Raw genomic sequence first — 72,089 nt, 5'->3', positions numbered from 1 at the left:
CCAGGAGGCCATGCTGACCACTGTTTCAAGAGGTTGTCACTCTTTGAAGAGGGACCTTTGGAGAATCTCCTCCCTTCCCCACACCACTAATTCCTTACCTATGAAATAGAGGCCCTGTATCAAGAGATCTCTAATGTCCCTTGCACTGCAGAAACTGTGCGATTCCTATTAACAAGTGGCCTGGAGGAACATTCTCCCAAAAGCGCACACCTTGTCCTGAAGCTGGAGTAAGACGTTGTGTACTGAGTGCCTAACATCACAACTGACACGCCGAACAGGGTGCTCAGTAACTGTCATGCCCCATAAGAGTGAAATATATGTGAATATACTTTTTCTTTTTCTTTTGGCATCTACCCTGTGGTGAGGGCTTTGCTTCTAGCACGTGGCACAAATTCCACCCTGCTTTAGTGTGCACATTTCTCAAAGCAGATTCTGAGAGGGGAATTAGGGTGCAGGTAGTTTATTTGGGGAAGTGGGAGGCACAGCAAGGAAGTGGGGGAGTGAGATAGACGAGGGAGGAAAACTGATAAAGGTACCTTAATGGGTAGGTTGCTGCCATGGACAAGGGGAACGTAACAACTGGAACGTAATCCCCACGTGGTCCCCTGAGAAATGGAGGAACACATCTCAGAGTTGAAGTGTTGTGTGTGTGTTTGGGGGTGCTGTACACTGACCTCCCACCTCCCATCCTTGGACCGGGGGACAGTCCCTTCAGAGATTAGCACCGTAGCCCTCTGGTGCACTCCCGGCGTGCTGCCATCCATCACGCTGCCGCAGCCCAAGAACATCCTTGTTCAGAGAGACACAGAAGGCGGCTGAGAACATGAGGAGTGACCCCTTCCCACCTCTGGGGTGTGTCTGGTCAAATTGCAGGGCTCCTTGGAGCTGGTCAACTTCTCGAAAGTTTTTGCTAGCTGGTTTTTACATGTAGTCATTATTGAAAATTGCATATGACAAACTTAGAATTAAACGAATTATATGAAGGGCAAAGTTAAAAAATACTCAGATCTCACTAATTATTTTACTTATCATTTTATCATTTTCTTCTGCTATATTTATACAGTGAAAATGCACCGAAATAATGCAGGTGTACCTCAGCCACTTGGGGACTATTTACACCATGGAAATGGGCAAATGCGATCAGGGCTTTTTTTTTTTGTTTGTTTGTTTTCTTCTGAAGAACAGGTGATTGAGTGTTTTCCAGCATCCCTGGTTGAGTTACTACGGATAGGACATTGACAGTGTCTGTACCTACAGTAGGTAACAGCTATAGACTTGGGAAGCTGCCCAAGGAATCGGGAAGACATCCCCACTGCTGGCGCCTTCATAGCCGCCTGTGTCCCAATCCACATTAGCAAAATGGACACTTCCAGCAACTTGCCTTTCCCCTGGCTCGTCTTAATTCCAATTCTATGTATGTGATGAGGAAGAAAAAAATGTCACATCTGTACCTCCAGCAGCAAAGAAGTTTAAGAAAGTCTTAGGGTTTTGGCTTCTGCATGACAGTAAACCCCCCTAGTGTATCTGCCATCTTTCCAGGCTCCTGGGAGCGGCGGCTGTGTAGTATCCCGGACGCCCAGCACGAGGCCAGGTGTGGAGTGGGAGCTCAGCAGGTGCACGTTAAATGAATCGATGATTCCAAAAAAGGATGTTTCATCTGCTTTGGTTGTTACTTACCTTTGGAAGGAAGTAACTTCTCAAGGGGGATCTGGGTTCTGAAAGATACATGCCTGGATGCTTTTCTTCCCCCCTCTCTCTTCTCCCCTCCCCTTCCTTCCTCTCCCCTCCTTCCTTCTTCATCCCTTTCTCTCTCTCTCCCTCCTCCCCCTACATTCTATCTCAGCTTTCATCACAAGGAAATCCGCTTCTCCTGAGGACACACAGCCCCTTCGAACTCAGTCCAGGACACAGCTTCTAGCATCCCCCACATTGCCTCTTTTAATTAAACCCCTCCTTTCAGGCAGCCTCCTGAGGCTGTAAGATTATCAGGTCCTGATGAGCGCATCATCAAAACTCCAATCTGGTCTTAATGGGAAACATGCTCCAGGAAATGGCCTTTCCTTTAGGGAGGACCAGGCTTCTGTCCTTGGGAGCCACAGCACATTCTCCTTGCTGGGAGGATGGGTGTACTTTCCATTCAGTGCTCTCCAGGGCACTGCAGGCTGGAAAAGTTCACCTGCCCTTTTCAAAATATGAAATACACACCTAATTTGCAGCATCGTCGTGTTCCATTTTCCCTGATAACACCTTAATAGCGGCTTTTAATAGCAGCGTTCTGCGGCAAGAGACATTGGCAGGATGCTGCTGGCTCACGTTGCTGTGCTGGGAGCCTGGCGTGAGCTCTTGGAGAAATTTCCTTACCTCTCAATCCCAGGTTACTCATGTTGAAAATGAAGTTCCTCAAGTGCTTTCAGTTCTTTCTAGAAATCCTTTGGTGGGTGGTCAGTGCCAGCCCTGCTAGATCTGGGGAGAAGGATGTGGCCTGTCCAGGAGCATGGAGTGTCCAGCTCAGCGAGGCTCCTGTGTTGGGTAAAGTTCCCATGAGACCCCTTCTCAGCCTGTTCTACGCACCCCGCAGGATCTGACTCGCACAGGGATGTCTAGAACATTCTTCCTCCCCCCCCCAAGCTGAGGACAGGCAGCAATCCTCTATAGAGAGCTGCAGATATTACTGCGTTCTTCCACTGGGATTAGGTTCAGTGTCAAATCCAAACTCATTTGTTTGTTTGGGTTTAGAGAAATGCAAATCAAAATCACCCTGAGATATCATCTAACCCCAGTGAGAATGGCCCACATCACAAAATCTCAAAACTGCAGATGCTGGCACGGATGTGGAGAGAAGGGAACACTTTTACACTGCTGGTGGGACTGCAAACTAGTACAACCTTTCTGGAAGGAAGTATGGAGAAACCTCAAAGCACTCAAGCTAGACCTCCCATTTGATCCTGCAATCCCATTACTGGGCATCTACCCAGAAGGAAAAAAATCCTTTTATCATAAGGACACTTGTACTAGACTGTTTACTGCAGCTCAATTTACAATCGCCAAAATGTGGAAACAGCCTAAATGCCCACCAACCCAGGAATGGATTAACAAGCTGTGGTATATGTATACCATGGAATACTATTCAGCCATTAAAAAAAATGGAGACTTTACATCCTTCGTATTAACCTGGATGGACGTGGAAGACATTATTCTTAGTAAAGCATCACAAGAATGGAGAAGCATGAATCCTATGTACTCAATTTTGATATGAGGACAATTAATGACAATTAAGGTTATGGGGGGGAAGCAGAAAGAGAGATGGAGGGAGGGGGGTGGGGCCTTGGTGTGTGTCACACTTTATGGGGGCAAGACATGATTGCAAGAGGGACTTCACCTAACAATTGCAATCAGTGTAACGTGGCTTATTGTACCCTCAATGAATCCCCAACAATAAAAAATAAAAAAAAAAATAAATAAATAAAAATAGTTGTACAGGCTCAGTGCCTGTAGCTCAGAGGCTAGGGTGCTGGCCACATATACTGGGGCTGGCGGGTTCAAACCCAGCCCAGGCCTGCCAAACAACAATGACAACTACAACCAAAAAACAGCCGGGTGTTGTGGCAGGTGCCTGTAGTCACAACTACTTGGGAGGCTGAGGCAAGAGAATGGCTTAAGTCTAAGAGTTTGAGGTTGCTGTTAGCTATGACACCAGGGCACTCTACCAAGGGCAACATAGTGAGACTCTGTCTCAAAAAAACAAACAAAAAAACAGTTATACAAAAATCCATTAAAAAACAACAACAACAAAAAAAACAGACCGTGAACTAGAAGCCAGGCTAGGGGTTATTGAGCAGTAGCTTAGATATTGATAATGTGAAAAAGGACCCCAGGTCTACCAATTTCCCATCTGTACAGAGCTCTTTCAACACCCAGGAATGCAGGAGGGATGTGCAGGGCAGGCCCCTCCAGGAGCTCTGAGTCTAATGTCATCACAGACAGAACCAAAGTTTGTTCCAGGGTCTCCGAGTCTAATGCCATCACAGACAGAACCAAAGTTTGTTCCAGGGTCTCTGAGTCTAATGCCATCACAGACAGAACCAAAGTTTGATCCAGGGTCTCTGAGTCTAATGCCATCACAGAGAGACCCAAAGTTTGATCCAGGGTCTCTGAGTCTAATGCCATCACAGACAGAACCAAAGTTTGTTCCAGGGTCTCTGAGCCTAATGCCATCACAGAGAGACCCAAAGTTTGTTCCAGGGTCTCTGAGTCTAATGTCATCACAGACAGAACCAAAGTCTGTTTCCGGCAGTGTAAACTGGCTTCATGAGGAGGCCAGGCGGAGGGAAGTGGGGCCTTCCTGGCCATATTAGTGTACGGAATGCCCCCAGACCACACCAGCTACAGGATTAGGATAGAAACACTAATTCTAGTCCCTGGAACTGATAGAAAAATGCTCTTGACAAAGAATTTTGGGGATACTGTTGGCGGGACTAGGTCACTGATCGACAGTCGTGAGACTAAATCAGATTTATTGAGTGCCTACTATGTATCCAAGGTCGTTAGTGGGCCCCAGTAATTGTCAAAACTGATGGAATTCCCTGCTGCCATGGAGCTCAGAGTGCAGGACCTTAAATAACCAAATCACGGGCAGGGCAGGTGTTGAAGCTGGCTCTGGGACCATTCAGAACCACAGATGTGAATTCCAGCAAAATTCCGTGATTCAGCTTCTCAGTGTCTTGAAGTAATTTTCTCCAAGGGTGGGAGACAAGATAGCCACCATCCACCTTCTTGTCTCTCTCGGAGGGTCCCAGACTGGTGAAAAAGATGCTAAAAGGGAAAATTTATTCGGTCAGCAGAACAGCACCAAGTAAGTGACAGGCTCACATCTTATTTGATACCACCTGGGCAAGAAAACTTCTCAAGAGCATAGAGACCCTAGGAGGCTGAAAGGTGACCAGCTCTTAGGGACACGGGCTGGCAGACGTTACAGTGGAATGCCTCGAGCCTGAAGAATAGAGCACAACTTAGGATGGTGGACAAAGAGGACCAAGCACAACTGAAACCAGGAGGGGAAGGGTGCCTTGGGTTCCATCAGGCAGAGCTCTTCCTTCTGTGCTTCCCACACGTGGGGAGAATTTGTACCAGCAGCATCCACGCCATGTCCCTGGGTTTGCTGATGAGATGCAGGGCAACATGGCTTTTCCCTGGTCTCCTTAGGCTCTCTTCGTGCTGTGTTGAGTCCCTGGGAACTTCCACTATCACCACCAATGTCATCTTCATGACCCTGTTTCATTTCTTCCTACTTCAAACGTCCTTCTTCCCTTCCTTGTGCCTGGAACATTCTCTGCTCATTTCTGATCCTGGATCTTTGCTTCAGCTCTGGCTCCCAGCTCTCTCTGCTCCAAGAATGCTCGTAAAATCCCTTTTCTCTTACTAAAATATTATACAGCTTCAAGGCCATCTCAATCCCCCTCTTCCGGGAAGCCCTTCCCTTATCCGCTCCTGCCCCCACGACCTGAGTACCTGGCACAGGACTAGAACTTACACACTGAACGTTTTATTCTACATTCTGCAAACTCTGTGAGATTGTAATTATTTCCTGAATTTCACAGATGAGGCTGAGAAAGGCCAGACAAAGCCTCAGGAGCCTCACAGCTGCGTCTCCTGCACGCTGCCTTGGCCTCCTCACAGCCCCAGGAGATCACGAGATGTTCAGATCAAGTGGTTCTCAAACATCAGGCTGAGTGAGCATCAGTACCAGGGCAGAGGCACAGAAGCAGATACTCTGGGTGGGGACCACACATTTGTGTGTGGTTTGCCAAGGGTCCCTGGTGGTTGTGGATATTTTGGTCACAGTTTGAGGACCACTGATGTGAGCGCTGCACAGAGTGGCATAATTGAAGATGTGGTCACTTGAGGCTCCTGGGAGTCCAACTCCCTTCCCAGACCTGCTGAAAGGGGAGCTCCAAGGTGAAAGGATCTAGCAATCTCTAGCTAACGTCATGCCTCGGGGGGTTTTCATCTGGCAAGTTTGGAAAAACTGACTAAGAGCCAGGCCCACCCAATTAGCTCTTAATCATACCCTGCTTTATCTTCTCCAATTAGTTCTTTTGCATCAATTAAGCTCCTTGGCGGCCCAGGCAACACCACTTAATTCTAAATTGCCCTGAGAATTGGGTGGTGTTGGGCAGGTGACTGGCATTATGGAGAACTGGCTACATCTGCTTTCGGAGAGGCATTTCAGGAGTGGAAACCTGGAAGCTTCTTGCAGAGTTAATCCCCGGGCTTGTGCACGTTCCAAGCTTGAGGCTGCCCAAGGACCAGATCAAGGCTCTGTCATTCCGTGAGCTGACTTCATTCTCTCCAGTAAGGTAGGAACTCACTGGTTTTTTGATCCTTCTTATGTGAATTTACCTGGGATTCGTGTTGCCCAGGGGGCAAGGGCTTCCCAGAAGTGCCTGGCCTGAGACTGTGTACTGCCCTTTCCTTCCTACATCCTCCTCCAGGGCCGGCATCTTGTTCACCTTGAACACCCCCTACATAGCAAATAGCAGTTTTCACAGGTTCAATTAATATTTTGAATTCCTGCAGGAGCCTCAGAGCTGTTAACAGGAACTGTAGTGTTGTCTGCTGTGCGTGTGTTACCCCACGTGCCCTGCTAAGCACTATCTTACTTTTTTTTCAATTATCCCAGCACCTAGTCCAGTGCCTTATACGTGGTTGACCTCTGTAAGTGATTTTTTTCCTCCGAATGAATAAAATTATTAACTTCTCATGGTGAGGACAATTCGGGGGCAAAACGCATGCTTCTGTGTTTAAAAAAAAAAATCAGTATCTTTATCTTAAATCTAGCCCAGACTTGACTAGACGTCTTCCCTACTCAAAGTCTCTGAGCTCCAGCTTCTTTATCATTGAAAATAGAAATAATAATGACTGCCCAATGCATCTCTAAAAATCTCCGAAAAATATGTGTCACGGAGCACACATACAGTAAGTGCTCAATAAATTGTAGCTGTGTGATACAATACAGTCACCTCGAGAGGCAGACAAAAGACACAGCATATATTTTAGCCTCTCAAACAAAAATCAAAACAAGACAAAGGAAATGGTAAAAATCCAGTGCTGGTGATACTGTGATGAAACAGGCACGCTTTGTTTTGGGAACTAATTTAGGAACACACGCCAAGAGTCATAAATAGCTTCATATACTTTTATCACCAACTATCACTTTTAAGAATGATTACTAAGAATGATTTCCAGAGAGGGATGATTTCAATATAATCATCAGTGTAATTTATCAGAGTAGAAATAGGAAGTCACCTAAATGAACACAAACAGGAGCAGGATTACATAAATTACGGTGCATTCACTTAGAAGAATAGCTTACAGCAATTAAAAAGGATGAGGACAAAGTGGAGGTAGAACTATCCAGCAATTTAGTAAGTATAATGGTCAAACTCAATTTTATGTATACTTTTATTAAAATGATTAAAATTTATATACAGGCGTAACAGGGTGAAAGGACGTGAGCTTGTTTGCTCTGTTATATGGGTGATACTAAATGTATTTTATATACAAACACCTCTATTTTAAATCCTCTTAATGGTTCAGCAAAGCAGCGTTTATTGCTTTAATTTCTCAGGTGAGAAAACAAGGGCAAATATTTTATTAAATCACACATGTAAGAAAAGATGTCAGAAGCCTTGGGAAGAACCTTGCCTCTCTGGCCCCCTGATCTTGGTTGGTTAAAATTATTTGCGAATTATTTTCCTACCTGTGTGCATTTGGTTTTGGTTTCTCTTGAAAACTCATTTCTAATTAGACCCCATTTCATATCACAACAGTAAAGAGAAAAACAGAGATACATCAAAGGGTTTATTTTACATGTACGATATACAGTTTTATAATTAAACTGTGGTAGATTGTTATATAATTGGTTCAAATCAATCATCTCCCGATACACAGAGTTTTGTGTAGTCCCTTCTTACCTGGACACTAGGCCTGGCTATGTGGCCTGTTCTGGCCAGTGGGCAAGCTTGACATGAGAAGTCAAGGTCCTGTTGGAATCTAGCCACCAGAGGGCCCAAGCTAGCCATGTGGAGAGGCCACACAGGAAAGAGCCCAGATGAAGCCCCAGCTCACAGTCAGTACCACTTGGCAGCAAAGTGGAGAAAGCATCCTGGAAGACCCAGCTTCTGTGAAGCCCTCAGAAAACTGAAGCTCTGTTAAGTGACCTCTGTTGACATCAAGCAAAGAACTATTTAGTAAGCCCTGTCAACCCCTAGAATCATGAATGATAAATCTTTGCAGTTTGGGGACACTAAGTTTGGGGATGATTTATTATTTAGCAATAAATGACTGATACAAAAGAAATGAAAACCTTAAATTACCAGGAAACATTTTAAGGACCATCCGAGCACATAGTAGGTGCTTAATTAAAATAGGAAGAAGAAGGGCTAAATTCTGTGGCACAACATTCAATTTCCTTGTGATGGTCCACTGCAGCCTTCCACTCTAACAGGACGATGTCTCTTTTTGGAACTGGATTCGTCTACAAACTAGCCTCCTTAGTGGTGGCTTAAGGAGGCCTTCCCAGAGGGCAGCCCGTACAGTTCCACTGCAAGGGGGCATTGTCCCTTCTGAAATGCCAGATCATTTACAAGCCAGAGCGCTATAGTTGCTGGGTAATTGCCCTTTCCCCTGCTAATGCTTCCATTCTTGGGTCTCACAATAAAATTCAGTCTCATGCTCATTTTTCTTACCTTCCTAAATGGAGCCTGCCATGGAGCTGCCATTTGTATTGGGATCTTAGGCAACCATGACTATTCCCAGCCATGGACTCCTCATGCCAACGGCTTGATTCAGGTGCCTGACATTTCTCTCTTACATAATTACAGCAGCCCCCGAAAGTCTCCTAGCATCTTGGCTTACACCCCTCTGTTCCATTCTCTGCAGCAGGCAGTAGGCCATTTGTAAAGTACAAACTCAATTATTTCACTATACTTCTTAAAAACCTTCCAATAGCCTCCCATTGCCTCAAAGCAGATGTCTCAAACCTGAATAGCGAGTGAATGTTCCATAGGGTGTAGGCTAGGAATGAGAGTCATAGTTTAATAATACATTTGGGACACTCTGGATTATCCAGGTACTTTTGTGTGTTTGTTACAGAACTTCTCAGAGCCTTTAATATGCTGATGTGAACTGTGACTCTGCAAAAGAATGATATAAAATCTACATTTACTAAACTGATTTTCTTGGCAGACCACCTTTGGTTCTAATATGTTAGTGTTTGGAATTGCTAAAGTATTCCCAAATTCTTTTGTTGGCAAACAAGCGTCTGCATGATCTGAGCCTTGCTTAACTCTGCAGTTCAAATCTCTACATTTCTCCCAAGTTCTTGATTCCTGTGAACTTGGTGCCTGAGCATTTACATTCCTTGTGTCCAAAATAACCCATCTGGTTCTTTCATAGCCTAGTAAATTCATAGCAATCTTGCAAATCCCAGGTCAGCCTTTCCTCCTCTGGGAAATCTTTTCCTCTCCCCACACTACATTACCTGCCTCCCAGCCTGCTGTGGATTGAAATAAACTTTACCCTATAATATCCCATGTTCTGGAGAGAGAGAGAGAGAAAAGTGAATGTTATAGATGTTCCTTGATGAGCTGGTAATTCATCGTAAGGTTGAAAATATCCTAAATTGAAATGTATTCATTACACCCAAACTACCCTAGCCTTCCTTAAACATGCTCAGAATACTTACATAAGCCTATAGTTGAAAAAAATTGGGTAGTGCCTGTGGCGCAAAGGAGTAGGGCGCCGGTCCCCATGCCGGAGGTGGCAGGTTCTAAACCCAGCCCCGGCCAAAAACTGCAAAGAAAAAAAAAAAAAAAGAAAAGAAATCATCTAATACAAACCTTATTTTATAATAAAGTGTTGAATATATGAAATTTATTGAATACTGTAAAGAAAGTGAAAAAAATGACTATTATGATAATCAAAGTATAGTTTCTACTGAATGGGTGTGGCTTTCACACAATTGGAAAATCCAACCATCTTAAGTCAAACTACCGTAAGTTGAGGACTGTCTGTGTTCAGAAAGAAGCAAGGCTGGAGAGAGATAGCAGCCTGTGTTTCTAACTTCTCCTTTGTTTCTTGTTTCAGCACAAGCTGGAGCGTGGCTACCTGGCCTGTCTTTGAGTTATGTGTGTTTCATTCCAATGAACTCACTTGTCCCCCCTCAAGCTTATTTGAAGGGGGTTTTGTTATGTGGTACCAATAGGTTCTTTCCTAAGCAACCGCTCATTCTTTTTCCTTGAAAAACTTGAAATGCGGACGGCCCTCTCAACATACTTCTCTTTGTCAAAGCCATATTGTGAATATTAATGGCCATACTCGAGCAGGTCGATTGTGCATTGAGAATATGAAATATGTGTGTCACTTAAAAACAAATGATTGTCTACACAGGGCTTGGGCTGAATTAGTCTCCACCAGGCTGTCACCTCTGCTGGAAAGGGAAGTGAAGGCAATGCATCTGTGCCAGACGTATAGATCCCAAGGTCAGGACCAAAATGTGCAGATTCAGGAAGGTGCTTTCTCACTAATGATTTGTTATCATTAACTTGACACATGGGTGGATTTATAAAGAGAAAAATGTTAATAAAATGTTCTTCGAGCTACATTTCTGCTTTGCTGAGTTGTCATTCCATTAAGCAAATTTGAGGCAATGTAATTACTACAAGATTCTACATATTTGCAAATGAATTTGTGAATTTATTTGGGAAATGAATGGGTTTTAATGTGGCTTGTTGGACTAATTCTATCTTGTGGTTTCCTGGAGCTATTCCGACTGGGTTTCTAAGAGCTAGCAGGCATGACGAAGCAGTTCACCTTAACAAGGTCACAGATGGACCAGGATTTAAATCCTGGCTCTGTCATTCGGTAATGGTGTGACGATGGCACAGTCACTTTTCTGAGTCTAAGTTTTCTTACCTGTCAAGTGGGTATGATGATAATAGGAAGGAATCAAGTCTTTTGGGATGTGTGTGGATTAAGCTGGATAATACATGTTTAGAATGCTGCCACTGAATACTTGGTAGTTATTATTTCATTGTAAGCTGTCTTTTGATTGTTGCTATTAGGAATAAAAATTCATTCATACACATATTTACAAATTTAAATATGTGACTACAAATGTAGAGTCTGGGCTAGGCATGGTTGAGGGGGAGGGTGGAGGGGGCAGCTGCAGCCCCCAACATCTGTCACAGGCAGCAGCCTGGAGGGACAAGAGTGGGGACACACATGGATGCCATTACGAGCAAAGCTGCCCCAGACTTTTATTCATGATAGCAAAGTCTTGGGAATGAACTTGGCCATGCATGTGGGTACCTTATAGTCATTAACTGGCTGCTTGATGTTTGAAGCATTTATATTTTTCCAGTATTCTCTAGGGTTCTAATCTGTACCCTGAAAGCCATTTTTGAAGGCCCTATGCATGACAGAAACAAGGTGGAATTTGGAGTGAAACCTGCTGCCTCCTGGTCATTTTGACTTTTTTCTATTTATTTTCCTTTGGGTTCACCTTTGCACCACCTGGATCCTGTTTCTGTCCCTGTAAGAGGGAGATAATAATATAACTGTGTGACATAAATGCCTGTCCGTTCAACGAGCGAAGTACTGAGGCCCGGGGACCAAGCAGGGAACAAGGACAAATATTTTGCCCTACTAATGTACATTTTATTGGAGGGGACGGAGAGGTGGTAAAATACAGAGGTGGTGAGACAGTGATCACGAACAGAGAAGAAGGATGGTGGAATGTTAGTTCAGGGTCAAGGTGGGGATCAGCGGAGAATTAGGAGCACAGCTTGGTGGGATCAGACTTAGGCTCAACCGTAGTTATCTAAAACAGTGTTTTTTAACCTGTTCCTAAAACATACCTAAGATCCTTTCACGCACACAGGTTGAAAATCACTGGTCTAGCCCTGCCCTGTGCCACACTCAAGCTGAGGATCCCTGGAAAGGCTGAGGGGCTGAGCTTGTCATCTGATTTCATTTCAGTTAACTTAAATTTAAAAATCCTTACTTGATTCAGTTATCAGAAAACTTTTGTGTGTGTTTGGAATGACTCAGCTATGCGAATCTACTTTTTCATCTATAAATGTATGAGATCTAAATAAAGATGAGGTATTCACAATAAAAACTCACCATCCAGAGAAAGATGGCCTGTAATTCTCAAAGGCACTCCAGACTTCAAAAATTTAGGATGAAAAGATTAAAGTTAAAAAGTAGCTCCATTATATTTTTATCTGCATTATCTGCTGAAATAATAATGTTTTGAATATATTGGGTTCAATAAACTATAGTAATGTTAATTGTACCTGGTTCTTTTTATCTTTTTAAAAATGTAACTACTGGGAAATTTAAAATTACTGACATGGTTTGGATTCTATTTCTATTGGACAGTGATGATATAGAAAAAGCCTTGCACCCAGCTTGGTGCATATTAATGAATTAATTCATTCATTCAGCGCAAATGTACTGGGTGCTTTCTGTGGACAGGCCTAGTCCTCATAGAGGGAAATAGATGCATCCACTTGAAATGAGACTTCTATTCTAGTGGGAGAGACAAAATAAAACAAAATAGCACACAAAAAATAAAATTATGCAAGATCATGGTAAGTGCTGTGGGGGAATCAAACAAGGGTTTGAGAAATCACCCAGTGGGGAAGGATGCCAGGGAGGTGGGCTTCCTCAAGGAAGGAGCTCTGAGGAGGTGAGGAGTTACTACCACTGGGAAGACTGTTATCACACCTGACACACCAAAGTGCTTTTTAAATCCTCAAGTGCTATAAGAGTGAGTTATATTAATATCTGTGTTCATAGGGCAGAGCATTTGGCTACAATATGATCCCCTTGAGAACAGAGATTGAGTCACAGTCAAAGATTCATCCCCCCGTGAAGAGGCACATGAAGGGACTTGGTGAGGATTTGAGGTGTCCTAGGAACCCTGGGAAGCACTAAAGAGGTTCCTGGTTTAGCAGGAAGAGAAACATTCAGTGATGTAAACAGGAGATGAGCTGTTTGCAGGGCTGAATAACTGATCCATGTCCTAGGTGGGTGTAGCCCGAGTAAGCGGGGAGATGCCTTGGAGCAGAAAGCTGTATGTAGCTTGTGGATGTGAGGGGCAGGCGAGATTCAGGTTGGTGGGGAGGACTGGAGGGTGCTCCAGGCAGGAGGCATGGAAGCAACAAAGGTTTGGACACGGGGCCTGGTGGCCAAGACTAACAATACTCCTAGGAAGGTGGGGGTGAGGGGTGAATCCACTCCACCCTTTGCGTCCTCATCTGTGGGTTACCTCAGTTATTCTGAGTTGCCACTAAATAAAAGGGCTCAGACAGAAATAAAACCTAAATACAGATCAGGTATGTCTAATAAAAATTTATCAATTAAGGTATCCCGTAATTATAAAAGCACTCCAGATTTTGAAAAATTAGGATTAAAAGAAAGGGGAAAATCTTAATTAGATTTTTAATTCTCATATGTTGAAAAGATAATATTTTTGGATATATTCGGTTCAGTGGAATATAATATTAATTTTACCATCTTTTTAACTTTTTAAAAATGGAATTACTAGAAAATTTAAAATTGCAATGGCTCACATTCTGTTTCTTCTGGAGAGTGTTGCTCACAGCCCTGTGTAGGCAGGACACCAGCAGGGCTAGTCTGGCCAAAGCCCAGCCCTCTTTTCAGATGGACCCAAGGACAGGACTTCCAGACACCCATATCATTTGTTGCAAGTGGTCATAGATGCTGCAGTCACATTGGGTGCACAGCCTCAGAGTGTGACAAGAACAGCTCAAGCCCTCTCTCTGGAAGGGCAAGAAAGGTTCCAAGTTCAGGTGTGCTCATAGTTCTCTGCACATGTTACCTTGATGATGTAGAACCTCTTATGTTAATTTTATAAATTGCATGTGTGAAAAGTGAGATCTTTATGGGTAGTCAGGATTCAAACCCAGATAATGGGCAGATGCTCATCCCTTATGCAATATTGAATCTTCAATAATGATGCTGAAAGAAGCTTGGTTCCGTAGTAGTCCAACCCCCCCTCCTCATTTCTCAGATAGGACCCAGAGAGAGGCTGCAATTAGTTGAGGGTGATGCAGTCAACTGTCTTTATTATCAGCAGTTTCCTTCTAAATGGAATTCCATGGAGAGAAAGTCTAAGGCTTCTGGGCCAGGGGAGAAGGGGCTGCTCTTCTCGTCCACAGGGGAACAATAAAACTGAGATCTATTGAGCACTGATCTTGAGGCAGGAGAAGGCTACAGATGTGATCATGGTCTAGCCAGGAGTGAATTTCTCGTTCCCAAATCAATCACCTGCCTCCATCCCTATCCCAGTGGAGACCAGAGCTGCACATCTGGCTTTCCTCCAGCCAGGAGGTCACAGCTGCACACTTCCCCAGGCAGAGGAGAGCCCAGACTGGGCCAATGCCAGTGCTGCTGACCTTGCCCAGCATGCAATGCTGGGAGCTGGGCGAGGGGAGACGAACCCCCCACCCACCGCCTCCGTGACAGGACACCCTCAGGATGGTTATAAGCACACTTCCCTGCCCTCTGGGACCTGCCCCATGCCTCTGTCCTCTGTCCTCATGCTCAGGAGTAGTGAGCTGTGTTACACACACTCTTCCACTGTGGTGTATTCCAGCCAGGATGTTTAGACAGAAGCATGAGCTGGAGCTGGGGCTCATCCTGTTGTGAGGCCTGGGACCACAGTGAGCCCCATGGAGGGACTTGCCTGAGTTCTGCTGCCTGCAAAGAACGGCTCGGGGCCTAGTCCTGGGGCAGAGGATACGGGCAGCCATTTCCTGGGGCTTGTTAGGAAGTTACCCCGCTCCATGGTCCCACTCTGGGGAACAGCACTTTGGTGTGACAGTAGTTAGGGAGCAGGATGGGCTGCCCTTGCTCTCCTGATGATACTGGGGGTCTCACACTGTATTGACTGAAACATTTCACATCCCTAAAAGTTATCGCTATCTGAACAGTAACACTCTGAAATGTTAGCAGCAGTTCATGTCTTCAGGTGCTGAGTTTATGGGTTATTTTTCTATCTCTAACTTCCTTTTCTTTTCACTGAACACTTTCTTCATGGAGCCTATATTCTTTATACTAATAATATTTGAAAAAAAGAAAACCAAAACTCCCTCTCCCCAGAAGGCAACGTAGAACTCCCCTGGAACAGCTTGTCTGCTGGAGCTCAGAGGGCCGTTTCTGAGTCTGTCTGAGACCCACACCCCAAACACTTCATCCTCCTTTCACTCTAGCCTCATTTCTTCATTAGGAAAAAAAAGTGCTATTTTCTTTGATCCATAGGCTTTACATAATTTATTTCATTCAATCATCAAAAATAAAGCAAAAACTAAGATGGTGATGAAACGAAGGTGGAGAGGCCTTTGATCAGGTCTCTGGCCCCGTGAGCAGTTAGTTTACAGGTCCTTTCCAGCATGTTCCACGGCCCTGTTGCCTTCAGTCTATGCTGCGTCCCATGCCCACTTCTCTTGCATCACAACCCTGGAGTCTCCGCTGGACATTTCCATGACAGCTGTCTGTGCTTTCCTCTCACAGACGCTGTTCTCACATGGTGCTTAGGCTGGTAATTAACATCCCCGAGGTCATCCTGTTCTTCCTCCATTTTGTTCAGTGGCTTTATGAGCAGCCATTCTATCCAGAATATTCATTACTTTTGCCAAAAATGTTCAATACACAGTCACCCCTATTTGTACTTCTTAAAAGTGGTTGACTCAGAGCATGTAATGGTGGTATTTTGTGTATCGCTGTTGCCAGTTCACACCATGGGCTGTTGGTGCTCTCTTTACTACTGAAGATAGAACCATTAGCCTCAATAAATCTAATCTAACCATTAGAGAGCCAATTCCTAAAACCTCAAGAACCAATTCAGAAAACTCATGCTTACAATTCTGTTCCTGTAGAACCACTTGGTACCAAAGTCTTTATTAGTCGGGGTTCTCCATAGAAACAGACTCATAAGACATGGACGGATAGACATGTAGGTAGACAAATAGACTAGAAGAAATTGGCTATTGTGGTTATGGAGGCTGAGAAGCCCCCAGGTTGGAAATAGGTGAGCTGGAGACCAAAGAGAGCTGGTGGGATAGCTCTAGTCTGAGTCTGAAAGCCTGGAAAGCAGAGCTCATGGTGTAAGCTCCAATCTGAGGGCAAGAGAAGCCCAATGTCCAGCTCAACATTGGACAATATAGGCAGGCCAAGTTCCTTCTTAGCCTTTTTGTTCTGTCCATGTCTTCCATGGATGGGATGATGCCCATTGCATTAGGGAGGACAATCTCCTTTATTCTGGAGATCATATGTTAATCTCACTCAGAAATGCCCTCCCAGACACACCCTAAACAATGTTGGGTCAAATTTCTGGTTAACCTCATGGGCCAGATAAGTTATCACATTAAAGTAATCACACATGTCTGATGTAACAGGGACAGGTGCTGAATCCTCCAGGGCTCTTAATTGTAAGCAACAGAGACAAGTCTCTGATGATTCACACAGAAAAGACATTTTTAAAGAAGCTATTAAGCAGGTCAAAGGCTTGCAAGGGTAAACAAAACTTATGTAATCTAAGTTAAAAAGGAATTCTTAAATGCATGTAACCCACAAAGACTCCTATCCAGTATGTATTTGAAATTCCTATCAAAAAGAAAAAGATGAACAATCTAATAATCAGTCTTAGGCTTATTTATGCTGCAGTAACAAAGAGCCCCCCATATGGATGTAGATCATAAACTGTTTTTTTTTTACACCCTATTTTCCCTATTGCCTTCAGGTGTATTAATACTGCTATCTACTACTATTCCTTGACTTCTAAATTTCAGTTATTATAAATTTTATTCCTAGAATTTCTGTTTGCTTAAGTCTACACAAGCTTATTTTCTGTCATGTGAAGTTTACTGTGAAGTTTGCTTCTCAGGGAACTATGTCCTTCTTACAAACTTAGTGGCAACAAAGGAGAGGGAGCTGGAGGGTCTTACATGGGCAGTTAGGTGCTTCTTTTCTGCTTTATTCCCGTTAGCTGAAACAAACCTCTGGCTAACTGGGCAATGGGCTTGGAGTAGTGTGAACTTCACCTGTACCTGGAAGGAGAGGAGAACTGGATACAGGTGCATATAAGTGTCTACCACCATAGACCAAGGACACACTCATGAAAAAGAAATATAGGACAGATAATAAACACATGATAAGATGCCCAGAAGATACCATTTTATACCCATCAGCTTGGCAAAATGAAAACAATTATTGCTGTTAATAGCAAACGTCAGCAAGGATGGGGACTTGCAATGTGTCATCCTTTGTGTTAGAGTATAAATTGGCACAATCACATTTGAGAAAGCAATTTGGCAAAATTTAGAGGCACTTTATTACTTCAGTCTTGAGATTCCACTTCTGGAAATATGCACCACTCAAACAAGGATATATGTATAAGAATAGACATCACAGTATTGTTTATAGTAGCAAGAATTGCTGACTACCTACATGTTCACCAACGGGAAGATAGGTGAGTAAATTATGGTCTGCATACATGGTGGAAGACTAGTATAGATCATTGTGGATACACCATAACAAATATCACTTAACAACAACAAAAAATCAAGTTTCACAGGATACATGTAATAAGATAATTTATATGATAATTAAAATGTGGAAGATAGTGCTATAAATTGTTTTTATGTTTACACCCTATTTTCCCTATTGCCTTCAGGTGTATTAATACTGCTATCTACTACTATTCCTTGACTTCTAAATTTCAGTTATTATAAATTTTATTCCTAGAATTTCTGTTTGCTTAAGTCATCTGGCTGGTGATTTTGAAACTTTTTTTGCTATTTTTGAAGGTGTTTTTGAAACTTTTTTGTTATTTTTGAAGGTGCTTCTGCTAGGTACCCAGATGCCATTTTCTATCCCTTAAATACTATATATAGGGGTGGAGACAAGATGGCTGACTGAAGCCAGCTTTCCACAGAGGCTCCCATCCAGAAGGAGAGTTAAAGGACAGAAATTTAGCAAGTAACCTGGTGGATTAGAGTTGCACCAAGAGAGAAGGTTGAAGAATGCACATCAATCCTGCTGAGGCAAGCTGCGACCCCAAGGATACAAACAAAAGGTACAAAATCCATCACCAAGTGGACGGGAGTCCTCTCCCCCATGAGAACAGCTCAGAGTGCCCCACAAACAAATGAGCAGAGTTCAAAGGTCCTCCCAGTACACTCCATGGAGGAGACCCTCTAAAAACTGGACCTACCTCACCTACTAGGGTGCCACAGTGTTCTCCTGCCAGGCCTAAAACTGTTTAAAACTGTATATATTCTCTACCAGCAACTCTGAGCTCCCAGCACTCCCCTCCACTCTTGCTCAGAAGTCTGGATGCCTGTCCCCCAGGAGTCCAGATTCTTGGGTGATTTCTCAAGGGGTTTGGACAGGGCCTAAACTGCAGCTGGTCAGTGCTGACTCTGGGGCACGGGAGCGAGGAGAGGATGGTTGGCAGAGAGGGAACCACACTGGAGGGGCGGTGCCCTGAGGCGCAGAGCAGCAGCCGTCTTCTGGCAACAATAGGGCTCACTCCTGAATATTCTGAAGCCAAACGCCCTGTCTCCCTGGGCAACCAGAGGGGGCCAGGCATCTACTCAGGTGGCAACCACCACAGAACAGATCTGGGATGGAAAAACAGGCCCCATGAGTAAAGGGTTTACCTGAGGCATTACCGGCCTGGGTGGAGCGTGGGGACAAGAAACGCACATGCAGAGCTGGGAAGTTCCCAGGGTGGGGCTGACCCAGAGGACTGCTTTACTGAGCCTAAGATGCACCCAGCCCTCAGGGGATCATCAGCCTATAGACAAAGGAAGACAGGAGGCTAGAACTGACAGGTAACTGAATACAAACCTGCAGGAGCAAAGACAGGACCTGAGGTGCAGGCTCTGGGAACTCAAAACAACTTCTCTTCTGCAGGGGAATTTAGCAGGGATAGAAACAAATTTCCGCAAAATTGTTCTGTTCTATTCTGTCAGTAACATCAATCAGGGACGGGGCTGGAACTGAGTGAACAGGTCCCAGCCTACATCAAGCGCCTGAGGTTGTCAGGCTTCACCTCCCCCTGCTAGATCGAGGCAGAGCACAGCAGCCTGGCTGAGCAGAAATAGATTTCCTTGTGATTCAGGCAGAACCCCTGGAATATCTGGTCACTATAGGCAACTGGGTCAAAGCCCTGCGAGATTATCAGTGACTGGGTGTGACAGAGGTACAAGGTGGGGAAGGAGGCATCAACCTTCCCAGACTGATCTATTTGCTGGGTGGGTCCTCCTGATTCCATGCAGCACTGGAGCAAGCCATATCTGAGTAGTCACCAGACCCCTGTGATCCAGTTGCCAGAGACCTTTTAAACTCTGAGATAGGTGCTGAGTGAGACAATTGATTTGGACCTTTTGAACTGAGCCAATCACCCGAGGACTATTCAGGTGGTCCCCTGGGTGTGTGGTTATAGGAAGGTTTGATTTTTCCTTTCCCAATTGTTGCCTGTGGGGGGCGGGGTGACTTAATTGCTGGTATTTCTCCACAGCTGAGACTTCAACCCAGAGTAACTGTTTCACTAGGGTCGAACAGAGACCAGCTGAAAACAAGACAGAACCACTTAGCCCCACCACACCAAACAGGTCCCCAGTTTCTCAGGCCATAGCACTGTATGGGTCCACGACAAAGCTCCAGGGGAAAAATCGAATGGCGTAAAATAATCATGGGGCGGAATCAGTGGAAAAACTCTGGTAACATGAATAACCAGAATAGATCAACCCCCCCAAGGAAAGATATGGCAGATGTAACTGAAGATCCCATTCATAAACAGCTGGCTGAGATGTCAGAAATTGAATTGAGAATTTGGATTGAAAACAAAATTAATGAAATGCGGAAAATTTGGAATTAGAAATTCGAGCAGCAATTCAAAAGTCGGGATTAGAAATTCAAGGAGAAATTCAAAAGTTGTCTCAAGAATTTAACGAATTTAAAGACAAAACCACCAAAGATTTTGACACACTGAAGCAAGAATTTGCATCTCTCAAAGATCTGAAAAATATAGTAGAATCCCTCAGTAACAGAGTGGAGCAAGCAGAAGAAAGGATTTCTGACATTGAAGACAAAGCCTTTGAACGCTCCCAAACTCTCAAAGAGGAAGAGAAATGGAGAGTAAAACTGGATCATTCTCTCAGAGAGCTCTGTGATAATTCAAAAAAGGCTAATATCTGCCTCAGTAGAATCCCTGAAAGTGATGAAGTGGCCTTGCAAGGCACAAAGGCCCTTCTTTATGAAATTATGAAAGAGAATTTTTCAGACATGCCAAGAGATTATGAAATTCAGTTAGCAAACAGTTTCAGAACCCCAGCATGACTCAATCCGAATAAGACATCTCTCAGGCATATCATAATTAACTTCACTAAAGTTAATATGAAGGAGAAAATTCTCAAAGCAGCCAGTCGTAAGAAATCCATTACCTACAAAGGAAGAATATTAGAATGACTGCAGATCTCTCTGCTGAAACTTTTCAAGCCAGAAGAGGGTGGTCATCAATTTTTAATCTCCTAAAGCAAAATAACTTTCAACCCCAGATCCTGTATCCAGCTAAACTGAGTTTCATTTATGATGGGGAAATTAAATACTTTAATGACATTCATATGTTGAAGAAATTTTCCATAACCAAACCAGGATATTCTCAGACCTATCCTCCATAATGACCAGCCCAATCCTCTACCACAAAAGTAAACTCACTCAGAAACTTTTGATCCAACTCCAACTTCCAAAGTGGTGAAAGGATTAAAAATGTCCACTGGACTTTTGAAAAACTTGATACCCAAAATTTTACCAGACTTATCAATATTCTCCATTAATGTGAATGGCTTAAACTGTCCTCTAAAGAGGCACAGGTTAGCTGACTTGATACAAAAACTCAGGCCAGATATTTGCTACATACAAGAGTCACATCTTACCATAAAAGACAAATATAGACTCAGGGTGAAAGGATGGTCATCCATATTTCAGGCAAATGGTAATCAGAAAAAACAGGTGTTGCAATTCTATTTGCAGATACAATATGCTTTAAACCAACAAAAGTAAGGAAGGATAAGAATGGTCACTTCATATTTGTTAAGGGTAATACTCAATATGATGAGATTTCAATTATTAATATCTATGCACCCAACCAGAATGCAACTTAATTTATAAGAGAAACTCTAAGAGACATGAGCAACCTGATTTCCTCCAGCTCCATAATAGTTGGAGATTTCAACACTCCTTTGACAGTGTTGGATCGATCCTCCAATAAGAAGCTGAGCAAAGAAATTTTAGATTTAAACCTAACCATCCAACATTTGGATTTAGCAGACATCTACAGAACATTTCATCCCAACAAAATTGAATACACATACTTCTCATCAGCCCACGGAACATACTCCAAAATTGATCACATCTTAGGTCACAAGTCTAACCTTAGTAAATTTAAAGGAATAGAAATTATTCCTTGCATCTTCTCAGACAACCATGGAATAAAAGTTGAGCTGAGTAAAAATAGGAATCTGCATACTCATACAAAAACATGGAAGTTAAATAACCTTATGCTGAATGATAGCTGGGTCAGAGATGAGATTAAGAAGGAAATTGCCAAATTTTTGGAACAAAATGACAATGAAGACACAAATTATCAGAACCTCTGGGATACCGCAAAGGCAGTCCTAAGAGGGAAATTTATAGCACTGCAAGCCTTCCTCAAGAGAACGGAAAGAGAGGAAGTTAATAACTTAATGGGACATCTCAAGCAACTGGAAAAGGAAGAACGTTCCAACCCAAAGCCAGTAGAAGAAAAGAAATAACCAAAATCAGAGCAGAATTAAATGAAATTGAAAACAACAGGATTATACAACAGATCAATAAATCAAAAAGTTGTTTTTTTGAAAAGGTCAATAAAATCGATAAACCTTTGGCAAACCTAACCAGGAAAAAAAGAGTAAAATCTCTAATCTCATCAATCAGAAATGACAAAGATGAAATAACAACAGAATCCTCAGAAATTCAAAAAATCCTTAATGAATATTATAAGAAACTTTATTCTCAGAAAAATGAAAATCTGAAGGAAATTGACCAATACTTGGAAGCACATCACCTTCCAAGACTTAGACAGAATCAAGTGGAAATGTTGAACAGGCCCATATCAAGTTCTGAAATAGCATCAACCATACAAAACCTCCTTAAAAAGAAAAGCCCGGGACCAGATGGTTTTATGTCAGAGTTCTACCAAACCTTTAAAGAGGAATTAGTACCTATATTACTCAACCTGTTCCAAAATGTAGAAAAAGGAGGAAGACAACCCAACACGTTCTATGATGAAAACATCATCCTGATCCCCAAACCAGGAAAAGACCCAACAAGAAAAGAAAATTATAGACTAATATCACTAATGAATATAGATGCAAAAATATTCAACAAGATCCTAACAAACAGAATCCAGCAACACATCAAACAAATTATACATCATGACCAAGTCGGTTTTATCCCAGGTTCTCAAGGCTGGTTCAATATCTGTAAATCTATAAGTATAATTCAGCACACAAACAAATTAAAAAACAAAGACCATATGATTCTCTCAATCAATGCAGAAAAAGCTTTTGATAATATCCAGCATCCCTTCTTGATCAGAACACTTAAGAAAATTGGTATAGAAGGGACATTTCTTAAACTGATAGAGGCCATCTACAGCAAACTCACAGGCAATATCGTATTGAATGGAGTTAAATTGAAATCATTTCCACTCAGATCAGGAACCAGACAAGGCTGCCCATTGTCTCCACTGCTCTTTAACATTGTAATGGAAGTTTTAGCCACTGCAGTTAGGGAAGAAAAGGTGATCAAGGGTATCCATATAGGGTCAGAAGAGATCAAACTTTTTCTCTTCGCAGATGATATGATTGTGTATCTGGAAAACACCAGGGATTCTGCTACGAAACTCTTAGAAGTGATCAAGGAACACAGCAGCATCTCAGGTTACAAAATCAACATTCATAGATCGGTGGCCTTTATATGTACCAACAATAGTCAAGCTGAAAAAACAGTTAAGGATTCTATTCCATTCACAGTAGTGCCAAAGAAGATGAAATATTTGGGAGTTTATCTAACAAAGGATGAGAAAGATATCTATAAAGAGAACTATGAAACTCTAAGAAAAGAAATAGCTGAAAATGTTAACAAATGGAAAAACATACCATGCTCATGGCTGGGAAGAATCAACATTGTTGAAATGTCCATACTACCCAAAGCAATATACAATTTTAATGCAATCCCTATTAAAGATCCACTGTCATACTTTAAAGATCTTGAAAAAATAATACTTTGTTTCATATGGAATGAGAATAAACCTCGAATAGCCAAGACATTACTTAGAAATAAAAACAAAGCAGGAGGAATCATACTACCAGACCTCAGACTATACTATAAATCAATAGTGATCAAAACAGCATGGTACTGGCACAAAAACAGAGAAGTAGATGTCTGGAACAGAATAGAGAACCAAGAGATGAACCCAGATACTTACCATTATTTGATCATTGACAAGCCAATTAAAAACATTCAGTGGGGAAAAGATTCCCTATTTAACAAATGATGCTGGGTGAACTGGCTGGCAACCTGTAGAAGATTGAAACTGGACCCATACCTTTCACCATTAACTAAGATAGACTCTTACTGGATTAAAGATTTAAACTTAAGACATGAAACTATAAAAATACTAGAAGAGAGTGCAGGGAAAACCCTTGAAGAAATCGGTCTGGGCAAGTATTTTATGAGGAGGACCCCCCGGGCAATTGAAGCAGCTTCAAAAATACACTACTGGGACATTATCAAACTAAAAAGCTTCTGCACAGCCAAGAACACAGTAAGTAAAGCAAGCAAACAGCCATCAGAATGGGAGAAGATATTTGCAGGTTATGTCTCCGACAAAGGTTTAATAACCAGAATCCACAGAGAACTGAAAGAAAAGAACAAGTGACCTCATCACAGGCTGGGCAAGGGACTTGAAGAGAAACTTCTCTGAAGAAGACAGGCGCACGACCTACAGACATATGAAAAAATGCTCATCATCTTTAGTCATCAGAGAAATGCAAATCAAAACTACTTTGAGATATCATCTAACTCCAGTAAGATTAGCCCGTATCACAAAATCCCAAGACAGATGTTGGCATGGATGTGGAGAAAAGGGAACACTTATACACTGCTGGTGGGAATGCAAATTAATACATTTCTTTTGGAAAGATGTTTGGAGAACACTTAGAGATCTAAAAATAGATCTGCCATTCAATCCTATAATTCCTCTACTAGGCATATACCCAGAAGACCAAAAATCGCATCATAACAAAGATATTTGTACCAGAATGTTTATTGCAGCCCAATTCATAATTGCTAAGTCATGGAAAAAGCCCAAGTGCCCATCGATCCATGAATGGATTAATAAATTGTGGTATATGTATACCATGGAATATTATGCAGCCTTAAAGAAAGATGGAGACTTTACCTCTTTCATGTATATATGGATGGAGCTGGAACATATTCTTCTTAGTAAAGTATCTCAAGAATGGAAGAAAAAGTACCCAATGTACTCAGCCCTACTATGAAACTAATTTATGGCTTTCACATGAAAGCTATAACCCAGTTAGAACCTAAGAATAGGGGGAAGGGGGAAAGGAAGGGGAGGGAAGGGAGAGGGGGCAAGAGGGAGGGGGATTGTTGGGATTACACCTGCGGTGCATCTTACAAGGGTGTATGTGAAACTTAGTAAATGTAGAATGTAAATGTCTTAACACAATAACTAAGGAAAATGCCAGGAAGGCTATGTTAACCAGTGTGATGAAAATGTGTCAAACGGTGTATAAAACCAGTGTATGGCGCCTCATGAATGCGTTAATGTACACAGCTATGATTTAATAATAAAAAAATTAAAAAATACTATATATATGTCAGTATATGTGTATGCGTATATATAACATATATTCTATTTTTGATCATCTTAATATCTAAGGTGAGAAGGTGTCCATTTCTGCCATTTCTTTCAGTTCCTGCTGACTCTCTTTCTTGGTATCTTATTTCCTCATATTTCTTTTAGTTTTTATTGCTTTCTTCTGTTTGGAAGAATTTTTCTCTTCTTTTCTTTTTTTTTTTTTTTTGAGACAGACTCTCACTTTGTCACCCTTGGTAGAGTGCTGTGGTGTCTTAGCAACCTCAAACACTTGGGCACAAGCGATTCTCTTGCCTTAGCCTCCCTAGTAGCTGGGACTACAGGCGCCTGCCACACCACCTGGATTTTTTTGTTGTTGTTTAGCAGGCCTGAGCCGGGTTCGAACCCACCAGCCCCAGACCATGTTGCCAGCACCCTAACCACTGAGCTACTGGCTTCCAGCTTGGATGATCTTAATTTTAGGATGAAGGATCCTCACTAGAAATACGTTTTTTTCCACAAAGGTTTTTTTTGAGTTTTCTTCTGCTAGGTACCCAGATGCCATGCCAGACTAGGAACGCTAATTTTTCAGCTATGAATTTTATGTACCATGTGGGTAGTGTCTGTTCCAACCCCACCTTTGCATGCGGATAAGGCAGTAGTTACAACTTCTTGGGGGACACATATTTGGGGGAGGGAGGTTGTTTTGTGTGTCCTTAACCCTGGAGACCTAAACCATGACACTTTATCATCTTCCTTTGTCCTTCCCAGCCCAATCTTTCATCCCGGGATTTAACTTAGAGGTCTTATTTTCCCATCTGCTCAAGGCCCCTTTCTTCTATTTTAATCTTTTCCCCTTCTCCCTCTCTTTTATCACTTTTTCCCCTTCTTCTTCTCTTTCCTCTTCCTCCTCCTTTGTGGCAGGTGTCTCAAGGCAGCCCAAATTTTCCTCTCCTTCACCACTTTTGTTTAATGCTTTCATTCTGCTTTTAACCCCTGTGGATTTCACTTCCTTTATTATGAGGTCATCTATTTATTGAATACCTTCTTCTTTCTAAGAGTTTTGTAATGGGTGGGGGTCAGAATATCTATGTTCCAAATTGAAGCAGAAATTACCCATGGAATATGTGTGTGTGTGTGTGTGTGTGCATATGCATATAACTTATTGTACGTACCAATAATGTGTCTATGCATAATAAATGTCATATTCAGGATGGAAGTTACCTATGGAAGGCCAAAAGAAAATGGGAATGGGGAAAGTGCATAGGCCTACACAATTATCTGTAATATTTTATTTCTTACTATAAATCTTAAGCACATACAGAAAAATGCTATGGTTTTTATCATGCTGGGTGGTGGTAAACCAGGTGTATATGATAGCATCTCAGTGCTTTATGGCATGTTGACAGTATTTTATAAGGGTAGAAAGAAGGAAAGAAAGAAGGAAAGATGGGAATAGAAGTAGCTGGGTAATACCCAGAGCGATGGCCAAAATCGGGCCACAGAATTTGGGAGTACCCCCTGCTACCACTAGACCCTGGATCCTAGGTCCTCTCTCTGCCATCACTGTCCCTGAATACTCAGTGTTGCCACCCACCGTCAAATTAGAGTTTTTACAGTCTGAGTCTCTGCCATCACCTCCCCATGTGTCCAGGGCATACCCCCTGGCAGAGCCTGGGTCACACACCTCCCCCGAAGTGCAAGGGAAACTGGGAAGGGAGATTCCTTGCATTTTTTTACCTTCTCTACAAGGCTGACTCTGCCTTATAAAAGTGGAAGATTTCTCAATCACAAGAAGGGACCAGATGTTTAACTAAAAGGCAAAAGTTAAGAGCTGAACGCCAACCATGCCTATGAAGATTGAACACTTTCTACAAGATCTTAACTATTGACCAGATCCTGGACCTGGTCCTTTACATACAGTGGCTCCGGCCTTCTGCCCCCTCCACCTGGGCCACCCCCTCACTCCCAGAAGGGTGAATGTTCTCACTCCAGCTGTACTGATGACAAAGAACTGGACTTACTCCATGCTACGGGGCAAGTCACACGCAGCATGAAGATTGCGATCTGGATCTACTTGACTTCAAATTCTTATTTCTGACATTTCCCCAGACATAAAGGGAGGCACTGGCCATATACATCCACTTCCTCCCCATTATTTCATGGTTATCAGCAGACACATCTCCTCCTAGTGTGCTTCATCTTTGCCATGAGGGCAAGATAAAGAAAAGGTGATTCTTCTTTGTTATAATTCAGCAAATACATTCCATAGAGTATTTGGTTTTAATAAATTCCACATGGTCTTGTGTAGCCCCAAGTACTGTGTTGAGCTGAGGGCTTCAGAGCAGTGGGCACTGAGGCATTTTCCCAAAGCCAGCTCTAACACGGGCAGAGGTTTCAGGCACAGTGACAGGAAGGGAAGTATCTTGTTTGAGATTTGGGGGGCTCTTCAAATCATTCTCCATAAACATCTGTTGCCATAGGCCACATGTGAAACAGGGTAAAGATCTGTGGTTCATGAGGATAAATATGAAAAGAAGGAAGGGCCAGGGTGTGGATGTGCCTAACCGGAGCATGTATTTTGGTGCCATAGACACGGATCGCATGCTAAGCTTCGAGCCTTCCTCAAACCATCTGGCTGACTGTGTCTGTGAGGCCCAGAAATTGGTCCCATTTTCTCAAAATTAAAATTCAATAAGAGGCATCTTTCATTTCAATCTCCTGCCTTTGTGTAGCAGATACAATCCTCCGGTGACAAACGCAGGTGAATTGAATTTTGTTTTTCCCATAATAGTTTGCATCTAGCAGGAAACTAATGTATTAGTTATCGGAGATGAAAATAAGCATAATGCCTGATCCTGAACTTGAAATTGCATAACTGCAACAAAATGCCTTTCGATTGAATCGCACGTTTGTTTTCCTTTTCTTTATTTCCTTCCTTCTTCTTTCTGTTAAATCTCCATTTATCTGTTATGATCACAGCTTATTAGAGGGCTGCTGTGGAGCATGCTAAAAGGAGAGGACTCTCATTTAATGCATCGGGAGTCCTACCCCCAGGCTCTTAAACACTCACCCTGAAGCCTTCAGCATTTTGTCTTCTCCAAACCCAGAATCCAGGACACGTACTTGTCCAATTCATTGTTTAACACATGTATTCAGAGCCTATGTGTCTAATCAGGAGAATGGGGGGCTTTTGTCTAGACACAGTAATGAAAATTGATACCACATGAGCGCTCGCCATGTGCCCGGCCCTGCAGCAACATAATCTCTAACCCCCACATCATCTCAGGAAGGGAGCTATTATCCTAATTTCACTTATTATGAAACAGAGTCTAAGAGAGGATGGTAGAGTGGATGGAGGGGGTGAGGAAAGGAGAAAGAGAAACATTAAACACTGGGATTGGGCTGAAGAATGGGGTGGGTGGATTTGCAGTTTAGAGCCGGGAAGCTGGGAGACAAGTGGGTTTAGGGTAGGGTGAAAAGCCAAGGTTGGTTTAGGAATAACTGGATCCCAGAGGCCTTATGAAAGGCCAGATGGAAAAGTTGTTAGAGTTAGTAAATTTAGGAGTGGCATGGTTCAGAGGGATTTTGGACTAGCCTTGGGGTCCGTGTACTTTAGTAATGTACTTAATCGCAGCCTTCTGGCAAGTACTGACCTGAGAGTCACTGTTCTCTGCATCCCATGCCCCTCGCCTACAGTGACTGCAAAGCCCTCCTCTGTCCCTGATACCCACAGCTGGGCCCAGAGCGGGGCAGTGACATTTCATTACTCATGCTGGGGCCTTGGGCTGGGACTGGATTTTATAATCAGCTTAGAGACTAAATTCACCAAAGCGGCATGCACACTGCTAGGTCACATTTTGTCTCCACCTAAATGTGATAGGTGATTTGAAATGGGCATTTCCACGTGAGAGCAGGTCTCTTTTTCTGGGTTTAAATCAGATTTATCATAAGAATCCCCATCTCATGACACCACTTAGAGCACTGACTCTTCCCAGGGTTCCCACACACATTCGTGCCCTTCTGCCCACAGAATAAAACTCTAAAATTTGGTGATCAGAATCTGGTTTAATCTCTTTTGGTTTCTGTCCAAACCAGTTCAATTCAGAAAATGTTGAAAATGTGTATGTGTCTGGTCTGATGTGGGAGGAAACAGGAGTGTACACATTATTATCTAAAACCAACATCTCCATCTGTTTTAAGGAACCTAATTCTAAGGTGATTTTAGTGACCTGAAAAGTCAAAAGGGGCTACATTAAATCACTTGTAGCTAGATATTGAATATACTTTCCCTCCACCTTGAGTTTCTCTCAGGGAAACTGACTACTGGGGCCTGTAACTGGCAATAAATGTGGATTTTGGACACAGCTGTGGTTTCTGGTTATCACGGGCACATTCTGTAGCCTGTGACAGCCAAGGGGCCTTACGCTCAGGTGAGAAGCAAGATGTTGAACTGGGAGCCATTGTAGGAGAATAGAACCAGGGAGTCAAAGCCTGAGCACACAGCATTCAAAGAAGACCATTTATTAAAAATCTGTTACACAAAAGGCTCTGTTAATGAAGCCGGGATGATAAGTTTGGCTTATTGTCCTCTAGTGATTCACAGACTAATAGTGGACCGATAACCTGTTCACCAGCAATTTTAATAGCATTCAGTTATTTTAATATAGAATGACATGGGGCAAGGACAAGAGGCGGCAGATCCCACCCCCATCTTGGGGAATTAGGATGGACTTCATGTCAGGGGCGTCATTCAAGCTGGCAGAATTTGGATGTGAGAAGGTGGGTTTGGAGAATCTTGCAGGTGGAGGGAACTGCAGTAAAAATGAGAAACCACGGAGCTGGGTCTCAGGAAGAGTGAGGAACACACTTTGACCCTGGAGGAACAGAGTTCGTGATCACTAAGACTGAAAAGGAAATATGGAAAAGACGCCGAGGAGGCTGAGGGATGTGCAGCAGGAGTGGAGCCTGGACTTTGTTCTTCAGGCAAGGGAGAGCAAGAGAGGTTCATTGAGCAGGGAGAAAAATCGTGTAACACTTGTGTAGGTGGTATGGACTGTGGGTGGGACATTGTAGGTCACCATCCAGTCCAGGGGACATTTGTCCTTACAAAGGTACTAAGGCATCGTAACAACCTGGTACATAGAAATATGTGAAAGAACTTAAGGACTTGAACTTAGTAAAAATACTTAACCTTTCAGCACTTTCTCCAGGATTCATCTCCAAACCAAATGACTTCTCAGATCTGCAAAAGAATCCAATCATAGCATCCTTGGGTCTAATATCCCACAGTGGTTGTTATTTGCCTTTAGGATCAGATCCAAGTTTTGTGTTGAATGTGAGGTCCTTATTAGCCTCAGTTCCCTCCCTAACTCATCTCCAGGCCATTCTTGGCTGCACCCCAGTAGTGCATGCCTCTTCTGCTCCCCACTGCTGCTTACTCTCTTGGAAGGATTTTGCTTCCAGTTCTCTGTGTGTCCTGCCCAGATCCCCCTCATCCTTCCAGGCAGCCAGCCCTCTCCAGCCTTTGCTTGTCAGCCCTCTTCCTGGCCCACAACAACTTCCTGAGTCAGGAAGCTCGTGCCTTGTCCTGGACCTGCCAGGGACCAACACAGTTAAGAAACAATGTTCTCACGTCCAGCTCCGGAAGTGCCGGCTTCCCTAGCACCTGTGCACTCAGGAGTCACATCTTCCTCTAGGCCACCACAAGAGGACCCCAGACTTCTGTCTTCCCTTAAGACTCCTACCGAATTGGACAGGAGCTGAATTTCCAGCTGAGTCTGTACAAATTGAACATCTAAAGGAAAATCTACATTCAAGGATTGATACAACAGACCATTCTTGGCCAATTCTAATTGAGAAGGTGAAGTTTGGTCTCTCTTTCCCAGATGTTCTAGTAAAAGAGGTTCAAAAGCTTCCATGATCTGGGCTCTTGGCTCACATGACTGTGTAGACAGAGGAGCCAGCCAAACAACACAGAGTATATTTTATGTACACCGAGTATAGTCAAACTCCAATCTCGGTTCCAGATACTTCACTAAAAAAATTCAGTAAATGAAGACAGAACAGCCCAGCCTATCTCCTTACTCCTATCTCCTTACTCCTTACTCCCCTAAGGTTCATTCTCCCTGCGTTTGTGTCATGCACCTGCTCTGGCCAGATGTTCCCTGGGTGCTGTACCGTTGTTACCTCCCTGAATCCACACAACACGCCAAGGAGTCCTGAATCTACCCTGGATGTAACAATCTGAGAATCCTGTCTCCATCCCTTGGAGAAGAAGGATGAGCACCTACTGGGTGATGCCTAGAGTAGGAGCTGAGTCAAAATGTCAGTCAAAAATTAAGGGTCAAATGCCCACCATGCTTACAAGGCTTGCATTCATAGAAGATCCTAGTTTGGCCAGGCCAGACCTGTTCACCAGCAGTCTGGGTGCTCTACATACAACATCTCCTTATTCTGCCCTTGAACCCCCACCCCGCCCCACAGCCTTGGGCGATACCACCATCCCCATTCACAGAGCTAGAAGGATAGAAAGTTAAAGAAATTTGTCTAAAATCACATGGTTAGGATTTGCCAGAGCTAGCATTCACCCCCCAGATCTCTGTGGTCAGATTCCAAGTCTAGCCATCATAAGCAGGCTTTTGGAGGCTGGGAGACCTGGGTTTCCTTCCTCACTTTGTACCCTGCTAATTATGTGACCTTGTCTGGGCTCCTTTACCCCTCTGAGCCTCAACCTCCAGATTCCAAATTCAGATGGATACCAGTGTTCTGCTCCCGGGTTGGCTGGGAGGCTGAAGGGGCTAATGCTCACCTTGGAGCACCGTGCACAGTAGGACCTCAAGGAGGCCTACCTGCTATTCTTGCTGTTTTCATTTTAACCCCTCCCCTGGGCCTTGCTTTGATTCTGGATCCAGGAGGAGCAGCAGAAGCTTCTTCTCTTGCTGTGAGGGGATGGCTGTGACACAGATTTGCTTTCTCGATTCAGCATGAGTGAGGATGCCAAGACTGGCAACTTGTTTCCTCCCATGCGCTGCTGCACAGCCAGCTGCTGGCGAGTCCCAGGCCTCTCAGCTGGCTTAGAGCAGGCAGGCTGGCAGTCACAGAGGCAGGATCTGTGGAGTCTCCTGGGCTTGTGCTTCCAGAGAGACCCCCGGTCCACAGAGGCCCACTGGGGCCTCTGCTTAACTTCCCATTGGCTGCTGAGTTGGGAGAAAGTTTGCAGCGACTGGAAGGCAGCCTCTAATGTACCTCACTGGGCTCTCTCTCTGGTTGCTGGTGCACACTGTGCTGTGCATGGTGGTCCCACTGCATCAACATTTAATGCTTGGGAAAGCACATGTCTTCCTTCTCTTCCTTCCCTTTCCTTGGTGAACCGAGGAAACCCATAGTGAGTTTTATCCAAAACCACAAGATCCCAACAAGTTTTATCATCACATTCCTTTTCTTTATCACTGGTTAAGTTGACACAGCCCCAGAACCTTCCCAGAGAATGGGACAGGAGGTAACATGTTCCACATGAATGTCAACAACATGGACCTTTGTAAGTTTGCAATCAAATTGCAAATTCAACCCTGCGTTCAATTGATACGTGGCTTTGAAATCACTACGTACCTGTGAGTCTCAGATTCCACATCTGCATGTGGGGCTAATCATGCCTCTGCTATGGGGCATCTTCACCCATGAAGAAGTGTGAGCTATGTGGGGGCTGGGCTGGAATCACCATCCCAGAAAAATTCCTCACTTCGTGTTTTTTTTTTTTTTTTTAATTAAATCATAGCTGTGTACATTAATGCAATCATGGGGTACAACGTGCTGGTTTTATATATAATTTGAAATGTTTTCACCTACCGTGCATCTTACAAGGGTACATGTGAAATTTACTAGGCGTAGACTATAAATGTCTTAACACAATAACTAAGAAAATGCTATGAAGTCTATGTTGACCAGTTGAAAGAGTGTTTTTTTTAATTGTTATAAAATACACATAGATAAAACTTAACATTTTAACCATTTTGAAGTGGTATTTAAAATTCAATGGTAATAAGTACTTTCACAATGTCGTACAACCATCACCAACATCCATTTCTAGGATTTCTTCACCTCTCCAAACTGGAACTCAGCACCCATTAAATATTGAATCCCTATAGTCCTTTGTAACCACTGTTCTATCTCTATGAATTTGACTCTGCCACTCACCTTAAATAAGAAGAATAATACATTTGACCTTTTGTGTCTGGCTCATTTCAGTTGGCATAATGTCTTCAAGGTTCATCCATATTGTACCCCATATGGGAATTTCATTCCTTTTTTAAGGTAGAATAATAATCCATTGTGTGTATACACCACATTTGTTTATCCATTCATTCATCAATGGACATTTGGGTTATTTCTACCTTTTGGTTATCATGAATAATACTGCAACGAATATTGTACAAATATCTGTTTGAGTCCCTGCTCTCATTTTTTCAAAAAAACATATATCCCAACTTTAACAAATGCACTCAGTATAACCTAATTCTTTGTACCCTCAATGAATCCCAAACAATAAAAAAAAGAAATTTGACTACATTAAAAAAAAATATATATATATATATATACCCCCCAAAGTGGAATTGCTAGGTCGTATGGTAATTCTATGTTTAACTTTTTGAGGAATTACCATACAGTGTCCCACACTGGCTGCTTAATTTTACATTCCCACCAGCAGGGCTCAAGTGTTTCAATTTCTCCATGTAATCACAGATATTTATTTTCTGTTTTTGTTTTTAATAACAATCATCCTAATGTGTGTGAAGTGGATCTCACTGTAATTGTAATTTGCATTTCCCTCATGATTGGTGATGTTGGGGGGAGCACATGAACATCTTGTCAGGTGCTCATTGACCACTTGTATACAGTCATGTCTTGCGTAGGACTGGGACACCTTCTAAGAAATGTGATACGGAAGAACTCATCATTGTGTGAACATCATAGATCACATTTGCACAAACATCAATGGCACGGCCTACTGTACCCCAAGGCTGTCTGGGGAGGCCTCTTACTTTGAGGCTACAAACCTGTACAGCATGGTGCCGTACTGAACAGCCTAGGCAATTGTAACACAGCGGTAGGTAATTGTGTCCCTAAACATACATAAACAAAGGTAAAGTAAAAGTATAGTGTAAAACATAAAATATGGCACACCTATACGGGGCAATTACCATGAATAGAGCTTCATAGAACTGGAAGTTGCTTGGGGTGGGTGAGTGAGTAGTGAGTGAATATGAAGGCTTTAGACATTACTGAATACCTCTGTAGACTTTATAAACACCACACACTTAGGCTACACTGAATTATTTAAAAATCAAGGTCATTTTGCTATGACATTATAATGGCTAGGATGGCACAGATGATTGGAACTTTTTAGCTCCATTGTAATCTTATGGGACCACCATGGTGAGTGTGGACAATCATTGACTGAAACATCTTTATTCTGAGTGACCAGTATCTTCTTTGGAGAAATGTCTGTGCCACTTGCCTCATTTAGCTTCCCAAAAGAGAAGGAAGGTGCATACCCCTATAGCCGTCATGGACTGGGAGATATTCCCCAATGTGGCAGTAGGCCTTTGATTTATGAAGCAAATCCTTTGTGAGTTCTTGCTCTTCTGTGGGTCCTGAGTGGGTGCTGGGATGCAGAGGTGAGGAGAACGCAGGGTCTGCCCTCAGGACGGCAGGGGAAGCAAGGAGAGAGAACTTCTAGGAGAAAGATCAACGTGGTCCCAAAGGGACCCGTCTTATCATAGTGAGCATTCTGGGAAATCACCCAGGGAGGAGAAGCTAAGAGTGAGGTGCAGTGAGACAGAAGATGGGGAAGGAACAGGCCCTCCTGGCAGCGGCATTGTGGGCTAAAGTATGGGGGAAGGAAAACACCTTTGCTGTGATGTGCAGCATCTTCTCACATGAGTGAATGGCATTGTTTGGCCTTGAACCCAGGACTCTACTATCCTGGCCCAAAATGGCATTGGATACAGGTAGATTTCCATGCCGGTAAATGCTGCTTCAGAGAGTCAAGCTGTGTGCCAGTGGCCACCTCATTTGGTGAAACAGCTGCTGTCAAGAGGCCCCCCACGTACCAGGCTCTTATCCCCGCTGGGCTGGAGGCTCATCTTGGAGATGCTGGGGAGGAGCTCTGTGCTCAGGTATGCCCTGTTATTAACAGCCATATGATGGGGCCGCAGAGGTGCCTGTGGGTGCCACCCTCATGCACAGCCTTGTCTGCACAGTGGCATCAGACTGAAATGGATTCAGCACAGAGGCATGGCCACCGAAGCCTCTCACTACCCAAACTCCACCCTTGGGGAAGAAATCTCAGAATGTATCCAGAGGACTGTCTGCTTGCCTCCTTCAACTGTGGGGAGTAGAACACCTTGGGGAATTAAACAGATAAATGGAGGTTCTGGGAACACACTTGCATCTGATATGGAATAGGAATTTAAGTAATCAGGCCTCTGCTCTGGGAACAGGGTCAAGAGCAAACAGATGGCGGCACCTTCCAACAAGGGCACCTGCTTGGGCACTGAGGGATCAGGAGGTACGAGCAGCAGATTGGGGTTGCCACAAGACAAGGTACTACTTGACATAATGGGGGGTGAACTCCCAAAGAACCTGCAGCAAACTACATTTTACATCTCTGTGGAGGACTGATGTACCACCCACAGCCCTGCCTCAGAGATTTCTTCAGCTGAAGAGTACACCCTCCCCAAGTCTCGTTCTCTTTCCAGGGCAGCTGCCTCCTGTGGATGATAATCATGGGGTTCTGAAGGCCTGTACCTCTTGCACCAGCCCACATAGCTCCAAAGAGTCATTTTGCCGTCTGAGTTTCCTGTGGGGTTGGCCAAGGCTGCCACTGAGGTGATATGGCACCCACCTCCTCCCTCTGCCCACTGCTGTACCCTTCCTGTCCCTCCTGTGGGTGCTGTTCTAAGGGATGCTTTACCCTGTTAATCTCCGTCTCACATTCTGCTTCCTGGAGATCCCACCAGTGATGATGCCCAAAGCAGTGTTGCCATGAAAATTCATGGTAAGCGAGAGAATGGGGGCTTCAGTCACTCTTAGGTGGTCCATGTCTACCTCTGTACCAGTCACCTTTCAATATGTGGCAGTTGAGAGGAGAGAGGTAGGAGGGACAGAGGAATGAATTTGGGAATGATCACAAGTGAGTATAAGTGAAATGGCCTGGGGGTTCCAGACAGTTTGTTCCTTGGGCTGTTGAGCCCACCACAGTGCATACAGCAGAGCTCTGGTCAGGTCTTCTGGAAACCCCCAGCCATGGCCAGGCGCTCGTTTATTGGCCAAGAGGGGCCTCCCACAATCCATTACATCCATGTATCCTCTGCCTCCATCCAGAAGTTCACAGGTGCAAGGCATGATCACGCCAGGGCAGCTCCTCCTCCTGAAGCCATCCACCTTCTGCCAAATCTATCCATCCTGGCCCTTGCCTCTCTGGCCCTTGTACTAGTCTGTTAGAGCTGCCATAACAAAGCACCATAGACTGGGTGGTTTAAATAACAGAAATTTATTTATCAGGATTCTGGAGTCTGGGAAGTCTAAGATCAAGGCACTGGCAGACACAAGTCTGATGAGATTCATTTCCTGGTTCATGGATGGTGCCTTCTTGGTTTAAATTCAAAGGGAGGGGGGAGGTTTTGGTGGAGGGAGGATAATGGGTGGGGCCACATCTATGGTGCATCTTAGAATGGGTACAGGCGATTGCACTAATGTACACAGCTATGATTTAAAAATAAAAAAATAATAAATAAGTTCAAATTGTGCCATTTGCTAACTGTGTGACTTTGGGCAAGGTGCTTCAACTGTCTTTATTTCATTCTTTGGATGTGACAAGATAATCAAAATCATCAGGTATCTCTTCAGCATATGAACAAGATAATTATATAATGCCCACGAAACAGCCCAACAAAATAGTGGGTGCCAGGCAGGTGCTAATAAATGTTTGCTTAAGAAAAACATTGGTTTTGGTCAATGCTAATCCAGTTTTCTGTGGCCCATATGTGACCCAAGCCAGACCAGCAAAGAGCCATCTACCAGTAACTGTGGACCCTGAGAGACACTTGAGATCCTGGAGGGTCACAGAACTACGTGGAAGAGGCTATGACTGGCAGAGTGTCCTGCAAGCACAGTTACTGTTGGCTCCCCTTGCAGCACAGAGGTCATTCCAATAATTAGAGCAAAATTGTTTGAAGTTTTCTAACTGGAGGGAACCTGAGAGGTGACCAACCCCTTTCTTACTCAGCTGCTTTAGTTTTCTACTGCTACATTAACAAGTTACCAAAAACTCAGTGGCTTAAAACAACACACATTTATTATCATACAGTTGTATAGGCTAGAACTCTGGCATGAGTCTCAATAGGGAAAAAAGGTGTCATCAGGGCTGTCTTCCTTCTGGAGGCTTCATGGGGATTTGTTTCCTTACCTTTTCCAGCTTCCAGAGGCCTCCCACATTCCCTGGCTTGTGGCCCCTTTCTGCATCTTTGAAGTCAGAAACAACTTTGGTCTGAGTCCTCATGCAGCTACCACCTGTCTGGGGCTCTTTTCTGCTCCCTCATGATTATATTGAGCCCATTCAGATGCCCAGGATAATCCCTTGATCTCAAGCTACTTAATCACATCTGCAAAGTCCCTTTTGACATGTAAAGAGACATATTCGCAATCTGGGAGGATTAGGGTCTGGACTCTTTGGGGGACCATTATTCTGCCCATAACAGCAGGTGAGTGTGTGGAGACTCTGCGAGGTCAGGAGCTTGACCATGACCAAGAAGCAGCTGGTGGGGTTTTCAGGACTTGATGCGTGGCTCAGAGGGTGGGGTGCAAGGTGGTGAAGGCAGAAAGAGAAAACTGGAGATGAACACCTCAGCACCTCATCCCTCCCACCTGTGCCTCCTTCATTTTCAGGATAGAAGTTTCCAGAGATTGATCTAGATGTCAGAGCCAAAAAAGAGAACAGGAAAAGATGAAATGACAAAAGTCAAGGGAATATTTCCAGCTGTTCTGTTGATGAGTGGAGACTCAACTTTCCTTGTAAATTTATGGACACAATCAATTATCAGATCCACTGCAGTTAAGCCGCTGAAACCTACTGTAGGTTACTTGCAGGCCTCAGAGCCAGCGTGGAAGTCACATGCACCCAGGATACAATGATGGGATGCAGGACTAATTTTGCAGCCTCTCCCCAACCCCTCCTCCACTTGCATCATGTTAGCTTGTGTTTCTGTAGTTTGAATGATGGCTTTTCTGCTACCTAACTCCCTCCCCCTTCTTTACCCCCTATTTCCCCCCTAGCTGCAGTGAAATCATGGGTATTTATCCCGTGGTTACTCCCTGTCACTGGGCCAAAATGCCAATCCTACAGTGGGAAGACCTGAGGATCTGCAGCCCAGCTCTTCCTTTCACGACCATGGGACCCTTGGCAAGATTCCCAACCTCCCTGCTCTTTACTGGCTTCCTTGTTTATAAAACGGCATTTGTGATAACCATCTCCTGCAGTTAGCATGGGAATGAATACCATGAGGATTAAATTAAAGAAGGAGGCACAGTGCTGTGCACACAGGAGGCTGCGGTGAATATTGACTCTCCAGGAGCATCCAGGCAGCTGAGGATAGATGGTGTGCAGGCCTGCCCAGGGTGGTCTTTGTGCAAAAGGAGGCAATCTTCCTTTATCCACCCAAAACTGCTCTGTGGATCCCTTATGGCAGCCATACAGGGGCCTGCTGGAGAAAAAAATTGTGACTGTGTGTGTGTTGTGGGGTAAGGTATGATGATGCCACTTTGGGTGTCACTTTGTACTCTTCTCTGCAGATTCTGAATGTGTGTCAGCATCTCAACCTCTCTCAAGTCCCACTGCCACAAAGAAAGTTAGGCTCAGCCTTTTTCAGAGAATTTTAACTTCAGAGACTTGTAACTGGAACCATCTGGCAGAACTCTGGAATTGTGAAGATCTACTGGACACAGTTCTGGAATGCTGGGCAAAGGTACCGCTGGACCCAGCCTCCTTGCTGGTAACAGGTGCCATTTCGTGTGGGAAAAAAAAAAGAAAAAGACAGATGGCATTTTCATGCAGAGGCTGAGGCAACTCATCATCTTAGAAAATGGTGAACAACCCCAAACTATATAAAACCCATTCTCCATACCCCTGGAGTTTCCCTTTCCATAAGCAGATGTAAATAGCATATGTTGCATAAAAATAGAATGCCTCATGCATCAGACTCATTGGCTGGCTCTGGGTTTTTCCTTGTTGGGTGTTTTCTAGCCAGGTGTTGGTGAAGTCCATTTGTCTGGGCTGTGGTCATTGCTCCCTGCCTCTCAGAGCTCCCTTGTCCTCACCTTCCTTGTCTTACAGCTACTTTAGACATCAGAGTGCCCCCTGCCCCTGCCTGGTTGCAGAGAAGCCAGGAATTTCTGAGCTTCTCCATTCCTAGCTGACCTTGGACATATAATCTCTTGCAGCCCCTTCTCTCGTCTGCTAGGATGCTGCTGACTATCCCGGGGAAATAAGTGAACCTCGAGTTGCTTTCTCCATCAGCATGGAGTCTCCCATTTATTATTGACACCCTAGGTGTGTCAATTGACTGTGCAATTGACTGATTCGTGCACATTACTAACCCTGGGTGCCTTTGTGTGATCCTTCTACCAGGCTTGCTTTGTCTCTCTAATCCTTTTATTATTTTTTTAAATATTTATTTATTTATTTTATTTCAGGTTAGTATGAGGGTGCATGTGACTGGGTTACATTATTTGCATTTATAAAGTCAAGTAAAAATTCCAGGTTGTAGTTGAGTCCTTCCCCCAAGAAGTGTGTCCTGTCTTCTCCAATATTAAATGTGACAATGCTACTCCAAGATCAAGATCAAATATTTCTTTCTTCCTGAAGGTTTCCCTTCTTGCCTATGTTCTACTGCTGACTTTCCTAGTTACTCTTCCTATTTTACTCCCTCTGGTCATAATTTCTGTCTTTGACTTTTCCCTCTACTACCAGGCTGCAGACTTCTCAACAGAAGATGCAGTCTTATTCTGAGCAAGTGTTTATGGAGGACCAATCATGTCCCAAGCAATTTCCATAACTATTTTGCCTTCCCACCCTTGTGGGGTCAGAAGGAAGGGTTATCATTCTCCTCATTTTATTAAAGAAGACATTAGGATTGGCGATACTAAGGGATTTGCCCAAGATAGTGTGTTTAGCAGATTTTAGAACTTGAATGTTAACCTTGATCTAATAGTAAGTTTTGTATCATCACTTCAAGTTTTGAAGTTCCTCCTTTTTTGAAAAAATAGAAATTTGCTGAAAATTCCATCATGGTTTTCCAAAGACCATTCCTTTGCAACAAGGAAAATCCAACTTCATATCCCATTTAAATATCATTATCTGCTTTATTAACATTATTGTAGATAAAGTTAAATGAGATGAGTTAAATAATGACAATTTGAATGGACTGAGAGAGAGTCTGGCAAACTTCCTAGACTGTGAGGTAATCCTTTTAACATTGGCTTTTGTTATACTAATTAATACCTATGCAACCAACCTACTTAGCTGTGATTTTTGATTGGAAGAAATTTCTAATTGGAATCCTTCTTGGCCCTGGAGATGCAACACAGCCTTTGGCTTTTGTAAGGAGGATACAAACACCACTGAACAGATCCTCCAGGTGAAGTGGGGTTTGCAGAATATACGGAGAACTTAGCTGTGACATAAGGGACCAACAGAGCATCAGTTCTTAGACCCACTGGTCTTTGTGAGACTTTGACCCTGAACTCCATCTCAGCCTTCCTGCATCAGACTCACTGGGGTGTGCTGGGGTCTCTCTGTGTGCAGAAGGCTCTGCAGACTTTGCAGGCTGCAGAAGTTCATAATCACTGGATCAGAATGGAAATGACCCAGGGAGTGGCCACCTCATCCTATGAGATGCCTTGGAGGGTGCTTAGTATGGCATCCAGGCAAGAGAACCAGGCAAACCAAATTTGGGGACGGTCCTGGGAAGACCAGGAGAAAATCAACTTTTCAGCTCTTAATAACTTTGGAAATTCAAAAATTCTAGGCCTGTGACAGCTTTGCCCCATTCACTCTTCATCCAATGTGGAAAAGAGGTTTATAAAGAGTGAAGGTGACCTAATAATTTCAGGTATTTGCTATGCACCAGACCCTCTAGAAGGCCTGAGATGTTTATGATGTCAGGTAACAAATCATTCCGTACAATGCTCAGTCGTATCATCAATCTGGCAGGTGCCAACAACTCAGCACTCATGGAGAGGGGAAAGTAAGGGGTGTGGCTCCTTTTCAGATTCAGAGCGGCACCTGTGAGTCGCTGTCATTCCTGCTGTTCTGGGGCGTTTGGTCAAATTATCTCATTGATCAACCACTCTTCTCTCCTAACCCTCCTGTGGGCCAGGGTCATCCTCCAGTCTTTCAGATTCCCCAGTGCAGGGTAGAGTAAAATGTGGGGCTGACTCTGTCACAGGCCCATGGGTGTAGCTCTCACCCTCTGACTTCCTATTCTCCAAGTTCTAGAACATTCTCTGGAAACTTTTCTCTTTGGCTGTTGGAAGCCTGTCTGCTTATTTTTGCCAGAATGTAGTCTGAGGGCTTCTATTTTCTGGGGCTTAGAAAAATTCCATAAGGTGCCAGCATGATGGTGTCATTGGGGAGAATTAAGATCCTGCTGCCCCAAGTGAGAGTGAGGGTGTCTTCTCTGGGGCTACACTTGGCCTCTAAACAGAAGGTTTTAGAAGAGGAAAAAGAGAGAGCTTTCTAGGGGGTCCCAGAAGCTTGCCTATATGGATAAGGCCTTGAGAAAGAATGTTATTATCCAAAACAATGCTGGAAAACTGCCCAGATATCAATCCTGGAATGTGTAAGCACAGATTCTGAGAGGATGATGGACCTGGTTTCTCAAAGACTCCAGAGCTTACTTTCCACCAGTGCTTTCATCTTCACTTCGCAGCCAAGCAGGCGGAGGGCCCTGCTGAGTGCACCTGGCCATGGACATCTGCACCTAGAACCAGAATCCTCCATCTCGTCCTGCCTCAATGTCACATTCTGGTTGTACCTTTGTGCCTCTCATCAATCCAAGTGATGTCTATCTGTGTTGTCCTTGTCTGGCTCCCCAGCCCTTAGAGCTGGCCTTGGAGGCTCTCGACAGATATTTTCTGAGCAGATGAACAGTGAGAAGGGCAAGTTCTCCCTAACTGTGCTACCAGTGGGATCAATAGTTCATTATCCCTGAAGAAGGTGAAGGCCCTCGTGGTCACTAGGAATTGGGACTAAAGAGTAGCTGAAAAATGAAGGGACAGAACATTTGGATGCAACTCACAGAGACTATTTAAGGATGGTTTCTTAGGCTGGGTTCTCCCAGCAGCAGATTTTGAAGGCAAGTGGTTGATTTGAGAGGTTCATCAGGGAACCACCAGATAGAGATATAAGTAAGACAGGCGAGGGGTGAGGGGACAATACGGCATGTCTGAGAGAGCAGGCACTGAGCATGGGGTTCATCCCAATGGAGCCTCAGAGACCTCAGAGCTGTCCCACTCATGGGTGATGAGCTGGGGTATCATCCATCGACTCCCACTCACCTCTGCCTGAGAGCTAACCCCAGCAGTATGAACCTCTCAGTCCCCTGGCCTGCCCTGAACAGAGCTACCCTCCTGTAACTTGAGAAGGACCCTGGACCAGCCCGAATAGCCTTTACTAGAGTGTCTGAAAAAGTGCCCTTGGGCCCTGGCAAAAAACAAACGAACAAAGGACAAAAATAAAACCAATGAGACAAACAAAAATGGCTGTGAATAATATCTCTTCCTCTTCCTTTCAATAAGTTAGGAAACGAAGGCTCAAAGCAGTTAGCGGACTTACTGATAAGTGGCAAAGCTGGGATGGATTTTTGCTGATAAGCAGCAAAGTGGGGCTGCACGGCCTGATCTAGTCTGACTGCAGAGCTCTGCTCCTTCCGGTGATGTTGGCTCCTCCCTCCCGCTCCGCCTGCACAGAGCGTGGGGCCAGGGGGTCCCAGCTATGGTCTCTGCCTCTGCTGCAATAGTACCCTCTCTGCATTTTTCTAGGCTATTGCTGCCCTGGTACGTTCTCTTATAATATACTTTCTCCTGTTCAGAACAGTTAACTTGGCTTCATTATTATTTCATTGGGCTGAGTTTTAGTGAAACACAGCCTTTAATTTGTTTATTTAACATTCCTGGTCTGCACTTGCTGATAGAGTCTAACTGATTAATTAATTAATTGTAGGCTGTCACAGCTCATGCTGGATCATGACAATATTTCAGACACTAATGGGAGCCCAGGCAGAGATGGGTGGTGATGGGCATATGTCACAAACCCTGGGCCTGAGCTCAAGGTGGGGTAGGGATGAGGCTGGCCTCCTCAGACGGTGTCCAGCTGAGGATCTGAGGCTACTTGGGCCTGGACAGGGCAGGACATAAACCTCTCCAAAGCAGTCTAAGCCTTGGCTGTCCAGGATCCAGAATGAGTGTTAACTGCCTAGTCTAGCACCTGCTGAGCTCAGTGGAAGTTGTCACAGGGGCAGGCAGCTTGTCTTGGCCCCTTCAGTCTCAGCTGCCCCACCTTGTGAATCCTTTTAACCTTGTGATTAAATGATTGGCCATTGGTGATCCACTCCACCTTCAGCTCCTTCTTTCTTTTCCCAGGAGATTGGGGGATAAGGCTGCGGGCTATGGGAGGGCAATAGAGCTGAAAATTTCAACCACTAATGATATGCTTGGTCCCCCTGGCAACCAGCCCTGAAGCTACCAAATGCCCCAAGCCACTAGTCATTTCATTAACATATTTTGAAAAAGACACCTCTGACTTCAGAAATTGCAAGGGCATTAGGAGCACTGTGCCAGGAAACAGGGGCAGAGATGAAATACACATATTTCTTATGTGTTCCCAAGTCATGGGGATGAATCGTAAAAGGATCTGGAGAAACAGGAACCTCATTTTGTTGCCAGGTTATGTCTAAGCAACAGGAGCAGGTAAAACTTTGAACATCTTTCAACATTATTTTCTACGTCTAGAAACGGGGGAACGATCATACCAAACTTCTAAATCTTATTTTGCCAAACAAGACACTGGGGTAGGTATTTGTGTCAGAGATGGGGCATGGCTGAAAACACAGTAGCAGTTTTATTATTATTATTATTATTATTATTGTTATTACCAAAGTGGAGGGATTCTTAGGGAGGCAGGTTATGAGTGTGCTGCCCCCAGAGGAATTTAGCCAAGAGATAAGATGCCTCTCCCTGGTCCTGCTGATGGGAGGTAGGGGAGGTTAGAATCAGTGGAGGAGGAGGATGAGATGAATGGTGAGGTCCCTAATTTTCTAGGGATTTATGGCCCTCTCCAGAATTTGTTGTTCTCTGAAATGGTCATTTTGTTTTGTTTCATTTCATTTAATTATTTATTAATAATTCTGATCTTTAGGACTATATGTGGAATAGAATTGGACTTTTACGGAAAAAAAAAAAAAAAAAAAACAAGAAGAATGAGCACTTATTTTTTAAGTCCATTCTGGACCAAAGTGACCAGTGAAGTTGCTGAACTAGAAGACCAGAGGTCTCAGCTTGGCCCTGGGCTCCCAACAATGCCTACCGTGTTCCATGTACTATGCTGAGCCCCAGCATAGAGCCCCAACAGAACCTACCTTTTGTGGGTGTCCTCTGACCATAAGGGCTGTAGGTGCATAAAGAAGGGCCATATTGACTTTGCCTGGGAGACAGGAGACTCCACTGGGAGGTGGCCCAAAGTAGGCTTAAAGGATGAATGGAAATGTAGAAAACAAAAAAAAAGGAGGAAGGACATTTTTGAATGAGAAAATAGCAAAGGCAAAGACACAAAGTGGTGGGCAGGGAGGATGAGGGGGAAAGGGACATGGTAGAGGATCCTGCTTTCTCCTGGAGCATATGTTCTTTGGGTTATTGTTAGTGCAACAGCGTCTTTAACTGTGAGTCCCAGGCTTGGTTTCTCCCTGGGTCTAGAATTAAGTGTGGGCGGTTCTGATGTCTGCTGCATCCCTTGGGGACAGAACACAGTGTGGAGGGAGGAGGTGATCTTGTTTAGAGTTGGCCGAGCTCACTCCTCACTGGGGATTCCTCTTAGTTTCTCTCCCGAAGGATACTGCCCCTCAAACTCTGGGACATCTCAAAGATGTTTCATGCATCCATGACAATAGTTCCTTCCTGGACTGACCCACACCTTTTCCATTATCTTTTTTTTTGTGCAACACTTTTGCTTGTATTTTGGATCTTTGGATAGCATTTTTTTTTTTCCTGCCAAATTGGTTTAGAAATTCCAAGGAAAGTGTTCTGAACATGGGGCATGTCTGACATGGTCCTGGCCTTGACATTATCCAGGACAGATAGGGGCTTCAAGGAGGCTCATCTACTCATTCGAGCAAATGATATAAGTCAAGTCCAAGCAAATGATATAAATCAAGTGACCCACAGCTAGAAATCAGGCATTTTCCTCCAGCTTAAGATCAAGGCTCTGTTTTCCTCCAGAATTGGGATCTGAAGGGATAATGGCCTTTCTCTCCTTATCTGTCCAAGTGTTGACTAGACTCATGATTCCAGGATTCACGTTGCCCACCACTGATGCTTTCTTGTACTGCCATGGCAGTGACCAATTTTCATTCATTTCTGGGAATTCAACAAATATTTATTAAAATGCTTTGATATGGCAGACTGTCATCTAGGCACTGGGGCACAGCTGCTGTTCCTGCCTTCATGAGGGTGATATAGTCCAGTCTCTCCTGGTTTCTCTTACAACTACACACCCTGCTCTGTTTTGTCCCCCTCTCTGTAGCCTTCCCACTTTGCCTGGCCAGTCCTGAGGAATCTTTCCCTTCTTTAAAAGCACCTACTATATGTCAGAAATGTCATCTTTGGTTTTCACCATTACATCTGCAAGGAATGAATTACTAAATGATATCATGGGACATTATGGAACCTCTGAAAGGTCATATAACTTTTGCAAAGCCAATCAGTGTCAGGGTTAATACTTGAACCCTGGAGTTATACTCTAAGTCTTGGGCCCACTTTGACTAGCTGGCTTCTGGCCATACCCACTCTGCTCTGCCCTGAAGAAATGGCTGTGAGCTAGTGTGTGTGACCTAGTAGTGCATTCCTTCCAGGCTTGGAAGAAATGGAGGGTCTTGTTGCAAAACTGTATTTAGTGATCTTATAATTACCTTCACCCTAGGAAGGAGGATAATGCCAAAATGAGACAGATTTTTCCAGGGCATGGGCTCCTCCTTGGACCTGGCCCCAGCTGCTCAGCATGTCCCGTCTGGTTAGGACCTAGCAGGCTAGTTTCAGATCAAAGCTCAGCCCTGCAGGGACTCTGGCTTCTCCCAATGGCCTGGTTTGTTTATGGGCAAAATGCCTGGTACAAGGTCATTCTATAATAAATATTTGTTGAAGAATGAATCAGGATGAATAAATTACTGTGTTCACGTTTTGGCTTTGTTTCTTTCTGCAAGGAAGGGTGAGTAACTTTACTTCCTCAGGTCTGGTATTTTTCTGCTATAGAATGGAATTTGTAAATACAATGTTGTTGCGAAGATGAAATGAAATCCGGAGGGACTCAGACAGGTATCTAGTATATAGCAGGTGCTAAGTGTACCTTCCAAAAGTCAGGTTCATGTAGGGTGGACAAAGTATTTTAGATTAGTTATGTGCCCACCAGTCCACAGATATCTTATTTTTTTCGGTTTATTTCTACTGGATATGGAATGCAGCTGCAAACAGGTGTTCTTGGCCCCCAGCCACTCTGGAAACAGGTGCCTCATTGGTTCTTAGTCTTCTCATCTTTAGAATGAAGACACAGTTCTTTTATCTAGAGAGTTCCCCAGGTGGCTTAGTAGCCCATTACTCTGTCCCTTCAGGACCCTGGAAAGAATGAGTAAAACTTATTTCCAATGTGCTAGGCCGGGGGAAAGTGGAAGTCAAAGAGATTAATCATAATTATTTGTTTATCTCTGAGACATTTGACCTGTGAGTGTTTCTGTTCAAACAATAGTGTTGAGCAATGCTCAGCTAAGCATAAAACCTCCATCTGCTCCTGAGGTTTTCAGTGGACAGAGCACAGGATGCCAGGGGGTCACCTTTTAGCCTCACAGGTGTGTTGCTACCTTGAGCAGCTCGTCTTGTGGAAACAACAAAAATGGCTCAAGGACCAATTAATTTGTCTTTGACTTTTTTACAACTGAACAGAAATAAGGTAGTTCATCCAAAGCATTCTTAAATAGGAACTTGAGTAGGGACATAATGTGTCCTAAAAAAATTATTTAAAAAAATCATCAATATATTAGAGGAAAAATACTTGATTTGCCCTGGGGCTGCAGGGCTAAGGTAAAATATTAGGAGAAAATTATGCATTGAGTAGGGTCTACTTGAAGCATCCAATTGTCTTTTAAACAGCAGAGATTTAGAGTTGGTTTGTAATGAGGAGATATCCTGTAAGGGGCAGAAGTGGTGGTGGGGAGGTAAAGGATAATTGGAAGCTAATTGTCTTTCAGGAGTCCAAGGTCAAGTGAGAGAGACCCACCATGGATGGATGGAGACACCAGTCATTGAGGAGTGGCTGAGACCCACCTGAACAGTAGGAAAGACAAGATATCAAATGGGTACCCAGGTGGGGTGCAGGGGGAGAGGGGTGAAGTTTGCTTCCTAGAGGCAGAGAGAGAAAGGATTGCTCTTGCCTGAGAGGCATGGGCCCAAAGAGAGGTCCAACCATGAGGACTGGTGACTGAACAAACTTGCCCAAGGCCAGCTCAGTAGAAGCTCCCAGATCCCAGTTTCTGCTTCCTCACTTAGTGGTTGGGTCACCTGAAGCTAGTTGCTCTCCCTCTCAGGACATCAGTATTCTACTTTGAGACTCAAATCTCAAGTCTCAATGGCATGCAATGGGAAAATGAATATGAAGAGATTAACCCTCACTCAACAGATGCTGTCTCTGTTCTCGTTCTTCTCCTGAACTTGCTGAAAACAAATTCCACGTGGCCAAATTGAACTGAGGATGAGATGAGGAAGGCTCCCCAGCCCTCAACCAGTCACTGGGTGTGACGGGCAGTGTTACCCTCTGCCTTCCTCCAAAGACCTGCCTGGGAGTCTGCATCAGGGACGGTAGTCTGGGGTGCTGTGACCATGGCTGTACCCCCAGTGCCACACCAAGGAAAACAGGCTGCTTGGGTCTCATCTTTCTGCAACCTTCGAGCTGAGATCTGACATCTTGCCATGGAGTGAGGGACATGCTGCAGCTGCCTCTATTGCAAAAGTGTTCCCAGAAATGATAAACATTCTCTGCAGAAACAGATCAAGGCAGTATGATGACCCCCAAAGCTGTCCACTTCTCCATTTCTGGAACAGACAGATATGCTACTTCAAAAAGCAAAATTATGGATGGAATTATGGCTGTGAATCAGCTGTGCTTAAGAAAGGAAGGTTATCTTGGATGATCTGTGAGGATCCAAAGTGGTTACAAGGTCCTTAAGAGAGGAAAAGACCACAGAAACTTGGTATTGTAACAGCAAGAGAAAGCCTTGGTCTAATGTTGCTGGTGTTAACGAAAGGAAAGCCAGGCTTTTAATGATTAAAATTGGTTTTATTCAGAAGTTGTACTGAGGAATGCAACCTGTGAGAGTCTTCCTGAGAGTTTCTGTTAGACTGCTCCAAAGCAGTTTTTCAGCCAACAGGGTATATACAGGTGGTGGGAGCTCTGTGTGTGCTCAGAAGTTACAATGAACGTGCTCAGAAGGTATATGCATATTAGAGAAAAATCTCACTAAGGTTTTGGTGCCAGGGTACAACTGGTTATATAATAGATTACAAAGCTAGGATTATTAATCCCGTCTTAAGTTATTTTATATACAGGAAGAGGCAAGGGCTAGGATTTTGGAACTTATCTTTTCTAAAAATTCAGTGACTTGGGCAAGACTCGTGGGAACCTATGCTCTGCCCTGTTCATCCTGCATCTTCTGGGTTTTCTTCAGAAGGGCTGTCCTGGATCACGGTGTCAGGGGCAGTCACAGTGAGCCAACAGGGCAGCCTACATTTGCTACTTCCGTTGCAGACTGGCTTTGAGGATGGAGGATGTTTCCATGAGCCAAGGAATGTGGGCCACCTTCAGAAACTGGAGAAGACAAAGAAACAGATTCTGTGTTAGAGACCCCAGAAAGGAGCACAGTCCTTCTGACACCTTGATTTTATCATTTTATCCCTGTGAGCTCTATATAAAGAACTGTATGTTAACATAAAGAACTGTATGTTAAATTTATGTTGTTTGAAGCTACCAAGTTCATGATGATTTGTTACAGCAGCAGTAGAAAACCAATACACCTGCTCTCCAGCCCTGCTCTTCTGAACTTCTTGTGGGCCCTGCCGTACATGCATTGACTTGTTCACTCATTCACACATTTGGGCTCATGCCTGCCTGTGTTTATTTCACCTATCTTGTACCTTAGGTTCTCAGTGTGTAAACAGAAGTTAATAGAAAATGTTACACAGGGTCCGATTGAAGATTAAACAAATAAGGGCCTTAGCATATTAATAGGCATAGTGCAAACACCTATAAGTGTTAATTATCTCTATTTTTATTTTTCCTGTCTGCTCAGGGCACATCTACCTGCCTCTGAATGGTGCCAGGTCTGCCTGAGCTCAGAAATGGTTTCTGGATAAAAAAGGGGGGACAAGAACTGAAGGATGTGCTCCCCCAAACCCCACCCAAGGGAGTCTGCTTATGTTCCATTGCCGATGCCCTCTGCAAGGCAGGTGAGCAGATAGAATCTTTCAGCAAGGTTTGTGGCAGCCTCTGTGTAAAACCTGTGTTCTGTCTTTAGGGAGAAAGGGAGGTGAGATTTTAGTAGGAAATCTCCCACAGTTCCACAAGGCTTTGGAACCAAAGGAAGGAAGGACATCAGAGAGAAAAGGAAAGAGTAATTTAAGAAGTACCATTATGTACCACATTCTTACTTACGTTGTTTCTTTTAACTTCACAGCCACCATACGAGGTCAGTAGTCTTGCCCCTATTTCAAGTTGATGAAGCAGCGGCCCAAGGTCTCATGCGCCTAGTAGGAGACGGAGGCACAAAGGACACGCTGGATACTGGATTATGAACCCATGCTTGTCTGCTCACTATGGCCTTGTCTTTAATGGGGTGGGGGCTGCAGACAAACCCAGTGACCTGAAAATTCCATTCCTTCTGCTCTTTTGCTCTCTAGCCTGACTGTGAGAAGTTGTGTTTAACTCCTCAGGACATGGGTTGTTTTCCTCTGGCCTTTTCTCCTTGTCCCTTTCAGTGCCTAATGTGGGAATAGTGTTGCCTTCAGCTCCCAAACCATCCTAGTACCTGGTCAAGTGCGTCCCACAGGAAGTGTCTCACGTAGTAAATGCACACACAGCAGCTGCTGTCGGAGCAAGTCTTCCCAAGGAAAATCCTTCTCCACCTTTGGTTCTTGAAACAGAGCATGTCCTGCTAACATTTACTTTGCAGCTTTTGGGGGCTCCAGGAGGCTTCCCCCAGCACCGCCTAGCACAGACCTATTTCCTCTTGTCAGAGTGTTTCCTGCATCACTGATGCCATGAAGCTTTTCTATTCACACTTCAAGGCAACTTTCTGCTTCCTGAATGCTCCCTGGCCAGCTGCCCCAGCTCACACAAGCAAACTGTCCTGGAATAACTCTTCCGAGGCTGAGACAACCTCAAGGGCATCCTCACTGGAGAGTCTACCTGTCTGAGCAAAAATCCGTTACTAGTTGACCTAATTGAAATTGAGACACATTAATAATGAGACAAACAATGGACCACCAAGCAAGGGGGGCCTTTAGCCATCATCTAGAAATGATTCACCAAATAAAAACTGATTCGATGACTAGGCTCGGTGTCTGAGGCAAAATCTCTTAAAAACAATTGTATGTTTACATGCCCAAGTGTAACTCATAACAGAAAAAAGCCGCTATGTCTTGGGGACAAGAGGAGGAGGCACAAGAGATAGCTTTATGTCTGTCCATAACTCACCGTGGGAATGCCCTTTGGGTCTGAACTGCAAGAATCCCAACTAAAGCACTGTTTGCACCTCTGATGTTGCAACTATCAGAAACTCTTGCCCAAACAGCAGTTTTCCTAAGCATGGGCTTGAGAAACTTTACTTGCAAATAAGACTGGTGTCCTGAATTGGTGTCTCTAGTCAGCCTGCATTCACAATGACAGGATGACTAGGATGGTTCTAAGTGACAGTTGCACGCACACCATGTTCACTGCACTGACAGAAAATGCAAATCACCTTCTCATAACCCAACCAAGCAGTTAGATGTTCTGTAGTTTTCCCTGGCTATTTCTCTGCATGTTTATTATTCATATAGTTCAAGTAGAATTCAAAAGAAGAAAATGGGCAAAATAAAGTTGACTTGATTAAATACCTACTATAAGCAGACATTGTGCAAAGGGCTTTATAATCATGGCCTGATTACTTCCTTAAAGCAATGCCATTATTTCAAAGTTGCAGATTAAAAAACTAGGCATGGTGGCTCATACCTGTAGTCCTAGCACTCTGGGAGGATAAGGTCGAAGGATTGCATGCGCTTAGGAGTTCCAGACTAGTCTGAGCAAGAGCAAGACCCCCTGTCTCTACCAAAAAGAGAAAAATCAGCCAGGTGTGGTGGTGGGCACCAATAGTCCCAGCTACTTGGAGGCTGAAGCAGGAGGATCCCTTGAACCGAGGGGTTTGAGGTTGGTGTGAGGTAGGCTGATGCCATGGTACTTTAGCCTGGGCAACAGAGCTAAAACAAAACATAAAACAAACAAAAAATTCCATTAAATCTTATAGAGATGAACTCAGTCGCATACAGCTAGCCAGCTTATAAATCTAGGGCCAGGATTTAACCCAGATCTGTTTAACTGTGAAGGAAATCCATGTCATTTTTACTATATAAATAAGAAACCTCCAATAATCCACATTTTTACCTATGTAAGTCTTATAAAATGGATGTTTTTGTTGTACCCAGGAGGCAATACCAAAACCTACCATGCTTTAAAAATGCTTGGATAAATATTAAATTATATGTGATTAAAATATTATACAAAAACCCCTGTTGCCATGTTCTGACATTGAAAACTAGAAATCCATGCACACAACATTAGATACCTTCTGACTAGAACATGTAGTTAACCGGAACATTCAGTTCCTAAGCATTCCCAATAAAAGAGTCTTTTGTATAAAAAAATGTAATAAATACAATAGGGTAAAGAACTCACAGGCTGTGTTTTGAGAAATACTTTAGAGGTAGTAAGTGGAAGATGGATTGACTTCTGGTCTTCATTCTGTTCTGTTCTCTGCTTTCTTTCTAATGTCCGGTTCTTGTCTAGCAGTGTGGGAGTGGAATGAAGGAGGAACATTATCCCTGCTTCATTTTTGTTCTTTATGTGTTTGATGGGTGGGTGGGGAGGGGACAGAAGATCCAAGAGCCAGGGTACCGATGGAACATGGTTCCATCCTCCAGTAGCTTTCTCTCCTACACTAGACTTCCAGCCTGACGAAGACTTGTGCTCCTCTGCCAGTCACCATCTCTTGGTGGTGTCCACTGAGAGCACTGTGGACACCTCCTTTCTCAGGAAGGGAGAGTGGAGGCACCAAATGCACACTCATTGTTTCATTTCCTCAGCACAAATCAAAGAGGGTAGATGTTATTTTGCCCAATTTATAGATGAAGAAACTGAGGCTCTGGAAATTGAAATGACTCACCAATAGCCATGGAGCCAGAGAGTGGTAGAACCAAACTTTAAATCCAGGCATTTCCTACTGTGCCAAGAGTTGGGGGTCTCATAAGAGGCAACAGTACTCATAGGGGAAACTGGTTTAAGCACCTCTGAAAGAACTCATGACCCATGACCCCTGCATCCCTAATAGAAGGAAGTTGTTACTTGTATTGTTCAGAGTTGCCCTTTTAGAAAAAAATAGCTTTCTTCCCTTCAAACTTTATAAGTAAGGCAAAGAGGATTGAGTGACTAAATGTTAACAAAATAAACCCCATAGAAATAAATGAACATTTCATATTGTGCTTCATGTCAGTTTCATGAGCTCCAAAATTGCACTTGAAGTGATTAATGTTTTCTTTATTAACCATAACTAAGTCTTAGCAAAGCCTTTATCTTTTCTCTAAAATGTTTTTGTAGGCTACTGAGGGTAGTTCATTTCTAAAAGTAACCCTTTGTACCCACCGTATGTAGGCAGGACACAGTATGGGCTTTGCTGTCAGGCAGACTTGAGCTCAAACCTTGATCTTGGAACTTTCTGTGTGGCTTTATGAGAATGAGACTTGGTTCCACATTATGTGTATAGTGATGTGAATCTCATAGAACCTTGGTAACCTGTTACATTGGTGGACCCCAATGAATTTTACCTTGTGTGTGTTTATAGCTTGCTTTAGTTAATAGAAGATGGTGTGACTTCCTAGAGTACTAAAGTGTGAGTCTTTCTAAAGCAGTGATTCTCACAAGGGGCTGATTTTTCACCCTATGAAGACATTTAACAATATTGAAAGACTTTTTTTTTAATTACTTCTACTGCAGAAGTTGAGATACTATCCCAACTGCAGAACTAAGGGCAGCTAGTGAGTGAAGGGCAGGGATGTTGCTGAATATTCTACAATGTACAAGATGGATATCTACAACTCTGTCCCTAACAACAAATAACTATCCAGTTCAAAATGTCAATAATCCTGACATGAGAGACCCTGTTCTAAATGCTTACACTAGGACTTGGTCCCAAGTGTCCTTGTAAGGAAACTAGTTGCTTTTTGGAGAAATCATGTGATGGGGCAACCTGAACAGGACAAAATCACATTGAGAGGAAGAGGTCCTGAGACTCATTGGAGGAAACGAGAGCAGTTTAAACATCCCATTGTTCAAGATAACCCCAGCCCACGGATGCCTTACCAGCTGGAGGTAGCTGGTAAATGATGACCAGCAGAACAACTACTCAGCTGAGCCCAGCCCAGTTTTCAGAACATGAACAAAATTTTAATGTCTGTTGTCGTTATAAACCACCAGAGTGCTAGGATTATAGGGGTGAGCCACTGCGCCTGGTTCATGTAGAAGTGTTTGCCTTACAGCCTTCAGGAGATAAGGTAGTTTGGCTAAGAGCACCCTCCTTGGGTGCTAAGTCAAGCCATGGTCCCTGCTCCATCACTGGATTTCCATCTCTGTTAAAGTCATCAATAAAGAAAGAAAAAATAAACCCAAAGAGAGATTCAAATGTTTAACTGTTTCTCTGGGAAGCTTTTAAAATAGGAAAGAAACACAAGGAAACATATTAATCTTCACCAGAAATACAAGAAGTGTGAATTAAATCCACCTTCAGATGCCATTTTGCACTAACTAAATTAGCAGAACAAAGTAAAAATAAATTCAGATACACATTGCTAGTGATGTTATGGTGGACATGGGGTCCTCTTAATCTACTGATTTAAGTACAAATTTATTAACACTAGGATACAGCAATATGGCAACACACAGCAGGAGCTATAAGTATGTTCTTGCTCTATGCCCATTAATGGTGTTATACAAATACATCTGAACAAATTCATTTAAGATTTTGATTTAAATTCTGATCTCTTTAATGTCACCAGGCATAAAACCCTACATGTACATATGTAGTGGATAACAAGGAGCTGGAGCATAGAGTTAGAAGATTGGGAATTACGTGTTGTATAAAAACAAAACAAAAGAGAACAAAACAAAACTGGAATTGAACATACACAGTAGTCCCCTTTTGTTTGCGGTTTCCCTTTCTGTGATTTCAGTTATCTGTGGTCTACCAAGATCTGAAAATACTAAATGGAAAATTCAGCTGGGTGTGATGGCTATAATTCTCACACTTGGGAAGTCCAAGGTGGGAGCATCGCTTGAGGCCAGGAGTGCAAGACTAGCCTGAGCAGCATAGTAGTGAGATCTCTACAAAAAATTATAAAACAAATAAACAAAACCTAGCTGGACTGGTAGCACACTCCTATAGTTCCAGCTACTCTGGAAGCTGAGGCAGGGAGATCCCTTGAGCCTTGGAGGTTGGGGTTTCAGTGAGCTCTGACCATATCACTGGGCTTTCCCTTGGGCAACAGAGTGAGACCTTGTCTCAAACTGAGGGAAAGGTAGTGTTTTTAGCTTTTCACAGTGGCAGTATCATAACCAGTGTTAAACGTGTGATTATTGCTAGCTGAGAACTTTTTCTATATTCTGCCATGACTATCTCAAATATAGTCAGCACTGGCAACTTTCTATGGAGAGTCTACAGGAACCAATAACAAAAAAAGGCAATCTCAGAAATAAACAATTCATAAGTTTTAAATTGGATGCCACTCTGAGTAGTGATGAGCTATCCTGCTGTCTTGCTCCCTCCTGCCGGAGGCATGTGTCATCCATCCCTTTGCCCAATGTATCCATGCTGTAACTGCTACCTGTCCATCAGTCACTATGGAGCCACCTGGGCAACTGGACCACCTATTGCAGTATCACAGTGCTTGTGTTTCAGTAATCCTTATTATACTTGATAATGGCTCCAAAGCACAAGATTAGTGATACTGGTATATTGTTAGAATTGTTCTATTGTATTATGAGTTATTGTTGTTAATCTCTTACTATGCCTGATTTAGAAATTATAATTTTTCATAGGTGTGTGTGTATAGGAAAAACAGTATATGTAGTATATATATATTACTGTATTATGATATTTCTCAAAGCTTAGTCTTCTGACTATCAACGTCCAAATACCCTGGGGTGTTATTAAAAGGTAAAATCCTGAGTCTGGCCCTTTTGCAAAACTTTTACCCTTTTGTAAAGAGTAAAAGAACCAGAGGGGAAATGGTGAAGAATTGAGAAAATAAATCACAGAAGTGACATAGACTATATGAAAGATAAAGAGATGGGATGGGAAGGTCTGGCACAGCTGATGACTGTAGTCAGCACTGAAATGTGTGAAAAGCTTTATTTATATAGACCCAAACATGGGTATTTATATTAACAATGTTGCAAATTAGCAAGAAACATGAGTGGGAATATTTTCATCTTACAAGGTTGGGGGGAAGTAATAGTACATGGAGTAAAGATTATCTTTAGAGAGAGAATGCTATGTGTTTTTAGATAAAAGACAGGAAAGTATACAGAAGCTCCATGACTTCTGGCACAGGGAGCAAGGAAACAGGATTATTGTTTTAGGAAGGGAGTTATTCCTTGAACACACCTCCTGGGCTGCGGGGGTTTTGCCATCAAATAATCCGCACTCCACATGGACCCCAATCTCAAAAAATGGAATTTGTGTAAGTAGAGCCTGGTGACCCACTTTTTAAGTAAACGCTTTTGGTGTTCCTGTTCTTCCCAAGTATGGCCACCCCATATTAAAACAGTTCATTTAGGCCTTTCAGAACTCAGGGATAGAATTAAGAGGGCTATTATCTTTTCAAATTTGCTATAGCTGTTTTGTTATTATGTTTTCACAGTTGTGAGGAGGAAAAAAATGTAATTTTCCTTGAGCACTCAGAGAAAACTCATTTTAATTATAGGTGCCTTAATAGTTTCCCATTAAGGTGCATGGCTTAACCTCATCTACGTGAGCAGGTTAAGTATCAAGAGAGAAAAGTCTTGTACTGAGAAAAGGACATTCTTATCACTATTACTCTTCCCAGTAATAGATATTTATGATATATTTAAGAATTTTCATTATCAACCATTCTGAAGTCCCCTTGGTTCTGCAATCTAGCACACACCCATGGCTCCTGGCTTGAGGGGGGTTGGGATGCATAATATGTGATTGAAGCTTTGTCATTCAGTTTAGGGAGAGCTGTTCTAAAGGCTGAAGCAGAGACATTAAAACCCAAAACTTAAAAATATTTTCCCCTTAATCCAGAGAGAAGAACATACTTGTAAGATGAATGCCCACTTCAGTGTGGTTCTGGGAAGACAGATGGAAATGTTTTGATTTTGTCCAGCCCGTGACACCCCTCTTTGCCATGCAGAGCCATTAACACAACTAAAATAGCTGTAATAAAACTAATGTGTACCTCTGTCTCAAGAATGTATTCCAATGACTACTTAACCGTGTGCTAACCCCATAGCCTTCCTGATCTTTTAAGACGAAAAAAAAAAAAAGTCTGGCTTCAGCAGAAACGTCTTTTAACTCCAAATTCTGTATCAGAAGAATATTAGACAGGAAGGCTATTGAAAGGCAAGCCCTTGATGACAATTTATGTCCATCCTATAACTAACCCAACACAATTATTGATTGGAAGAAGCAGGAGAGAGGGTTCAAATGCAAGTTATGTATTCAAACATACCCCACTCAAGAACTTCTTTTTTTTTTTTTTGTGGTTTTTTTTTTGGCCGGGGCTGGGTTTGAACCCGCCACCTCTGGCGTATGGGACCGGCACCCTACTCCTTGAGCCACAGGCGCTGCCCCCACTCAAGAACTTCTAAAAGGCAAATAACCAGTACATGAAAAACTATTCCAGCAAATATTGATGCTGATAAAGCCAAATGACAGAGGAAGAATCTTTGTCTTTAGTTTCTGTCATGTCTGGAGAAGATGAAACAAAAATCTGTTCTTGGTTTCCTGTGAGCTGGGACCAGGTCATGGTGGGAACTGAGTGATTTCAAAAGAAATTTCACAAACCCTGGAGTCCAGAGACGTTTCAAAAGTTTCATTTTTTCTAACAAAATAAATATGGAATGGTTACCAAAGGGCATTCCAATTAAGATGGATTCCTAAGATTGACATTTGTTTAAGTGGATTAAGGATAAAGATGAATGAAAAAAAGTACTCAAATCAATCTCAGTTCTTATTGCTTTTGAAATCTTGCTCTGTTTACATTACTGTTTAAGCAGCACATAAGTACTGCTAGTTAAGATAACATGGCTAAATTTCATATTTAAAAATTACAGATTTACCTATAAATTAAACCAAATACTTAATTGAAAAACTTAGGATTATTTTCTGAATGTCTGGTAAAAATGCATGTCTTGCAATTCAGACTATGGATCTCATAAGTAAAGGCCTCGATACTCACCTGAAATACCAGAGATGGGAGTGTCAGCGTTGAGTGGTGACAGTCACGTTACGTAGTGCTGCACTTTCCAAGTCATTTAAGTATACACATGGAGGCAAGCACGGCTTTTCCTCCTCATTTATGTACACACATGGGTGCATAAAAATGCATGGATGCATTTTTTTTTCCCTCTGTATCTTAAGAGAAAGAAAGATTCCTTGTAAACTTAGGTTCTTATGATATAGTACTTTGTAGACATAAAATTTAACTGAATATTAATATCTGTTAAAATTAGGTGGATGGGAATATCATTTATTGAATTTTGGCTCTGTATTTATCTCTGTGTTTGAAATACTTTCCTACTAAAAGTGAACACGCAATGGAAAAATTATCTGGTCCAGAAAATATATAAATATATGGTAGGGGGTGTGGATCTCAGAGGTAGTAGACAGAGGGACTGTTCTTTAATGGGGATCAGCAAACATCTCTGTAAAGGGCCAAATAGTGAATATTTTCAGCTTAGTAAGCCATATACATGGTGAGTCTCTGCTACATATACCCAATTCTGCCATTATAGCTTGAAAACAGCCATAAACAACACATCAACCATTAGGTGTGGCTATGTTCCGATAAAGCTTTTTTCTTTGTTTTTTTTTTTAGAGACAGAGTCTCACTTTGTCACCCTAGGTAGAGTGCCATGGCATTATAGCTCACAGCAACCTCCAGCTCTTGGGCTTAGGTGATTATCTTGCCTCAGTCTCCCGAGTCGCTGGGAGGCGCCCGCCGCAACATCTGGCTATTTTTTTGTTGCAGTTTGGCCGGGGCTGGGTTTGAACCCACCACCCTCGGTATATGGGGTCAGTGCCCTTCTCACTGAGCCACGGGCACCATCCCTGATAAAGCTTTGTTTTATAAAAACAAGTGATGGGCCAGATTTTGCCCTTAGTTTGCCAATCCAAGTTTACAGAGTAGAACAGGCAATGTATCATTAGAATTGTTTCTCACACTCACCATTTTATTTATGGAGAACCTGAAACCCAGAGAGGTGAAGCAACTTACCCCAAGACACACAGCAGAGCCAGAGCCAGAGTCCAGATTTCCACGTTATTCTCTGATCCCCCCCAAAAGAGCAGAAGCCAAAGTGGCAGCTCACGCTAGAGACAGAGTGGAGAGGGCTGAAGGAGAGAGTGAAGAAAAATTCTCTTTCCTGAAAAGAACTGGGGCTCTTCTGTATTTTGTTCATGGTTCCTCCTTTGGTTTTTAATGGTGGAAGGGCCCCCAGGGAGGGAGGCTTGGATCTGCCACTCCACTTATCTCTCTGGCTTTGAAGTAAGGTGCTTCCCTCTCTCAATTTATTTTCTTTAATCTGCAAAATGAGGGGCCTGGCTTGATAACCTTAAATTCCCATTTTGTTTTTAAATTTTATAATTCTTTAAGTATATTCCTTTCAGGATAGTCTTTTCTTGTGAATCGATGTTGAGTCACAAGATGGATAAAACTTACCCAGGCCTTGGGCGCAGTAAGCTTAATATTGGCCACCCCATCGTACCCACCAGGGGACTCACGTCCATCACCTCCCAGGGACTCTGACGGTCTCATTGCTTCTTGGGCCCAGAGTTGATTACCCACAAGCTAGCAAAGGCTTTCTGTTTTCAGCTCTGTACTGCTGAGATGAGTGTCTTACCAACTCATTGGTCTTACTTACAGATTTATCTGTCCTTTTAGCATCCCCACCCCTTGCTGACCTTCCTCACCAGGCCTTTTTGGAACACATTATGCCCTGGTTTCAGCATATGCCAGGCGAGGCAGGATGGGGCCTCCCATAGAGTAATTCTGGGTAAGGGCATGATTGCTGCCCTTTGGTACATTTTTGCTAAGAATTGTCCTTTCTTTACTCTATGACCTTCTCTACTTTAGTTCAATTTTCTTCCTAGACAATGTGGTGGAGGAAATGGAGCCCAAGACTGAGTCGAGAGACCTGGGTCCCTATCCCAGGGGCAGTCCTAGGAGACTTCCCAACTAAACAGTAGAGAAGGTAGCCTTTGTTTCCTCTTCCACAGCCCACTGCAATAGTTCTGAACATGATTCTACATGGGAATTTAAAAAAAAAAATCTGTATTTCTGAGCCCCTCCCTGGATCCATTGAACCAGAGAACCTCTGGGGGCAGTCCAGGCACCGAATGCTTCTAAGTGCTCCCCATGTAATTTTAATGAGCCATGAGGCTCAAGAGTCACAAGTTGTGATAGTCTAATGATGCTTAGATATTTAAAAAAAAAAAGGTCCTATCAGAATGTTGTGCTATTATCTTTGTTGTTATAGCTATTTAAGAGAATTGTACCAAAATTCTATACAAATGAATTCTGAGTGAAATATAATGAATAAGTGAATACAACGAGGTGTCCTATTCTCCAATGTATTTTAGCTCTTTGAGATTTCTCTGGGGGTATATGATCTTTCTAGATCAAAATTAGGATTGGGTAGCAGCTACCTAACAACCCCAAGGGACTACATTAAATGTGTCACTGATTTGTTTAATGCTATAGAAACCATGAGAAATTAGGTTGGTGGCACCAGAGATTATTTTTTAAGGGAATTATCTAAAGCTTAAGGAGGCATATTATGTTCCAGAAGTTCCCATGACTGGGAAGTGGAAGTGATGGGACTGGACGTCAGAGTCAAGGGCCCTTTGTGATCTGTCTTAGCTGCTACATGATCCTCCCAGGCAGAGTTTAAATCCCCATCATTTTAGGTTGCAGATGACAAGTGAATAATGCTAATGATGGCAGTAACATCATATTATCATCTTTTATGCTGTCAACTCTCCAAGACGCTTTCACATCTTTTGTATTTTAGAGAATCATCTAATTGGAATCACAACCTCAGGTGGCAACCAAAAAGCTGTCCTCAATTTAAAGTGGGAGGAGGCAGCAACTGTAGCTCAGTGGGTATGGTGCTGGTCACATACATCTGGGCTGGTGGGTTTGAACCAGGCCAGCTAAAACAACAATGATAATTGCAACCAAAAAATAGCCTGGTGTTGTGGCAGGTGCCTGTAGACCCAGCTACTTGGGAGGCTGAGGCAAAAGAATTGCTTAAGCCCAAGAGTTAGAGGTTGCTGTGAGCTGTGATGCTACAGCACTCTACCAAAGGGCGACATAGTGAGACTCTGTCTCCAAAAAAAAAAAAAAAGAAATGAAGTATTGGTACCTAATACTTGCTATGACATGAATGAATCTTAAAAAAAACCATTATGCCAAGGAAAAGAGAGAAGATACAGAGACTATATCATATATCATTCCCTGCATACAAAATGCTCAGAAAAAGTAACATATAGAGACAGGAAGATCAGCAGTTGCCTAGGATTGGGAAGTAGGAACAGGGATTAATTATAAACAAGCATAAGATCTTGAACAGACAGGACTGTGTTTAAGTAGAATTGTAGATATGTATTTCCCCCCAGGGTCCCACCAGGGGTGTGACAGCAAGTTTATTATGATTTAGACTTTGACTTCTCCTTTTCTTGCCAAGACATTTTGGAAGAGCATCCAGAAAAGAACTAACCCAAGGGGGAAATGCACCAGAAATCAGATTCAAGGGACTGAAGTGTAAACCAAATTCTGTTTCATAAATTCATGTAAAGAAACCTACCTTCTCAGGAGGAAGAGTGCTCATGTTGTCCCTCCATGTTTCTGCCCTGAGTGTCTGGGCTATGGTTAGTCATCTGGAGCCCACTTGCAGGGGATGGAATAAGAACACAGAGCGAGGGATGGTTCAGTCCAGCCACCGTGAGGTGTGTAAAACAAACCAGCTCTCCCAGGAGACATCCTGTAGGAACACTTTGCTGATGTTTTCCTGGACATAGTGAGTCCTGACCAGGACACTGCAGGCTAGTGCCTGCCAAGTCTGTTTCCACCTTTCCCCTTGACCATTCAGATAACTCACCTTCTGTTTGGGCAGTCTTTTTCCAGCCAGGATAGCATGCGATTTTCTAGGTTTCTTTATTCTTATGCGTGATAACCTTATGATCTGACTTCTTGAAATTTTGGTGTGATTGTTTGGACCTATCTTCTGAGAAGGAGATGTGACTATGGACAGCTGATCGCTCTCATTACATCTTCAAGATCCTGATGTCTTAGATTCTCTTAAATACAACTTGAACAAACAGCTGCCTTTTGTCAAAATTGGTTTAGTACTAGAATGCACCTAGAATTCTCCCCTCACATGAAACTCACATCCCTCCAGCTTATTCCTGATTTTTCCTTGTGAAAATGGATCCCAGGATATAAATATCTATTAGGTCCATTTGGTCCACAGGGCAGATTTTCTTTCTTTCTTTCTTTTTTTTTTTTGGTTAAGGCCAATTCTTTTTTTTATTGTTGGGGATTCATTGAGGGTACAATAAGCCAGGTTACACTGATTGCATTTGTTAGGTAAAGTCCCTCTTGCAATCATGTCTTGCCCCCAGAAGGAGTGACACACACCAAGGCCCCACCCCTCTCCCTCCTTCCCTCTCTCTGCTTTTCCTCCCCCGCCATGACCTTAATTGTCATTAATTGTCCTCGTATTAAAATTGAGAACATAGGATTCATGCTTCTCCATTCTTGTGATACTTTACTAAGAATAATGTCTTCCACTTCCATCCAGGTTAATACGAAGGATGTAAAGCCTCCATTTTTTTTAATGGCTGAATGGATGATCTGTCCAATGTTGAAAGTGGCATGATGCGGTCGCCAATGACTGTGGTATTGGGATTTTCTCTCTCTTTAGCTCTGATAATATTTGCTTTCCATATCTGGGTGGTTCATTTTGGGGTGTATATATTTTTTGAATTGTTACATCCATTTGTTGAATTGATCATTTTATAATAATACAATGACCTTCTTTATCTCTTTTTATAGTTTTTGTCTTGAAATGTATCTTATCTGATAGAAGTATAACTAGTGCTGCTTTTTTTGGATCTCCAATTGGATGGAACATCATATTTCATCCCTTTGTTCTCAGTCTATGTGTGTCGTTACAGGTCACGTGTGTTGCTTGCAGGCAACATAGGGTTGCTCTTCCCTTGTTTTTTAATCCATTCAGCAGCTCTTTGTCTTTTGATTGGAGAGTTTAGTCCATTTACATTCAATGTTATCACTGATAGTTATGGACTTACTCCTTACTCCATATTATTACTTGATTTCTGGATGTTTTGTAGTCCTCCCTGTCTTCCTTCCTTCCTGTTTTCCTTTGTAAAACTGATTTTCTCTGGTAGTGTGCTTTAATTTTTTTATTTTATGTACCTGTTGTAGGTTTTTTGATTTAAGGTTACCATGAGGCATACAAAAAAATTTTATAACTGACTATTTTAAACATATGACAACTCTGCTTATAAACAAAGAAACAGAGAGAATATAACAGAAATTCTATCCTTTAACTCCACCCACCACCATGTTTTAACTTTTTGCTGTTTCCATCCATACGTTTTAATTCTATCCATTTCTCAAGAAGTTGTTGTGGTTATTTTTGATAGGTATGTATTTTAGCCTTCCTGCTCAAGATACAATTAGTTTATACAGTGCAATTATACCAGTAAAGTATTGTGTGTTTGTGTACTTACTGTTCTCCGTGTGTTGTATATCTTCAGATGATTTCTTATTATCCAACTACATCCTTTTTTTTTCTGGTTAAAGAATTCCCTTTAGTATTTCTTATAGGACAGTTCTGTTGTTGATGAAATCCCTCAACAACAGGACTTGTTATTTCTCCTCCCTATTTGAAGAATATGTTTGCAGAACAGACTATTCTAGGGCTAAGGTTTATATTTCTGCAGCATTTTGCATATATCGTGCCATTTTTCCTGGCTTGTACAGTTTCCACTGAGCAGTCTGCTGCCAGATGTGCAAACAGGGCCCTCGTCTGCTGCAAATCCTCAGAGCCCATCTAGGTGAGCTCAGGGGTCTCACCAAGGGGCTTGAGGGAGTGGGTTCATCCTCTTCTACTTTCCCTCCCTGTGAGAACAGAGCACTCAAGGCCCCATCTTGGAAGCAGAGACCTGGCCCTCATCCAACACTGAACCTGCTGGCACCTTGGTCTTGAACAAATTTCCATTATTCTGTTATTTCTGTTATTATTCTATCATAAATAAATACATTTCTTTTAATAAAAATTATCCCCAGTCCAAGGTATTTTGTTATAGTAGCACAAACCCATTAAGAAACTAAATGAATGGAAACAGAGATTTTTTTTTTTTAACTGTTCATTTGGCTTCTCAGAGTTTGACATTTCAGTTTAACTTTTACACAGTAATTTTGATTTCTCCCCCCAATATTCTGATGCCCATTAGATGGCTGACATCTTCTGGTCTTCATGTCCAGAATTCAAACAGGGAGAGACATTGTATTATAGCAATTAACAGTGATGCTTGCAAGGGATGTCAACAAGCTGAAAAAATTAATTGAGAATTTAACCTTTAAACAAAAAATACTCCGATGCCGGGCTTCCATCTGTAAGCAGCTTATGCTGTCTGTACACATTTTGTTTTATTATTTAATAATAATAATACAGCAGTGCTATTTTTCAGTCCAGTCTCCTTAATAAATATATGTGTCAAATATCTGTTTCCTCCCATGAATGCAAAGACTTTTAATTCCCCTTGTTTGCATGTGCTAACTGGTTGCGTAAGGAGATTAACAGCTCTGTCTTTTTTCTTCTGCAGATTTTGTAAGAAAAGCCAGTGGGCTCCCAGACAAAGTTAAAAAGGTACCTTCTTTAATTTTGCATATTGTTAGCTGCAATCCGGTTGCTAATGTTTGTTTTATTTCCATCTGTCAAAAGCAATGCCAAAATACGTTGTGTTTGCCTTGAGTTGGCTCAATTAATCCTCCGCTGGAAACAGTTCTGTCATTTCATGTTTGGTTAAGGCCCTGATTCAGTAGCTCCCAAACTGAGAGCAGCTCATCTTTGCCAGCAGCAGCCAGTATACATTTTACTACCACTTTCTGGGAAATATCCACTTGGCAAAGACCAAAGAGAAAGGTGGGGGTAGAGCCTGAGAGAAATCTCAATTTGGCAGCCACATGCCTGCCTTGGGTACAGATAACAATGTCCTGGGTTTGGTCCTGTCCGCCTGTTTTGGTGGCACTAAATGAACCTCTAATGGGTCCTCTGGGTGAGCGGTTTTGGCATGTTTGCATGGGGCAGACCCTCAAGGATGTAGCTTTCATGTAAGTCTAATGATGATGTATTAGTTTTCTAATTTCTTCTAATTTTTTTGTTTCTTCCTTAACAAAATAGCAAAGACCTGGGTGTGGTATTTTAAAGCTTAAAACAACAGAAATTTATTTTCTTGCTGTCCTAGAGGCTGGGAGTCTGAGATTAAGCTGTCAGCAGGGTTGGTTTCTTCTAGGGCTCCTGTCCTTGGTGTGTGGATGGCAGCCTTCTCATCCTGTTGTCCCATGGTCTTCCTTCTTTACCATTTGGGTCAAAACTTCCTCCTTTCACAAATACACTAGTTGTGTTGGGTTAGGGCTCCCACCTATGGCCTCATTTTAACTTAACCACCCTCTTTGAAGGCCCTGTCTCCAAATACAGTCACACTCTGAGGCACTGGGGGTTAGAGCTTCAGTATACGGTTTTTTTGGAGGACACAATTTAGCCCATAACAGATGACAACCAAAATAACATAAAATAAAATAAAAATACAATGAGATAAGAAAGGAAAAATCTCAGATCAAAAAATACAAAAGCAGCCACTGTGTAGCTTTCTCCCCATTTATAACCTCTGATCCTTCTTGATGCTTCTCTTTCACATCCTCTGAATAAAAGCTCTGTCAGCATCTTTATAGGGTTAGCGTATTTTATGGAATGTAGGCTACTGATGCATTCTGAGTTCAAATCCTGACTTGACCTCTTAGTGGCTGTATGACTAAGGCTATGTCGTTTAAATTCTCTGAGTTTCAGATTCCTTGTCCCTAAAATGCAGTTAATAACAATGACCTCAGCTGATTCCGTTTTGTAGGGATAAGGTCCCTATCTGTGAAAGACAGTGGTATACCAGGGTTGAGTAAGTGGGAGTGGTCTACAGAGAATATAAAAGAAATAACAGATCTGCCTTTTAAAGTAAAGTCATTTATAAAATTCTCCCTGTCAGGGCAAATGGCCCTGACTGCCAACCCTTCTTTTGTATGAAACCGGAGAACATACCGTATCGTGCATTCCCTCTCTTTTTCTCCTCTTCTCTCTCTCTTTTGTTCTCTCTGTCTTCCTCCTTCCCCATCTCTCTTCTCTCTCTCCTTCTTTCTCTCTGTCTCCCTCCTTTTCTCTCTCACATACATACACACATATATACGTGTGCACCTTGAATTTAATCATTCTCAGAAAAGCTTAACCAAAAGTATTTCATGTGGCTACACATCTTATTTTTATTCATTCTGCTAAAAAATTACCCAACTTCACATACATATATATGACAGAGGACACTCAGCATTTACTTTTGCTTTGCAAAGAGGAGGCTGAGTGGTCTCTTGTCAGAGACTTCCTCTTCTTTCCCACGTGTCTTCAATTCCTCCAGCCAGCTCCCAGGATGGGGTCCTGCCAGAAGACATTTTCAATATGAGTTAGGAATCAAAATATGCAACAACTGCTCACAAGTATGCTTCACTAAGCCCATAGTTGTTACTATTCCACATCCCTTTCTGAAGTGATGCCCAGTCCCTGGTACCTTTATGTAAAGTAGCTGCCTATGTAACTAAGTGGCTATATTATGTAAGTAGTTCCTTCATATAAACAGAATTATAGAAAATTGATTAGTTGTGCTCAAAACAAAAACAGCAACAACAAACTGAACTCTGAATAGTACCTTTCCTCTCTCAGTGGGAAACATCTGTCTTCATACATTATCAAAAAGTCTAAACCCTGGGCATGAATCATTAAACTTTTCTAGAGAATAGTCAACCTTGGGATTTTACAAAGTACGTTTTTCATGCTGGATCTGCAGTGATGGAAGGAACAGATGATGGCGTGAGCTTGGCACGTGGTATCATGCAGCTATTTAAACAATGGCTGTGATGGCCAGGTAATAATACAATGGAGACACTTGCAGATTATATCATGTTACATGAAAATAAGATGCAAATGTTATAGATTACATGACATGCATTATTCTGCTTAAGACCTAAAAAATAAAAACACACCTACTTGTGTCTAATCATGTTTTAAAGTTTAGAACACTCATCAAGGAATGCACTTGACAAGAGCCCTCTTCTGGAAGTGGGTGTTAGGTCTGTCTTTTATCTGCTCTGTCCATGAAGGTAGCCATGTTGAATCTGTATCCCATTGATTTAGGCCCGATTTGGATTTTTGTAATAGGAGAATGGCTGACATGGGGGCTGGGAGTGGAAGGTGGGATCTAATTTAGGATTTAATGATGGTAATCAAAAGATGGGTCAGTATGGTTAAAGCCAATCTGAAATGAAAACTTTATAGAGATTATGTTGATAGTTGGCATACCTATAATTCATGTAACCTTTGACTATTACAAAGCAGATCCTTAATAAAAACTTTAAATTTCTTCTAACTAAGACATGGTGAAATATCTGGCTTATATTTGCCAAGAACATTGTTTGGTTTCGCTTAGGTGACTCATTTTTTTTCTGCCATTCAAGTTCTCTCTTCCTGTACCATTTTGAATACATGTAGATTTTTCCCTGAGATAATATCTCCATGGGTCAGGTCTATGATGATGAGTTACAAAATTGTCTAGATTTCTGATACTAGAAATTGTTTCATTTGTAGAAGGTGAATCATAAAATTATGATCAAGGCATGTTTAAAGGACATTCTGCCATCCTTAACACACTCTACCATGTGCAGCCACCTCTCTGGTTTGCTGGGAGTAGCTCAGTCTTATTTCTGAGCCCTTGGGGGGGGGGTGTTCAAAGTTTTCTTTGATTATCTTGGGCCAGAGCATTGGGAACGGTTTTCCAAAGCAGCAATTATTTTTCAAAATGGGAAGATAAAAGAAAGAAAAGTAAAATCTCAGCTACAGGACTATAGATTCCACTCCTTTTCCTAGATAAATACCATGATTCAATTCTGCCACTAGAGTTAGGACTATTGTGAATCACTCTACACCTATAGCCATGGAGGGTCCACACTAGAAAAGAGCCCTGGGAAACGATGTATCAAGATGGTATTCATGATTGCAGTTCAGTTATGGGATTACAGAAATGTTTTTTTGCCTTATTTTCCAAATGTTCTCTTATGACTTTCAAGAAAAAAAAAGGTATTTTAAAAATCAGAACAATCATGCTACTTTTAAATGTACATACTGGACCTTTTGACATCACGTGAAAAATTGAAATATTGGAATTTATATAGATGATTAGCAAAAGGTTCACATTAAAATCATTACCATATGCTGGATGCTGGTAGGGATAATTTTCTAATTTAAAATTTTAAAAATATATCTATAAGCCAATATCAATAGAATATACAGAAAGATATTATGGAGAATATTGGCCATGATATTTTTTAAAAATGTATCTGGTTCAATTAATACCAAGCTCTATTTATTTAATCACTCATTTATTTATCCATTCAACATTGTATATAAACTAGACTGTTGGTTCCACTGCTGAGCCGAGCACATAATCCTTGTCCTCAGGGAACTTGAATCTATGTGCCTTTCCTATCAGAATTAACGTAGTCTTTGAGTAACAGATACTAAATTAAAATCATGTAAATAAAGACAAAAGCAAGATATGGCAGAATAGTATTTTGCATACATGAAAGAAGGTAGAATGAAAATTTATTTTCTATTTTGTCTAATGCACACATGTACACAGATGCATGCCCACACACTGTCATGCTATCTCCATCTGGCTCAGAGATCTGGGATCTATACCAATCATAGAAGTAGTCAGTCATTTTTTTAAAGTACCTCTTATTCTTGAAAGGGGCAGTTGACTCCCCACATCCTGGTTCTATCCCACTGATGTCTACTCACAGGAAGTAAGAACAAGCCATGAGAGTGCATGGGGTCCCCTAGACCTCAAAGGCCATGATAGGGAATGGGATGTGTTGGGGCAGGGACAGGAGACAGGAGAGTCCCTGGAAGCTGTGCATACAATAAAAGGGACTTGGAGGTTACAATAGGTCATTGGTTAAAGTGTCAGAGAACCAAACAGGTGGATTAGGAAAAGACTTCACCTTGCTCTAGCAGTACCTGACCAGAGTGTCAGTTACAGAGTAACAATTCCATGTTTATCAAAAAACACAAGTCAAAGGTCAGCACTTGTAGCTCAGCAGCTAGCTCACTAGCCACATATACCAGAGGTGGTAGGTTAAAATCCAGCCCAGGCCTGCCAAACAACAATAACACCTACAACCAAAAAATAGCCTGGCGTTGCGGTGAGCACCTATAGTCCCAATTACTTGGGAGGCTGAGGCAAGAGAATGGCTTAAGCCCAGGAGTTTGAGGTTGCTGTGAGTTGTGACACCATAGCACTGTACCGAGGGTGACAGCTTGAGACTCTGTCTCAAAAAAACTAACAGCAACAACAACAACAAAAAAACTCACCACCACCACCACCAACAACAACAAAACACAAGTCAACAGGGGTGGGTGGGAAATACTGCAGAACAAAATAAAAATAACACGGCACTGAAAACAATTCATTGTACTTTGTATGATTATTGTACCTTGGGTGTGGAGGGGGAACATACAGAATGCTTGGTAAGATACAAGAAATGGGGGCCCTAGAACACGATTCAAAAACCATTTTGCAAACAACCACCACAATGCAAACTGATAGGAACAAATGCAGCTGGCTGATGGATGGAGGAGAAAAGGCTGCAAGGAAGCTACCATTCAGCCGTAGGAGGTGAAATGCTCACTACCGACGGCTAAAACAGAAGTCATCAGAAAGTCAAATCAAAGCTGAGGAGGCTAAGCTGAAAATGTGTCCTCAAGTTCCTTCCTTTCCTTCCCTCCTTCTTTATTTTTCTTACAAGAAATATTTATTAAGTATCCAATATGTGTCAGAGGACTACAAAGGAGAAGACGATAAAAAGGGTGGAAAGACAGAGAATGGATGTAATATACATAAATTTTAGATAGTTCTACAGATTCAAAGAGTGCAATGGAAAGAAAACAATCATCCAGGGTATAATTAGATACAATTTTCTGGAGCTGAAAGGATCTAAATATGGAGATCAAAAATTCACACTGTATTTTAAGAAAAGATAATGAGAAAAAGGTTCGCACCTAGAACAAAGTAGTAAATGCCAGGAAATGGGACAACTTGTATAGTGTTTTCAGGGAAGAGTGGGTGAGCCAAGAATGTTGTAACCAGCCAAATGGCCATTTGTGGGTAAAAGCAAAAAGGGAACTAACAAAAAACTACACAGAAAGAAAATGAAATAAAAATCACTTTGAAAAACTTTCCAAATATGCTATTCATAAACTCTCATTTGAGGGAAAAAGAACTTCAACATGATCTACTCACAATCAAGGACTGACTTGGGGTAAGCAAGTCAAGAACAGGAAAACCGTGGTACCAAAAGAGTGATTGTGAGAAAAGAAAACAATTGAGATAAAGTTCAAAACTGTAAATATCTTTCCAATTTGAATGCAAATGCTGATACAATTTTCAAGAGATGGCTCTCAATTATGCAGTACTAATCAAATAGAAAATGGGCTAGGAATGGGCTGGAAAACGTAAACGCTCTACATTGCTCATATTAATTTTTATAAGAGGATGAAGGTTGACATTAAATATTGAAAACCAGAGAAAAAGTCATTCCAATACTTAAAATGAAGACAAAGGCAAAATTTTAAAAAGAGTTAAGTTCCTTCTTAGCTACTGGGGGAAAAAATGAGCAAAAAAAGAAAAAATGTGGATCAAATAGATTTAAGAGAGAAGATGGCAGATATAAAACAAGATGGCCAAGTCAGTCAGTGCTAACATCAGTCAACTCTTGCTTTTTAGTTATGGTATATGCACTGTATCGCCCCATTTAATCATTGTTATACAGATGAGGAAACTGAGGCACATGTGGTATGGATGTCTGGCATTACCTATGACCCTGGCTTGAACAGATAGGATGCTGCCTAAAATCTATGAGTTTCCCCAGTTTTCTAAAATGTTATTTCCCTGCCAACATAACCCCACTGTAACTACCCCAGTGTTATGGTTATTGTTTTTGAGGCAGAGTCTCATTTTGTCACCCTCGGTAGAGTGCTGTGGTGTCACAGCTCACAGCAACCTTAATTGGGCTCAAGTGATCCTCTTGCTTCAGCCTCCTGAGGAGCTGGGACTTAAAGGCACTTGCCACAATGTGTGGCTATTTTTAGAGATGGAGTCTCGTTCTTGCTCAGGCTGGTCTTGAGCTCTAGAGCTCAGGCCATCCACCTGTCTTGGCCTCCCAGAGTGTTAGGATTACAGGCTGACCCACCAGACTGGACCTACCCCACGGTTACGTTGAGAGTACAGGAGATGAGACACACATGGAGAAGTGGCTGATGGGCAATCTTGTATTACTGTAAACAGTAGTATCAATGGCATAAGTGTCATCTTATTTACCACTTTCATTCTACTTGTGTTCTCAGAATACCAAAACTTACTCTCTAACCTACCAGCATGCTGGCCTAACTCAGGCATTCCCACCAGTCAGTAGCCAGGGAGGAAATGGAGCCAAGGGCTGGCAACTCACAGTTCTGCCTCCCTGAGGAAACCACACAGAGATGGTGCTGTGTCTGCCTAGGAAAGACGTCTATCGGTCATTTTTTTTGATTATTTTTAAAGATTCTATATAACTAATAAAGTTTCCCAACAATTTAAAAGGCTAAATTCTCTTATTGTGTTCAACAGGAGATCTTCATTTCGTGCTACTCAAAACTAAAAGACAAAGGAGTTGAGAAACAGTTAAAAATATTAATAGAGAAATGCAAAAACAAAAAAAGCAGGGCTGACAATATTATTTCAGACAAACTTTATTCCAAGGCAAA

This window comes from Nycticebus coucang, chromosome 2, assembly GCF_027406575.1.
Source record: "Nycticebus coucang isolate mNycCou1 chromosome 2, mNycCou1.pri, whole genome shotgun sequence".
NCBI classification, from domain to species: Eukaryota; Metazoa; Chordata; class Mammalia; order Primates; family Lorisidae; genus Nycticebus; species Nycticebus coucang.
The sequence above is the reverse complement of the archived record's forward strand: the minus strand, read 5'-3'. Positions refer to the sequence as shown.